Source organism: Impatiens glandulifera, chromosome 4 (genome assembly GCF_907164915.1).
Source record: "Impatiens glandulifera chromosome 4, dImpGla2.1, whole genome shotgun sequence".
NCBI classification, from domain to species: domain Eukaryota; kingdom Viridiplantae; phylum Streptophyta; class Magnoliopsida; order Ericales; family Balsaminaceae; genus Impatiens; species Impatiens glandulifera.
Genome location: NC_061865.1, coordinates 61,775,899 through 61,847,987, shown reverse-complemented (window position 1 = coordinate 61,847,987; position 72,089 = coordinate 61,775,899). Strand labels below are relative to the sequence as shown.

Sequence of the window (72,089 nt, the reverse complement as noted above, 5' to 3'; positions counted from 1 at the left end):
TGAAAGTACAATACTAGACAATCAATAAGATAAACACAATCAATAAGATAAACACATGGATTTACCTTTGGAATTCAAATCATTTCTATGAGCTTCGAGACGGTTGAGATTGTGAGTCTTCTGTCGAACCTGAAGCTGAAGATCGAGTATGTGTTGCTGGTAGTACTGTCTCAGTCCCTCCCTGTTTCGAAGTTCCCGTCTTCGCCGACCAAGTATCGCCGGAGGATGTCAGATCGGAAACGCGGTGAACGATTGCTGCAGTAGCCATTGTTGAAATTCTGAAAATGGAGAAGATGATGAAACCCTAGAGCTTAGGAAAACATCGTGTGCTCGGTGTTTTAGTTTGTCCTCGACAAGTTATGCCTCATGAATAAAGTTCCCTCTTGCCTTCAACTTATTATCACTTGAGCGTTTTTACCCAAACTAGCATGTAGGATAGAAGTGCTCCATAAACTAGCATGACTAACCCACTCAACACTGCAGCTACCAAATCCATTATCAAAACTGGTAGCTCTAGCTTGTCCAGGTAAACAAGACGATAGAGTGGGACTACAAAGTTTTTGTTATTGTTGTTGTTTTTAGCCTCTTCTTCTGGGGATTCTTCTTCAACTGTTGTTGTTGCTGACGACCAATGCTTGCTTATTCTATAGCATGCACCTCCTAGATTTGAGTTGCATAGAGAATTCAATGTGATCTCTTTTGAGTCATATTCAAATATCAAACTAAACCTTTGAAAAAAAATTATAAGGTAGAATTCCAAACCTTTCGTCATTAGATTCATCAATTTCATCATTAGAATCTGCTAATGTAATAGTAACATCAGGTTTAAGTTGAGCAGATAGGAACAGGGGTGGCATTACAACACTCATATAAGGTAGAAAGTCCTGACCCAGGCATTTGCAGAGCTTGGCCCATGCCTGGAACAAAATACAAGCAAAACATATGATGACGGTGAGAACATAAAAAAAATCACTATAAACAGAAAACATATTGCATGATAGATCATCTGTCCACTTGCTCAAAGACCGTCTGGTCTGTGTTTAAATTAATTTGAAAATGTAGAAGACAAAGAATTCTTTTGATTATGCATGGGTCTGAAGCAACTTGACCAGTAATAGCTTATAATCAACTCTATAATTCAGTATAAGTGTACATAGATTTCACATTTTGTTGGAATGTTAGTTTTGTGATAGTTTGGGGGGTTATTTGTAAGAGTGCTTTTATGCCTCTATATAATTCTAGTCTTTCATTTAATAAGGAGAGCTTTTTCCTTTTTATATAAAACTACTTGGTATCAGAGCTAGGTTTCAGATCTAGGGTTTTGTATCCAAAAACTGTGCAACAGCCGCCGGCCTCACCAGACCTCCGCCGCCCCTATCAGGACCTCCGCCCATCAGGGGCGCCGCCGCCTTGCTAGGGGCAGAACTGACCCGCCGGTGAGGGTTTGGATCTGGTCTCCTTGATGTTTTGAGATCAAGAACGGGTTAAAAGGAAGAGGAAGAAGTTCGAGATAATGAGTTTTAGATCTTACGGGTTAAAGATCGTGTGATCGTGGTTTTGGGGAAGAAGGAAGATTTGACTCAATCTCGTGTAGATTAGAGTCGGATCGATGACAGGTGAGGGTTCGAACATGGGCCTTGCGATGAAAGAGGCCTTGGAAAAACTGAGTGGTGATGAGATCGCAATGTTGATGCGAGCATTCAGCTTTGCCTCTAGTGACACAGCACCGAAACCAACCCCAGCACCTACACCAGCACCCGCACCAGCACCTAGGGTGGAGCTTCCCCCGATTGATGTGAAACTCGATGGTCCAGCTTCGTATCTGCGCTGGTCACGTCGAGTGCGATACACACTAGTAGGGAGGAAATTAGAGGGGTACTTGACTAGAGCGGTTACTAAGCCGGTTGAAGGTACTCCAGCATGGGATGATTGGAGGTCCATTCACATGCTGGTGTATGTCTGGCTCTTAAACTCGATGACTACACCGATTGCGGCCAATGTTGATGGTATGGAGGATGTGCGGTGTGTCTGGGAGAAGCTGAAGAAGACTTATGATGGAGTGGGGAACAATCTGAGGGTTTACCAGGTCCAAGGGGAGATCGCTGCTTGTGTACAAGGGGAAAGGACTGTTCAGGAGTATGCCATAGAGCTGGAGCGCTTGTGGCTGGATCATGACTACTGCACGAGGACATTGTGTTGCACTGATCCTGCGTGCAGGAAGACTGAGGCTTGCATGCAGGATAAGACCATGGGGTTTCTCAGAGGTATGGCCCCAACCTTTGAGCAGAGGACTGCAATGTTATTGGCTCAGCCGAAGATTCCCTCGCTTGAGGAGGCAGTCTCGGCCATGATACAGGAGGAGACCCGTATTGAGCTCCAGGTCGGGGCAGGGGGACTTCCAGGGGTGAAGTCAGCCCTAGCTGTCTCCAACTCAGGTGGTTCCAGGTTTAGAGGTGAGACTCGGGAGTGCTACAATTGTGGAGAGGTAGACCACTTGATATCAGCTTGCACCAAGTCACCAAAGACGAGGAACTCCAGTGGACGTGGTCAGTCTAGTGAGCGCGGTCGTGGTCGTGGTCGTGGCCGTAGAGGAGGTGGAAGAGGGGGCTACCGGGCAAACCTGATGGTAGCAGGTGAAGATAATGGAGATGGTGTGCAGGAGGAGGAGCTCTCTGCGGAGGATCAGGAGCTCTTGAGATCCTACTCCCAACTTTTTAGGAGAAAGGGAAGAGGTGCGGCAGAGAATGCATCTACCTCGGGTAACATTGCCACTTATGCTCATTCAGTTGCAGGTACTAGTGACACCCATGCTCTTGCCTCTATATCTACCGTTGGTTCACCATGGATTATTGATTCTGGTGCTTCCAGACATGTTACGGGTACTGTTGGAGAATTTTCTTCTTATACTCACCTAGAAATCCCTGAGAGTATTCGAACAGCCGATGGTACGGCCCAACCCGCAGTGGGTAAAGGTACTAGTGGGTAAGGGTACTGTGCGATGTACTGACTCCTTGACTTTGTCCAATGTTTTGCATGCTCCATCTTTTCCAGTAAATCTCTTATCCATTAGTGCTATTATCCTCCAACTGAAATGTGTTGTCACTTTTGATATTCCCAAGGTGATCTTCCAGGAGAAGGGAATGGGCAGGAGGCTTGGGACTGGCACATGGCGTAATGGCTTGTGGTTTCTTGAGAGAAAAGAGATGGACTCAGCCCTCGCATCTGTGGTGGAGAGATATAAAGGAGTGAGGAGTAGTGTGGAAGACTTGTTGTTGCTCTACCATAGGCGAATGTGTCATTCTTCTTTTAATCTATTAAGTCGTTTGTATCCAGCTATGTTGAAAAAAGCTAATAAAGAGAGACTGGTTTGTGATGCTTGTGAGTTTGGCAAGCACACTAGGAGTTCGTATGTCAGTACATGTAGTAGGAGCACCTGTAGTTTTGATTTGATACATTCTGATGTGTGGGGCCTTGTTCCACAACTTCTGTTAATGGTTTTCGATATTTTGTGTCTTTCATTGATTGCTTTTCTCGTACTACTTGGCTGTATTTTATGAAAAACAAGAATGATGTGTCTGCTTGTTTTAAAAATTTTCACAAAGGGGTTCAGACTCAATACGGGGCAGTAGTGAAGGTATTGAGGTCTGACAATGGGACAGAGTACACAAACAATGAGTTCAGAGAGTACTTATCCTCTCAGGGAATCCTGTATCAGACCACGTGTCCGTACACACCAGAACAGAATGGGGTGGCAGAAAGAAAGAACAGGCATCTCCTTGAGGTAGCAAGAAGTATGATGATCTCAATGAATGTACCAAAGTACTTGTGGGGACAGGCAGTCCTGACAGCAGCGAGACTGATCAATAGGATGCCCTCACGTGTGTTGGAGTGGAAGTCCCCGCTTGAGTTATTGAAAGGTGAGATTAGTGATAGTCTCCCCTTGAAGGTATTTGGTTGTATGTGCTTTGTGCAGAACAACAGACCAAATGTGAGAAAACTTGATCCGCGAGCGGTTAAATGTATCTTTGTGGGATACTCGGCTACTCAAAAAGGCTACACATGTTGGAGCCCAGTGGAGAGGAGGCTTTTTGTTAGTATGGATGTCACGTTTCGAGAGCATGAGCCATACTATTCTTCCCAGGATACATCACCCTTTGGAGACTCGCTTGATAATGGAGGTATGAGGCGAAAGGGGGAGAATAGCAGTGGTAGTGAGAGGAGGATGGTGGGCGTGAGCGATGTCTCTTGTGCACCGATAGGTGAGGAGGTGCCAGAACGAGGCGGGGATGACCCCGATAACGGTGGTACTCAAGCTCAAGGGGAGCTGCGAGTATACATGAGGCGAAGGAGGCAGATTGAGGATACCATGCCTACAGTGCCGCTTGTGTCAAGTCCCTTGTCCCTGCCTACCCCGACTTCTGAGACACCACTCGCTGAAGAGGAGTACACAGGTGATATGATTCCTCTCTCTTCCATTCCCACTCACATGTTCGTAAGGAGGACTCCTCGCCTCAATGCGGGAGTTCCCCCTGATCGATACGGTTTCCCACATGATATTGCCCAATTTGTTTCTTACTCTCACATCTCACCTGCACATGGAGCATTCATTGCATCTCTAGACATTGTCTCTATCCCTAAGTGTTGGCAGGTTGCTAAGGAGGATCCAAAGTGGAAAGCCGCCATGCTTGAGGAACTTGAGGCTCTCGCAAAGAACAAAACCTGGAAGCTTGTGCCATTACCACCAGGGAAGAAGGCGGTTGGATGCAAGTGGGTTTTCACTGTGAAGCAAAGTCCAGAGGGTCGGGTTGAGCGTTACAAGGCCCGGTTGGTGGTAAAAGGGTACAGTCAGACGTACGGTATTGACTATGATGAGACTTTTGCACCCGTGGCGAAGATGAGTACAGTGCGGACACTTGTTTCCTTAGCAGCGAATGAGAGTTGGAGGTTACATCAACTTGATGTGAAGAATGCTTTTCTTCATGGTGAGTTGTTGGAGGAGGTATACATGGAGGTCCCACAGGGTTTTGGCACGAAACAAACGGAGGGTAAGGTGTGCAGACTTAATAAATCTCTTTATGGGCTGAAGCAGTCCCCTCGAGCCTGGTTTGACAGGTTTAGGAGGGCTATGGTAGGCATGGGGTACCGGCAGACCAATGCAGATCATACAGTGTTCTTCAGGCGACATGAAGTTCACATTACGATGCTGGCAGTGTATGTGGACGACATGATTATCACTGGTAATGATGAGGGTGAGATTGCATTATTGAAGAAGAGGTTGAGTAAGGAGTTTGAAGTGAAAGACTTGGGGCAACTCAAATATTTCCTTGGGATTGAGATAGCTCATGGTGCAGAGGGGATTGTCTTATCTCAAAGGAAGTATGTGCTGGATTTACTTACAGAGACAGGTATGCTTGGGTGCAAACCTACGGTGGCCCCGATCGATCAAAAGTCTAAGCTAAGTGTTGAGGCAGGAGAGCCAGTTCATAAGGAGAGGTACCAGAGGTTAGTTGGTCGCTTGATTTATTTGAGCCACACTCGTCCTGACATCTCCTTTGCGGTGAGTGTGGTGAGTCGCTACATGCATGACCCTAGGGAGGGTCACATGGATGCGGTGTACCAGATCCTGAGATACTTGAAGAGTGCACCAGACAAGGGGTTGATCTTTCGCAAGAATGGGCATTTGAGTATTGAGGGATATTGTGATTCAGACTGGGCTAGTTGTGCCGATGACAGGAAGTCCACGTCTGGATATTGCATGTTTGTATGAGGCAATCTGGTCTCCTGGAAGAGCAAAAACAGTCGATAGTTGCGAGATCCACAGCCGAGGTAGAGTACAGGGCTATAGCTTTAGGTGTTGTAGAGATGATATGGTTGAGAGCTCTGTTGGTGGAGCTCAAAATGGACCAAGAGGCACACATGAATGTGTGGTGCGACAATAAGTCAGCTATTAGCATTGCTAATAACCCTGTGCAGCATGACAGGACCAAGCATGTGGAGATTGACAGATTTTTCATCAAGGAAAAACTGAATAACGGACTACTTAAACTAGGATATGTAACTACTAGAGAGCAAGTGGCTGACTGTCTCACTAAAGGGCTTAGTTCGTTAGAATTGTCGAGACTATGTGACAAGATGGGCCTTGTGAATATCTTTCGTTCGTAGGCTCATCTTGAGGGGGAGTGTTGGAATGTTAGTTTTGGGATAGTTTGGGGGGTTATTTGTAAGAGTGCTTTTATGCCTCTATATAACTCTAGTCTTTCATTTAATAAGGAGAGCTTTTTCCTTTTTATATAAAACTACTCATTTTTTAAAACCCATAGGTAGTTCACACAAATCAAGAACAAATTATATGTTTACAAAACCAAAAGATCAATGTAAGACCAAATCAATTATAAGGGAAAAATGAATATTCATTAATCAAATTTGCTTCATTCTAGACAGGAAAAATGATCATACTAATTTCTTCTACCACCACCAGAGCTTACCATCTTTAAGGACGAATTTTTGTACTTCTTAGATATTTAAGTGTTACCCGACATTATATATAAAGCTGTTCAGATCAAATTATTTTTCTTAGAGTTTTTATTATCATTGAAAATGCACTTCAAATATTATTGTAGTTCAGAACAGTCAGCTTGCATTATCTTTTACAAATAAAAGGTATTTACATTTCAGACAAAAATAACACGATATTCAGTCTATAAATAAACAAGCAGTTACTATCTCAAAAAAGTTAAATGAAAATGGCATCTTATTTATATCCTTTTCATTGTGGACCTAGAATCAAATAAAATAAAATAAAATAATGTTTCATTCATTTAGGTAAGGGACAGTAATTCCATAGCCAATGGTAACAAAATATGTGAAGAATATATAGCTTCCATTTTACTTTTTTTTATTACACATATTTTCTACTTTAGCCTACTTGATAGTGGCATATAAAATGTATTTTGTATCATCATTCAGTTTTGGTTGAATAACACATACCATGGCAGCATGTTCATCCTGTGTACGCAACAGATATAGGCGCGATTTGTTACAAGGGATTGTTAGGGTTAGGTTTCCTAACCCTAAAATAAGCTGACGGGTAGACGTAACCCATGTCAGCAGTTTTATTTTTAATTATGCAAAATAAATAATTATAAATAAGGCAATTAGCCAAATATGGAATACTTAATAAATAATTATTTCTAAGGAAATAAATAAGTATTAATAAGGTATTAGCAAAATATATGGAATTAGCGGGAAGTTAATTATGGCAGAGGATGGGTATATAAAGAGGAGATCATAATCTGCAAGGGGTACCCCGACATTCTTACAGAAACTTCTAAGGTTAACTCTTCTCTCTATATTTTCTATCTCCTATCTTCTTCTTCCTTATCGTTAAATTCTTACTCACCTAATATTTGTGAATCTCATTCTCACCTCCATTATATTCTATTCTTCACTTAAATCAAGTTATCTCTCACTTATAGCTAGGTTATCAGTTAAATCTACTTAAGCTATATCATTGGTATCAGAGCAAGTTCTTGGCAATATGGTGGAAACGCGTATCGACGGGGAGTTGAATGAAATCCGCAGCCGCAATCAAGCGCAAGACGAACGACTGTTGGCTCAAGAGGCCCGATTCGAAAGGATGGAAGCTATGATGGCTTCAATGAGCGATGCAATCAACCGGCTAAGTACAACTGGGAATAATCAAGTACCACCAGATGAAGGTCAAAATCTCCGAGGTGATAATCATCGTGATCGCAGACGAGGCGAAGATGTCAGACATCGGGAAGTTCATAACGAGGAAAGGTATCAACCTCCAACTAGGCTGTCAAAGATTGATTTTCCAAGGTTTAACGGCGAAGAGGTGGATGACTGGATTTACGGAGTCGAGATGTTTTTTCAAATAGACCGAACATTAGAAGAATCAAAGATGGATTATGCATGTGCTCATCTGACCGGTCGAGCGCGTTGCTGGTTCAGCTCATATTTACAACACCGACTTCCAGGGCGAGCTATGACATGGAACGAACTGAAGCAGTTAGTTTTGAAGGAATTTGGTCCAAGCGAATTGGATGATCCATTAGACGAATGGAAGGACTTGAAGCAGACGACAACAGTTAAGGATTTCGGTAAGAAATATCTCGATATTACATATAAACTGCCACATCTTACTGAAGAGTACTCCATTAAGGGATACTTAAATGGACTCAAAGAAGAAATAGCCAATCCAATCAGGATACAGAAACCTCAGTCCTTAACTGAAGCGATGGGAATGGCTAAACTTCAAGAACGAACTAATCAGAAATTACAAGATGCTGTTTTTGATTCGTTAGTGCGGCGAGGCTATTTAGCAAACAAGGGAGGTCCATTACTGCCAACTCCGAAGACTGCGTCTTTCCTGAATCGAGGAAATAATAATGGACCGTATAATAGAACATCGACAAACCTTGCGAGCAGTTCTAATAGTACAGGCCAGTACAATAGACCAACAAATACTATTCCAAGAAAAGTCAATTTAGATCAGAAAGCGTATGACGAGAAAAAGAAAAACAACCAGTGCTTCTATTGTGAAGAGAAATGGGAGTATGGTCATAGGTGCAGGGCAGGTGCTATTGCGATGATAAATGAACTATTCGAGGAAGAGAATCAGGAAGAAAAATTGGTTGAAACCGTGGACGAATTAGAAGATGGCGTTGCAATGACAATTGAAGGATCAAATACATTTGATACCATGAAGGTGCAAGGAACGGTAGGACGAAACAACGTATATATTCTGATAGACTCGGGAAGTACGCATAATTTTATTAACCCACGAGTGATCAGGAATACAAAATTTGTAACGTCTCCGGCGGTTAAACTAATGGTCACAGTAGCAAGCGGTCATCAATTGGTAAGTACTACCAAATGTCTTGGATTACAATGGTCAGCTCAGGGAATAGATTTCAATGTCGATGCACGAGTATTGTCCATTCCCAAGTATGACATTATACTCGGAATAGAATGGTTGGTGACACTTGGTGGAATTCAGTGGGACTTCAAGAATCTGATAATGGAATTTTCATTTAATGGTGAACTGCGGAAGCTACACGGGGATACATCCAATTTGGTTTCCATGATAGAAGGCAGAACATTAGGGAAGGTTATCCGAAAGGGCGCTAATGTGGCTATGCTGAGTATTGGGGAATCAGAAGGGTGTGAATCAGAATTGTATTCCGTAATAATATCTTCACCAGAGGCTGACAAGGAACAAAAATTGGAGAAACTGTTAATAGAGTTTGAAGAATTATTCAGAGAACCTACAACACTTCCACCTACACGCAATTATGATCATCGAATTAATCTCAAAGAAGGAGCAGGAACCGTTAGCTTAAGGCCATACCGATATCCTGCTCTTCAAAAGGATGAAATGGAAGGCATGATAGAAGAGATGCTTAAATCAGGAGTGATACGCAAAAGTTATAGTCCATTTTCTTCACCCGTTGTGCTGGTAAAAAAGAAGGACAAAAGCTGGAGATTATGCATCGACTACCGACGTTTAAATGAGGTAACTATTAAAGACAAATTTCCAATTCCATTAATAGAAGAACTAATGGATGAGTTATATGGTAGTTGTATTTATTCTAAACTAGATTTAAGATCTGGTTATCATCAAGTCAGAATGAAGGAGGAAGACATTTATAAAACTGCATTCAAGACACATGAGGGTCATTACGAATTTGTAGTGATGCCTTTTGGTTTGACAAATGCACCTTCCACGTTTCAACGAATGATGAATGAGGTTTTTAAGCCTTATTTGAGGAAATTCGTACTAGTTTTTTTTGACGATATTTTGATATATAGTCGAACATGGGAAGATCACTTAAAACAGTTGCGATTGGTATTCGAGTTACTGAAACAACATCATTTAGTTTTGAAACATTCCAAGTGTGTCTTTGCATGTTTGGAAGTAGATTACCTTGGACATGTTATTTCACAGCAGGGAGTTGCTGTAGATATGTCGAAGATATCAGCTATTAAAATATGGCCGACTCCAGATTCCTTAAAACAACTTAGAGGATTTTTGGGCTTGACAGGATACTACAGGAGGTTTGTTAAGAATTATGGGTCTATAGCTCGGCCACTAACATCCTTATTGAAAAAGGGAAAATTAGTTTGGAATGAAGAAGCCGCTGTGGCATTTGAGGAACTGAAAAAGGCCATGATGAATCCACCAGTACTAAAATTACCTAATTTCGAGGAAAGCTTTGTGGTTGAAACTGATGCAAGTAACAATGGTATGGGGGCGATCTTGATGCAGCAAGGACACCCTGTGGCATATATCAGTAAAGGGCTCGGTCCGAAACTACAGGCCTTATCTGCTTATGAACGAGAAATGTTAGCTGTATTACATGCTATCAAGAAATGGAGAAGTTACTTACAATTCAAACCATTCATCATAAAAACGGATCATGAAGCATTGAAACACCTGTTGGAGCAAAAGATTAAACACCCTAGTCAAGAGAAATGGCTATACAAGCTGTTGGGGTTTGAGTTTTCGGTGCAATACAAGAAAGGCAAGGAGAATGTAGCTGCTGATGCACTATCTAGAATCAATTCAGAGGGAACTTGTCTAGCGTTATCTGAATTCTCATCGGTATTATTAAAGAAAATAGCTAAGACATGGGATGAAGACATGAATCTGAAGCAAATTGTTAATAAGTTACAATCCGATCCTCAAGGTATTAAGAGTTTTTCGTTTATCAATGGGCAGTTGAGAAAAGATGGACGTATAGTGGTGGGCGCTGATAAGGAACTCAGATCATACATAATATCTACAATGCATAACTCATCAGTGGGAGGTCATTCAGGTGTGATGGTGACATATCAGAAACTAAGACAAGCATATTATTGGCGTGGTATGGAGCGCGATGTAAGGGAGTTTCTTAGGAATTGTCTAGAATGTCAGCAACAAAAATGGGAAAATCAAGGAACGAAGGGTTTACTGCAACCATTGGCGATTCCTAATTCTATTTGGAGTGACATATCTATGGATTTTATAGAAGGATTACCAAAATCACAAGGGCACACAGTTATTTTAGTTGTAGTTGATCGACTTTCAAAGATGGCACATTTCATTAGTATGGGACACCCCTATTCAGCAAGTAGTGTTGCTCAGGTCTTTCTGGATCATATATTCAAGTTACATGGTATGCCACTCACTATCGTCAGCGACAGAGATAAGATATTCGTCAGTACGTTTTGGAAGGAATTATGCAAATTACAGGGAATTACCCAAGCGATGTCAACAGCGTATCATCCTCAGACCGATGGTCAGACAGAAGTGGTAAATAGAAGTGTGGAGACATATCTGCGATGTATGGCTGGTCAAAAACCGCAAACATGGGCTAAATGGCTGCCTTTAGCCGAATGGTGGTACAATACAAATTTTCATTCGGCTGCACTATCATCACCATATGAGATTGTCTATGGTCAGCCACCTCCGGTTCACTATCCTTACTTGGCCGGTGATTCCAGAGTAGAAGCAGTGGATAGAAGTTTATCAGCCAGAGAGGAAGCTCTTAAATTGTTGCGATTTCATCTTCATAGAGCCCAACATCGAATGAAGCAGCAAGCGGACAAGAAACGAGTGGACTGTGTTTTGGCAGTGGATGATTGGGTGTTCGTTAAACTACAGCCTTATCGACATACGTCAATCAGAGGGAAGACTCATAAACTTAGCCCAAAGTTCTATGGACCTTTCCGAATTATAGAGCGAGTGGGACAAGTGGCTTACAAATTGGATATTCCTGCTACAGCTAAGATGCACAATGTGATTCATGTGTCGCAACTTAAAAAGAAAGTAGGAAATGCAGTGGCTATGCCACATGTTCCATCCCTACAAACTCAGTCATCAGCTGTTCCTATTGCTATTTTGGATGAAAAAGTTGTTTGGAAAGATGGACACAGCATTGGTCAATATTTAGTTCGTTGGTCTAATTCAACGGACGATGATGCTACATGGGAGGATGACTCTTGGTTGGAATCAGAATTCCCAGAACTCGGATTGGTTGGCAACAAATCAGCTTCTCATTTTAATTGTGTTGTTCGTGGTCGAACAAACGTTGAAGGGGAGGCTAATGTTACAAGGGATTGTTAGGGTTAGGTTTCCTAACCCTAAAATAAGCTGACGGGTAGACGTAACCCATGTCAGCAGTTTTATTTTTAATTATGCAAAATAAATAATTATAAATAAGGCAATTAGCCAAATATGGAATACTTAATAAATAATTATTTCTAAGGAAATAAATAAGTATTAATAAGGTATTAGCAAAATATATGGAATTAGCGGGAAGTTAATTATGGCAGAGGATGGGTATATAAAGAGGAGATCATAATCTGCAAGGGGTACCCCGACATTCTTACAGAAACTTCTAAGGTTAACTCTTCTCTCTATATTTTCTATCTCCTATCTTCTTCTTCCTTATCGTTAAATTCTTACTCACCTAATATTTGTGAATCTCATTCTCACCTCCATTATATTCTATTCTTCACTTAAATCAAGTTATCTCTCACTTATAGCTAGGTTATCAGTTAAATCTACTTAAGCTATATCACGATTCTTCCTTGATTTCTTCTAACTTCTGTTCACACTTTCTTTCTACTTCCTGAATGGCTTTTTTGGCCTGAAATTCAATCATGTGGAATATACAGCTCAGCTAAAAGCATATGATAATTATGACATGGATTTAATATAGGCAGCTGAATTATATTACAAACCTTTACTTTCTAATGTTAACTTTCTGCAACTCTGCAGCCTCAAACTTCACCCTAATATCATTTATGGCCTGATGCAAACTTTTACAGTGTTGGTCAAAGAAGAAAATTTACTAGCTTTTAAGTATTATATGAATTAACTCACCTGATCATTTTTTTGAGATAATTCTTTCAAATGCCTTGATACCTCAAACCGTTTGTTCTTAAACACCAGGTCATATTGTTTCTTCGCTTCAGAAAGTTTACTTTAAGTGTCAACTAATGAAGCCAATCTGCAATAATGTATGGTGTCATACAACTAAGGACAATAAACTGAGAATGTGACAAAGCAAATTATTTTGAGAACCTCTTCTTTTATATCTTCTAGCTCTTTTAGATTATTGATAATATTTACCTGCACCGCATTAAGAGGGACATCACCAGAAGAAACTGCTGCAACACCATTAATTACAAGTGCAGCAGCATTGAAACTGGATGAATATCTGAATCTTTGCAAAAAACAGAACGTCCCCATCTAAGAACCTGTACAACAAGGAAGGAGATGGCATTCGATGAACAAATTCCAAATTATACTTTCCTCACAATTTTAGCAAACAATGCAACAAATTCTCTCTTTTGAAACAAGGTAAACAAGATTGCGCAAGAAAATCCTAAAAGCAAAAAACCAATTGAGAGATCAAGTCATATTAATAAGCAAAGATAGTCTATATTCCAACCAAATAAGACAACAGCATGTACTACTGACTAATCTTCACAACAGAAGCAAAGTTATCATCCAATATTACTATATCTGGACTATCTTTTGCGTCTTTAGTTCCTTGGATGCCCTTTCAGAGATCAATATCAACCTAAAACAAGGACAACATATCACCTTTAAATTCCAAAGTTAAAAAGAAAGGTAGCAAACAATTTCAACTGAATAGAGAAAAATAAAAATATCCAACAACTGTAAAAGATGCAAAATAATAATAGCTGATTGATTAAAGATTCAGTCAGGTCAACTGAATATAGAGGAAAAAAGTCTACTGTGTAAAAAAAATCACATTTGAAATGTATTCTGTATAGAGAAAAACATAACTGCATACAAAGGAAATTCATATTTTCATTGGTTTCACATAAGGAAGAAAAAAAGCAATTGAAGATGACAATTTTAAGAGCACAATGCCTAAGGAAAACAGAGAATACTAAGCCATGAGCGGTGAAGCAGAGACAAAAAAAAAAAACGTAGAGATGAAGGATTCTTCAAGAAATCAAATCTAGAGTAACTGATAACAAATTAAAATTGACCTAGAATGATCTGAATTAACTTATGCCTTCATCTTCTCCAATAGTCTATATTGTAAACCATTAACAAATTAATACCTCATCCGAACGAGAATTCGGAACAAGATCAAATTGGGGAAAATTAATGAAATGACCTAATCGTTGACAGCAATTCCTGGAACCGGTCTCGGTCGCTCGAATTCGTCAAGCACTGGATGAAATTAACCAGAGACATGAGGGCTGCAAGCTTCACATCCGAATGCGGGGACGAGAGAGTTTGGATCATTCTGCTAGCAGAGGTTGAGATTTAACCTCGGCCTCGGATCGTTGCTCGTTGAACATTGACATGAGATGAGTGACTCGAAGGGCGCCGGATCCAGTACGAGGACGGCTGCAAGTTGCGCCTGCTGGATTTGAGTCGCTTGAGAATCATAGGAGGAGAATTAGGGTTTAAAGTAGAGGATGAGATAACAAGGAGAATTAGGAGAATTCGGTCTGTTCCCTCTCTCTAGTTGAAATTGGAGGCGAAGCATGGTTTGTGAATTGTGAATGGAATAGGGACGAAGGTTACGTCTTGGATTTTGGAAAAGTAATAATTGGGATTCTAATTACTTTAATATGTTTTTTTTTAAATAACTCTACTACCCTAAGTATACATATTATAATTATTAAGTATATATTATTGTTATATATACACACGTATAATAAAAAATAAACAAATTTGATTATAGAAGAAGATTGTTATATTCATGTTTAAGGAAACAACGTTGTCTTTTTAATTCTTTGTTAATTTTACTAAAAAAAAAGTTGTCTTTAATATTAATTAACATATACATCAGGTCTTAATCGTAATTCTCAACTGGTGGAGTTTTCAATATTCAATTTTGTATTAAAGAAAACTGTATCTATGACAAGTTGTCTACGTATCCTTTGGATCCGAACGTAGTTCTCAACTTGTGGAGTTTTCAGTATTTGATTTTATGTTCAAATTTTGGATTAAAGATTTATTTAGGACCGCACTCATAACAAGTTGCTTACATTCTCATAAAATGAGAAATCGGGTCCGAACGTAGTTCTCAACTTGTGGAGTTTTCTGTATTTTGTGTTGAATTTTTAGATTAAAGATTTATTCAGGACCGCATTCATGGCAGACTGCCTACGTATTCTCATAAAAGGAGAAATCAAGTCTGAACGTAGTTCTCAATTTGTGAGGTTTTCAGTATTTAATTTTGTGTTGAATTTTTGGATTGAAGATTTATTTATAACCGCACCCATGACAGGCTGTCTCCGTATATACCAATTGATATCACATTTAGGGCTAAATAAATGAAAACCTTATTTTTCAAATTTATTAAACTCATTTTTTGGGTTCACATCCTCAATATATTCAACTTATTTTCTGTTTTCTCATTCTTAATATTTTTAAAAATTGTTTTACATGTTTTAATTTATTTCACTTAATTAACATTTTTTATAAGTTTGACTCGATTAAGATGTACTTGACCCGTTTAATATATTTTCGACTCGTTTAATATGTGTTAATCCATTTAACATGGTTTGACCCGATTCATATATATTTGATCCGTTTAATACATTTTTGACTGATTTAACACGCTTTAACATGTTTAATATGTTATTAACTCGTTTAATATATTTTGACATATTTAATATGTTTTGAATCCATTCACACATTTATTCAACTTGATTAATTCGTTTTTTATTACATATGAAAAGTATATCTAAATAAAACATTAAAATAAATTAAAAGTATAAAAATTTTAAAAATATATTTTTATTTTTATTTTTTAAAATTATAATCATATTAGTATTAGTATAAATAATTAGTTTATTTTATTTTAACAATGTTTACAATTTTATTATAATTTAAGATGATTCATATAATTTTTTAAACTATAAAATATCATTTAAAATAGATTATAAAATAATACATTTATACAATGAATCAAAATAAAATTTTAAAATGTTTTTAAGCATAAAGTATAAAATTTTTTGAAGTTGGGATAAATTAAAATAAGTTAACCCATATATAGTCACAATTAACTTTGTCATAATTGATTCTCATTCATTCGTTGAGGAAACTTAGGTTAAGAAGGCATCACATGGAAACAAACAAATATTTATATCACATATTCACATTTAAGAGCATCATTGAATGAGAATGATTGAGATAATAATTCAAAATTTCAATTAACAACAATAGAATCATGTTTATTGTTTATAATCTTTCTATACGAGCATCTACACATTATTATTAGAATGATTTGTTTATATCAAATGAATACGTTATACGACGATAAAACCGATCCAAAATTGAGATTTTAGGCTCTATCATATAATAATAACTTTTGATACATGAATGATGTTTTTTCGGCCACCATTTATACTTTTTTGTTTGTTTTTTTATATATAAATATATACTTTAATTATTTTAGAATAAAATTGATCTGAAATAAAGAAATGTATCTGGTTAATTTTTGGGAAGAAATGTGAGATTTTTTAGAATAAAATTATTTATACAATAATAATGATTGAGAATTTGATATTTACCACCTTGGTAGGTTGAATAATATGTCATATGTTCACATAAATTAATTTTCTCAAAATAGTTGGTCTTATAAAATAAGTTGATTTAAATTATTAATGAGCTTGTTTGATATAATTATTCAGATTTAATTGAACAAATAACTCATAATCTCATAAAATAATAAAATCATTTCTTAACAACGAACTCCTAATCTCATAAAATAATAAAATCATTTCTTAACAACGAACTCCTAATCTCATAAAATTCCTAATTTCATAAAATAATAAAATCATTTCTTAACAACGACAACATTATTTTGGCTTAGGTAACATGCCCATGTTATTCAACCTACCAATTATAAACTAAATTATAATCCATTGTATTCATAACATTTCCTTTATAATCTAGCAACGTGGGAATTCTTCCTTTCAATTATTTTTCTCCATCTTCTTTCGTAACAAATTTTAATTCTTTTGTTTTGTTTTGTTTTACAGGGAATATCAAATCTGATTGTTCATCTCGGAAGACCGAGAAGATGATGAAGAGATCTACGAGAATATTGAAGTACCAAAGTTTGTTGTGTTCACCAAGCCCGAACAGCACCTTAACTGAATCGACGATCGCTATTGGTTCTGCCTTCGAGTAGGTATGTTTCATCATCGAATCACTTGGATCTAAAATCCCTAAGCCTTCATTTCATCTGATTTTGTTTCATAGTGATACATAAACCCTAAACTCTTTGCCTCATGAGCCAAACAATCACTCGAGAAATAGAAAGAAATATACTATAAGAATGAAGTTTTTTGAGATTGTTTCATGATTCAACTCTTCTTCATGTTTTTGGTCACATCCTGGGATTCAACAATCAAACGAAAAACGGAGTTAATTGTTGAGTTCTTCATTCAAACTTAATGAAGATAGATTTGATCCATAGTAACATGTCAATGTATAAGAACTGCATATATAAGATAGATTAGTTCGACCTGCAGTTAACCTCGTAGATCACTTGACTGTTCTGTTTCTAACAGTGTCTTCTGAAATTCTTACTTCTTTCTGCTTCTTTTCTAATTCTAATACATTGGAGGTTACTGGTTTAAGACTTTCGTTTATGTTCTGTTACTGATCCATTGCAAATTTGATCTGAATAGGTATAAATTTTTTGGTTATAGTTACTGCAGGTTTCTGTTTTTCTTGAACTGAAATCCCCAAAAAAAATTCTGGTTAGACGTTGTTGAAGTTTCATAGTAGTTGTTGTGTAACTGATTGTTTCACCCTACCCTGGCTGTAGAATTTCTCAATTCTTTCAACTTCTTAGGGGTTTACTTGTTTGAGAGTAAGCTCTTCCAATGCTCGCGTCCGTCCATTAAAAATCGGACAAGAGGAATCTCTAAAGGCCAACCCGCAGATCTGGAGAATCAATATGTTCCACAAAACAATAGCAATATTGGGAAGGATACGGTCTCTCATAGATCCCTTATGAATACTGGAAAAAATGGACATGAAGGCTTGGATGCAGATTCACTTGATACTTGTAAAAAAGATTGTTGAAATCTAAGCTAAAAACTTCTTAAGAATGATATATGCATGTACTAGAAATCTAGGAAAAGATAGTCGGGTGAGTCCGAAAGTGTAGTAGGACATTGCCTGAAAGAGTTGAGGAATGTCAAAATCTTATTTTTCAAAATTTATGCATCTTCTATTATTATTATTATTATATATTTAATTATAATCCATTATATACATAACATTTTCTTTCTTCTCTAGCAATATGGGAATACACTTATTACATAAAAAAAATAGGCTGAATACAGAGGAAAGGGTTTAAGATTTGGCTGTAATAGAACCTAAAGACAGATTTACAAAGAAAAGGGCCTCTGAAATAAGGATTTCCTCATTTCATAGAGATCCAATAATATAACAAAATATGAAGGGTTGATCTCCTGCAAAGAAGATACTTTAGTTCTCCTGCAGAAGGTTGATCTCTGTAGTGATTTCTGCACAAACTGAACGAAGAAGTAGAACATGAACAACAATAAGAACATCAGATCAATAAAAAGTCTAGAACATCTGATTACTATCTCATATCAAAGTCATAGACTCAAAAGAGAATAATAATAAGTAGAAACGCGAACCTTAGAAGCCTCGCGACTAAATGTAAAGCGACATTTTCAATACGTATATGGACAAATGACATATTACATCAAAATCCGACGTTTGATGCCGCCATCAGTCATCACCAAAGTCAAATTCTCTTATAAGAGTTGAACTGGCTTATAAATCACAAGATATATATATATATATATAACCTGATTGAAAAACACCAATGAAGCAGAGATCTAAAAAAAAGACCACGCAAGGAGATCTCTATCAATGAGGTTGTTGGCAATTGATGCTACTGTTTTACTGTGTATATCAATGAGGTTGTAAAGTGATGAAGCCCTCGCACGGATTTCATTATTCCACTTGCACCGCATCAAGGTAGAGAAAGCACGCATGCAAGCTTTTGATTGGCTGAAGAGTTCGGAGATATGATCCGCAACCATAGATTTAGTTAAACTTCAAACTTAATAACAATAACCAAACTCAAATTTTACTCTTCATTTAGAAAATACTTTATTTAATTGTTTTAAAACTATATAATTAAAGTCTATAATACAATATTTATATGTATATGTACTACATGCTTACATATATATATATATACATATCCATACATTTACATATACACTGCTGTTTGAATATTTGTGGAGAAGATTATATGAAATTAAAATATATTATTTCTAGTCATTTTGGTTTTTTTTTATGTGCTTGTATAATTTGATTTAATTTTGTTTTGTTTTCAAGTGAACATTTGTGTGGTTAGTTATTTTGAAGGGCAAATGTGGGTTTTTGAAAAAGTTAAAACTTAAAACTTGTCATTATTAAATAATAATGTGATGACAGTTTAATGCTTTAAATAGGATGAATGGAATGATTCCTTAATTTATTTTGATACTAGTTTCTTAACTTGTTCTCATAAGTTTGTTATATTATGAAAAGGCATCTCCCATACAAACTGTACTAACATTAATTGTGGGCCTCCATATGAAGATATCTTATCACTCACCGGACTTGCACGTTGTTACTCTAAATTCAGTGGGGAATTACGTATGCCAGAAGCCTATCAGATAACACAGGAAAGGAGTTGGGGCAATTTGAGATGACGCACCAGTATTTGATCTACATAATCAAGTCGATCAGGATGCACATGCAAAGTGAATGTTAGAAGAGATGAGTATAAATCCACAACTCCAGCATCGGGCATGTCAACCTGTGCTTCAATCACCTATATTAAAACAACATTTTCAGTTAACAGAAAGAGTTGGATGAATGTCATAATCGCCCAAAAGAACTGACTGAATCAGAACCTCTAGTTTCAAAGAGAGGTAAACAGGTTATTATGTTTACTACGAGGAAACTGAAGTTGAGCAATGGTAATTCAAAAAATTCATGAGGGACTCTGGTTATTCCAATCAGTCTATAATATGGATATTTTATAGAAAGGGATTAGGGATAACCTGCATCTACTACCACTAACAAATGAAATTTGCAAAGCTTTCTACTAGCCATCGTAGTCAGAAGAAATAAAGGAAGAAACAGATAATACAAGCCAAGAAAATGACAAGATCTAAAACCAGATATTACAAACAACATATCATTCTCAACATAATTTGCATCTGAGCTGAAAGCATTCCAGTTTCCACCCTAAAACTTTGGATTTACAGAAGAAAAGAAACTGAAAAACATATTTATGCAACCCACAAGAATGTAATTTTGAGGACTGAACTCTTATACAAACTAATTTAATTATTGATTTTTGACTTAAAAAGTAAAAATCCATCTTCAAAATAGAACAAACTAATTTAAACCTTTTTACTAAAATTTAGTCTAATTTATTATGAACAAGTCATTTTATTTTTCTTTATATTCTCCCGACAGTCCCCACTTAGATTCCCGTCCCGTTAGCATTTCCGATTCGAGATAAGGGATTACTTCGTCTTTTTGGAACTGTCCGGTTACCTTATGATAATTTTTTAAAACTTAAATTAGATGTGTGATTTGATATTACTTCAATAAAAAAAACTAACTATAGAATATTTTAAAAATGGATAATAGATATACTTTTTCACTATATATAATTTTATTTGAAATTACTCTTTTTTTTATGTTTGTTTTAAATTGTTCGTTATATATTTATTATTGTTTGAAATAGTTAACTTTTTCAAATGATACAAAATAAATAATTCCAACTAAATTAGAGCTTATTTTTATTAATAGACTCATTTTGTCTTCAAATTAAATTACATTCATTCAAATAGAAGATAACTATTATTTTGGTGTAAAATTTTGTATAATCGATCTATTCAAGTATATTAAGATATCATATTTTATATTTTGTAATCTCTATCATATTATTTACATTTTAACTATATGACTATCAGACATCTTTCTCTAATTCAATATCAATATTCTTTATGGTTTAAAAGTGATTTGGGGTGCACAACAAAAATACACAATATCTAAATATTAAGAAGACGAATGAGTTATAAATGTGTTGTCACCTTAGTCTGCAATATCTTTGTTTGGAAATATAATATAATGGATTTGTCGTCGTTTGAGAATGGGGTTAAAGAAGTCATCTCAAGACAAATGTGAAAGTTATATATATATATATATATATATATATATATATATATATATATATATATATATATATATATATATATATATATATATATATATATATATATATATATATATATATATAAAGAATTTGTGCATATTTCTAACACAAATTAACGAATTTATAATATTTTAAATGATTTTGTTGATCTTTCGAAGATCACTTGTTAAGCATTGCAAGAGCTTATTTATCAAATTTATGTGATAAATAATCACTTAGAGTATGCTTTTTAGAATAATCAATCTATTTTAATTCTAATACATTGTTTATGAAATTAAATAATATGATCATTGTTTATTAGATCAATTATAATAATTGTTTCGTGTAGTCATTTAGATTTCTTATGTCATATTATTAATAAATCAAAAAAAAAATTGTTTGTTGAACCTTCAACATTGAATTATTTTGCTTTATTAATTTTTAGGTGTTATTTGTTAAAAATAACACCTAAAAATCCATTATATTATATTTCCAAACTAAGTCGTCAAAGTCTTATATGTGTTGTCGTCTTAGTCTGCAATATCTTTGTTTGGAAATATAATATAATGGATTTGTCGTCGTTTGAGAATGGGGTTGAAGAAGTCATCTCAAGACAAATGTGAAAGTTGTATTCGTAGTAGGACTTAGAAAAAATATATATATGCTACATATAAAAAGAATTTGTGCATATTTCTAACACAAATTAACGAATTTATAATATTTTAAATGATTTTAGATATTTATGGTATAAATTCAAATAAAAATAAATATATAAGAACCAAATTTAAATAAAAATAAACAATTTCAAACAAAAATAAACAATATACTTATTGATTTTGTCTCTCAGTACATCCTTCAGAGACCACTTGTTAAGATTGCAAGAGCTTATTTATCAAATTTATGTGATTAAATTTGATAAATAATCACTTAGAATATGCTTTCTTAGAATAATCAATCTATTTTAATTTCAATATATTGTTTATGAAATTAAATGATATGATCATTGTTTATTAGATCAATTCTAATAATCGTTTCGTGTAGTCATTTATATTCACTAATAATATCAACTTCAGTTAAAGTTGCAAATAAAGTTTTGGACAGATTTCTTATGACATATTTTTAACAAATCATTTTTTTTGGTTGAACCTTCAACTTTGAATTATTTTGCTTTATTAAATTTTGTGAAGATCACTCAATAGTTTTCATTAGTTTTTTTTTCAACACAATTAAATATATTTTTAACAAGTAACACCTAAAAAATAACAGTAGTAGACAGAAAAAGAAAACACACTTTCATTAATATCACTTATGAGTGGAAGCCAGACATATACTTTTTCTGCAATACCTTCCAACATGAAAGTTCAAAATGTGATTTGGTTAAGAAAGAAGATCAGAAAATTCATAAAGGTCATAAAATAAAGATGCAAATAAATGAAACAGATGTGTCTATAATAATAGAGCAAAATGTGGTTAAAAAATGAAACAAAAGATAATGAAAATTATGTACAAGAAAATAAAAAGCAGAAGAAGGAGGTGGAACCTCAACCTAATAATGTTAAAGAGATAGTTGAAAATTATAAATCAAATCAAGTTGAAATGGTTGCTGATTAAACAGAGAAAAAGATCCTCTCACGTTTAGAATTTTAATAAAATTGTTTTAACTTTTCAAAAAAACTTGATCAAAATCAAGATAATATTATTGAATGTAAGATGATATTGTAATATATAACTAATTTTATTCATTAAGAGTGAGACCTACCTATATTTATAAATGAGTAACGATAACAAGAGTTAAAATTTTATAATGAAAGTCTACCTATATTTATAAATGAGTAACGATAACAAGAGTTAAAATTTTATAATGAAAGTGTGAAAGGTGATTAAATGACTAAGCCTAATTCAAAATATTTATTTATCTCTCATCTTTTCATTAATAATTTCTTTATTCTCTTCATTTATATTTTTATTCTCTTTTTATCTATTAAATTATAATTAAATATTTATATATTTAAATTAATTAATTAATTTATATATTTTTACAATAATAACTGGAAAAATTAATAAATAAATATATATAAAAGAATTTAAAGTTAAATATAAATTTGATTAATTTTTTTAATTTAATTAATTATTTTTTTCATCTATTAATTTTTTACCGTTAATAGTTAATTAATTTTTTTTTATGTATTTTTAATATGAATAATAATAAGGAGAATGAATAAAATATATAAATGTAGGTATATTTTTAAAATATATATTAAATTATAAATATATAAATATATATAAAATAAAATTTAAATATAAATATATATATATATTTATAAATTATTAAATTATTATTTCCATTCTTTAAATTTATTATTCTTATTTCTCGTTAAAAGTATCTTTCTTTTTCTTTTTTCATTTTCTTGAAAGATATATATTAAAAATTCACCTATAATTTTCTCTTTTATATAATGTTATTCTTTGTATATATATTGAAAATAAGTAATTTGAATTCTATTTATTATAATTATTAAAAATTTGTATTTTGAGTTAAAAATTAAGAATTTATTTTTTAAAATTTTAAATTAAGTGAATATTTATAATAATTTTATAATAAGTTAAAGACGAGAAAAAATATTAAATAATTTATTAAAATAATAAAAAAACATTAAGAGAGAGAAATTATTAAATGTTGTTTGGTGACATGTAAAATTTAAAATTGATCATTAGCTACATTTTTTTTCCCTATTGTTACTCTTTATAAATATAAAATATTATTTGGAATAACAAACCTACTAACTCATTAAAAACACAATCTTGTGTAACATGTCAATCATGGACCACAAAGATTGCAATTGCACATGCCTACAATCAAGAGACATATTTCCCAGGCCAAAAATTTCAAAGAGACATGTCAATAAACAAGAGACACAAATATTGCAATTGCATAATTCTTGTTTGTTTGCTCAGATAGAAGAAAAAAAAGGTAGAGGTTAAAACAGACAAAGGACCCCAAAGACATTTACAATGAATTAGTTTCTTCATTGAATATTAAAGATGGCACTGGCTTAAAAGAAAAGAGACATATATTTCTCATGAGAGTAAGGCATATGGGAGAGTGATATCCACGACAAACAAACAATGTAACCTCTCTTTATAAGCAGACAACGTTTAACAGGTAAGAAAAAGATAGTTTCTTCTTTGCTTTGCTCGTTTTCTAGAGTGCTTGCGCCTTGCCCCTTATTTTCCATTTGTCAACTACAGCAGGCCTATTATGTCTTTCTATCTCTTGCACTTTGCGCTTCCTGCAAAAGTTTATTATAGCCTTGTTTTTTATTAATTTTTTTAAAGGGTAAGGGGTTTAGAAAATAGCATTGTTGAACAAAAAGTGAACAAAATCCCTAGACCGCTTCTTCTCAGTAGCCTTGGGATATCTATTAATTTTGATTATTACCTGTAATCGCCAAGAGAAGGATCAGAAAGCAGTTCATCAGCAATAGTTGTTTTCCTTTCCTTTTTCGTAAGCCTGCCTGTAAAGAATTCTGAGGATGATTCTATTACTGTGCCCACCTATACATAATAATGATGACGACGCTCAGATAAATTATTGATACATAACTAGAACTGTGATGGATAATCCATATATTTCAGCTGGAAAATGACCTGGAAATACTTGGGAAGTGTCTTTGATCTTGAATCACCCTTCTTATAGTGCCTCTTTGGATCCATAACAACCCTTAACTGCAACAATAAGGAATTAAAGACAATCCTCCTAAAAACAAGAGAACAACCAAGAAAACAAATGTCTTTCAACGACTCACAGAATGAATGAAGTATATAAACAAATGATAAAGATTAGTATTGCACCTTACCATAGGCAGCTACTCTTGTTTTTGGGTAATCTTAGTAATTTGATGGAAGGTCACTGCCCACCATCTTTCTATTGCTAGGGAAGGCCATCACTAATAGGTGTTGACAGCTCAGATGACTGGAATCTAAGTATGTTTGGATGAAATACAATAATCTGTACAATCCTAATCTCATTCGCATTCTCTAGTTATGTAATACTCTTGGAGCATTAAAGGTATTTTTTTTCTTTTTGTTATTCTTGTTCAAAATAAAATATAATCCAAAATCAATGTGAAAAATATCATGTCACACAAGAGTTATTCATTTTTTTAAGTCATTAAAAATTTGAATTTTTATTTTTTAATTCCAATTCTAAATCAATTTTATAACAATCTAAACTCAAAAATAATAACAAAATAAAAATTCTAGAAAAAAAATGTGGATATCTTTAATCTCCTTGAAAGTCCGTCAACGCACTGATTATTATTAGAGATTTGACTAAGAGTGGATGACAATTGAAAAATAAAAATTAGAGACTTGAAATAGAGATGATTAAACTTAATTTAATATCTAATCAAATATATAATTAAAATAAATAATTAATAATCAAATAAATAATAAATAATTAATATTTGAATTCTGTTTTTATTATGAATTCGAAATTTTGTTGGATAGAATAAGCAAAAGTTGAGAATATGAGATAATATATATATATATATATATATATATATATATATTATTTTTTATTTTATAATTAGTTTAGATATAATTATATTTTTATTTGTTAATTTTGAAATAATCTCGTAAAAAATATTTAAATGAATTATGATAAAAAGAAAAGAAATTTGTTGCACTTATAATATAAAAAAAAATAATACGATTTTATATATAGCAATAAATATGAGATAATAAAATATATATATATTGTTTTCTATTAGTATAAATATTATTAGACTAAACTTGGTCTTTTTCCTTTTTTTTTTAATTTATTAATTTTTTAAACATTATTGTAAATCACCAAATATATATATATATATATATATATATATATATATATATATATATATATATATATATATATATATATATATATATATATATATATATATATATATATATATATATATATATATATATATATATATATATATATATATATATATATATATGATTAGTATTTTTGTTAAAAAATCCTAGCTTACACTTATTAGAATTCTGATTTTCTGAAAATATAATCTTTTTTAAGTATACATATTTTATAAGTAAGTTTTATTATATTTATATATTTATGTATATATATATTTTTGTTAAAATTACATTTATATTTAAGTAAGATCAAGATTCAAATGACCGAGTTTGACAGCATATAACTTTTTTCCGGTAATTATTATAATATAAATAATAATTTAAATAACATTTTATTTAAGTGTGTTACTATATAGGCATGCTACTATATGTTTAAAATTCAATGTCATTCTATCTTTCATCTTCGACGTCTCCCTGTGAAAAATATATTTTCTAGTTTTCCCCATTAAAACTAATTTTCAAATAAATCCAGTTTCTTTTAAAAACTCATTAAAGTTCTCTATTTGTGTTGATAGTTTGATAATTCATTGAAGGATATGTATATTGTATTATTAGGGGATATGAAGGATTACTGATTATAAGGTAAGTACTTATATACTTGTACACTTATAATCAACAAATTTATATGAATTTCGTAATTATTTTTATATACTTATGCTGTCGATTAATTGAACGAAGTACATTAATCTGAAAAAAATGTATGTGAATTGTCTCGACTCTTTGCCTGTTAGTAAATATCGATGTATAAAAAACCTAGTGATTCTATTGCGGTAAGATGGATTTATTTTGTTAGGTTATTGAAAACATTCATTGTGGATGAATTGTTATTTCTTATTCTCTATAGGCATACTTTGACGGCGATGGAGACTCATTTTACGTACAGTACTCCAGAGGGGAAGAAGATCGATGTTTTTAAGTATCCAATTGACTTAAATCCGAATGGACATTACGAAGAAATTGAGCCCCCAAATGCGCCGCTCAAAAGAAGGAATGTAATGATGTTGGGGAATGGACTCTTGAATGTGTGCACCAAATTGTTTGCTTCAAAAGAGGACGACGATGTAAGGATGGCGGAGCGACTGCCTCTGATTAACACGCCGCCTCCTCCTATTGCAGTTTTACAGAATCCGATTGAAATAATGATTGAGAATTTTGAAGATCTCGAGTCTCCGAATGCACTGAAGGTGAATAAGAAAATCATATATGATATTTCAGACTTTGATAATAACGACGATGATAAGACTTTGAAGAAACTACCGGACTGCAAAGAATCGGAAACAAAAGTAGGGTAGAGTTTTAGTTTTATCTCTTTTCATTCTTTAACTATCTTTCTTTATGTTAAAAATTTCGTTATTGGGGTCTAGTTAGAATTTATGTGTTTTTGCTGAAAGACTTTTCTTCAACCAAGTTGAAGAATATATCCCTTTCTCCTTTTAACACTTTTTGCTTTAAAATTCTTGAATGTTTTTGTCTTCTATATATGCATTTTTACTTTCACTTTTATTTTTTAAATTAATGTTTGAGATCTTTTGATAAATCATGTAAGTTGATAATATTCTAAGTTGGGTTATGATCAAAATAATAACTTGAATTGATTCTGAATTAAGTAAATCAAAATGAAAATATTAAATTCCGATGATTTTCTCTATAGCATTTTCATTCATGACTATCAAAAGCAATTATTTTACAAATTAGAATGATTTTGAATATTAACAATTGTTTATTTAAAAAATATAATATTTAAACATCACATAACCCATTTATTTACTTATATTTATTCCAAGAATGGAATCTCCTCTTCTGTTCTCCAGCCCATATTCCCTAAAACAATTCAAGAGGTATTGAACTCTCTCATATTTTATATACCAAAAACATCTTATTGTTCTCCAATGTAGGATAACAGTCGTATTAACATAAAAAAAATATGAAGTTAGATAAAACTCTGCATCACAAAATCAATATCAATCCTCCATTTCACTTCATCTGGTCTTCATCGCCTATCAGAAAGTAATATTAACATGAAATCAAAATATGAATATCAATCCTCCATTTCACTTCATCTAGTCTTCATCATCTATGAGCAATCAATAAAACATTTACATCATTCATCAGTATATAAAATAAAACTATAAAAATGGAAAACAATTAAAAAGAATATAAAATAAAGAGTCCAAGTCTAAGTTTGAAGCTTAAAATATACACGAGCAATTAATGAAACATAACATGTAACAACATAAACAACAAGTAACAGCATTACAGCATTACTAAACAACATCAGAAAGAAAGAAAAAATGTATACAGATTTTGCAGATAGCAGCAGCAGTTACACATATATGGTTCACAATACTAGACAGTAAAATTTACAATTACTTGGGGTATTACTTGGGGTATTGGGAGTGTTTTGTCAACCATACAAATGCATATACAAACTAAATATTTATTCATTTGAATTAAGAACACCAAAAGAAAAATCAGAATCAAAGAAAGGAAGAATCAAAGAAAGGAAGAACCTGGAATACAGTTTTCATTGTAGCGGCTCTCTACCCAAGAATAATATAGCTGCAATCTGTGAATATACAATAGAATGTCTCTTTCATAGTTGAGATAAGATAGTAGTATGTATTCATACAAAAGATTTAATGTTAAAGTTACACTCACAAACAAGGGAATTGTGCCAGATTGGTTGTGGGATACACAAAGTTGTTATTCTCTTTTTTCTTGAATGTGCAAAATCCTGTTGCTTACCCTAGACTGATGATTGAAGCCCAATGATACCTGTAACAAATGAGCCTATTACTTATTTTTAGCAAATGAAAGATTAAAATCATGCATCAGCTAATAACTTGTTTGAAAACCCAGAATACACAAACTGGATTGGAGTGCTATAGCTAGTTAATGTACACTTGTTCATAGCAAGAAAACCAAAAAGTAGCAGAAGGAAAAAGATGATAGGTTATTACCACATCCAACTCTAGCACCGGCATTTCCGGTTGTCTTGCTAAGTTGATGTCCACCTGTTGCACCATTTTCAATTTGTATGATTACAAAAACAACATGATTGGAAGTTACTAAGAATCAAAGATGCAATTACACATCATCAATGAATCGAAAATGAAGTGTATAAAAGAGAAAACTTTAAGTAGTCAACAGGATACCATCTGGACCAGCAACAATATTACCGAGATCACCAGCATGCCTAACCAAATCCGTAAGGGATCCAAAGAATGAAAGAGAACATAAAAAATGGGGAGGAGAACGAGACCAGTGGAATTGCAGCCGTTGGTGGTGTCGCAGAGGGCGTGAATATGAAAATTGTGAGGTCCTGTAGTCAGTCCTTCAATCCTCCCTTTTACCTGAGTAATTCCTCCTGTGTATTACTAACCGCGTGTGAGTACTTCATATCAAAATCAACAACTGTAAGAACAACACTTCGATGATCATTCTCTGTCTGTGTACAACGACAAAAGAATTATGCATAAACAGGTGTCAATTACTGGAGAATTACAGAGATAGAGATGGACCTTTGAGGTCGGTTTATGGTTTGGTTTAAGAATTTAGATGGTAGCCGAATGATTTTAGGGGTGACTGAATGGTTTAGAGTTTATTATCCATCTGTTGTAGGCGTCGCAGGCGAAAATGCATATGTCGTCTGCGAAAATACATTTGTCGTAGACAAAAATGCATCTGTCGCAGACGAATATGCATCTGTCGTCTACGAAAATTGTGTATCTATCACCTGGCGATAGATGCACAATTTTCGTAGGCGACAGATGCATATTCGCAGGCGACAAATGCATATTCGCCTGCCACATATGCATTTTCGTCTGCGACAGATGCATTTTTCGCCTACGACGCCTACGACAGATGAATATTAAATCTTAAACCATTCAACCACCCCTAAAATCATTCAACCACCATCTAAAATCTTAAACCAAACCCTAAATCTTAAACCATTCTTTCGTTTCAGCATGCATGCAAGGAAAACGACGGAAAAACGGACATAACTCACCTGAAATGATGAAGACATTTCGGCGTTATCTCGGGGAGTTAATCGATCGGCTTCCTTCGTTTCGTTGCTTCACTTTGATCGTCGGGAGAGAAACTGAAAGGAGAGAAATGGTCGGGGGAGAAACTGGAATGAGGAGAGAGAGGGAAAAAGGTTGAGAGAAATAAGTGAACTCATTTTTTTAATTAAAGGCAAAAGTGTCTTTTGCCCATGGTAAAAGGTTACTTTGCAAAATTTATCATGACTATGCTAAATTTGGAAATGAGAAATGATACAAGAAACGAATTGGGAGAACGAAACAAGAAGCGAATCCACCTGGCATGCCACAGAGGAAAGAAAAAAAAATTACATCTTCTCTCTTTAGCAAACCCTCATCTCATTTCCCGCTCATCAAACAAAACCCTCCTTATTCTTCTTCTTCCATTTTCTTCACCCTCGACACGCTGTTTATCATATTCTCCTTCCATTTTTTAGATTCGTCTTCATTTGCGCTGTCTAGCTTCTTCTCCTTACGTTTTTTAGATTCGTCTTCATCCTCGTCGTTTAACTTCTTACTGTTTTGCGTCTTAATCCTCGTTGTCCTTCCGTTCTTTAGATTCATCTTCATCCTCGTCGTTTTCTCCTTGCGTTTTGTTTAGATTCGTCTTCGTCACTGTCCGACTGTCTGATTAGCTTCTTCTTCTAATGGTATATATCTTCTCTGTCATCATAACTTACTTTTTTCTTTGTTTTATTGTCTTCTGTTTGTTTCAAGAGATTCACGTTTTATTGTTGTTTTGTGATTGTTATGTGTAAGAACCAATATGTAGCTTGAACCTATATAAAACTGTTAATATTTTTGTTGTTTTCAAGAACATGTATAAAACTGTTAATATTTTTGTTGGCTTGTGTTGTCCTCTGTTTTGTTCTATGTTGTCCCGTGTCTTAAACTATGATGTCTTGTGTCTTAAACTATGTTGTCCCGTGTAAATATTGAAGCTGCTCGAAATGTTAATATGCTGATGTCATTTATGTTATTGTAATATGTTGTTCCGTATTTTAAACTATTTTTTGTTTTGCGTTTTAATGCGTTTTATTCAATATGTCTTCCTGCATTTTATTCAACATGTTGTCATGTATTACTGTAATATGTTGTTCATGTGTTGTCAAGTAATCTTTGTGCTGATTTCTCTTTTTTGTCTTATGTAGCCCTATGGATGAACCATCATCTCCATGTACCGAAGACAAAATTCCCAATGTTGGGATGTCGTTTATTTCTGAAAATAACCTACCAACAATTAGGGACATAAATAGGTATATCTTTTTGTTATTTATGTAGTTAGACTGTTAATATTCTGTTGTTTTTAAAAAAACCTTTGTAAAACTGTTAATATTTTTGTTGTTTGTGTTGTCCTCTGTTTTGTTTTATGTTGTCCCGTGTCCTAAACTATGTTGTCCTATATTTTTATACGTTGTTGTCATGTGTTGTAAATATTTAAGTTACTCGAAATGTTAATATTCTATTGTCATTTGTATTATTGTAATATGTTGTCATTAGTCTTATGATATATTGCCCATAATAAGGTCATGTATATTGTATAGATACTGTGGGATACTCTTTAACAATCGTACAAGATACAATTCAATTGTATATTTCTGTTTCTGTTCGATTCATCAAAATTATGTGCATTTTTTGTAGTTACAAAATGGAACTCTTTTTATGCAGGAATTGATGAAATTGAATGAAACATGATGATGCAAAGACTATATTCATTCTTTCTTTCTTTCTTACTTTATTTTTTGTTTTTTTCAGCAAAATATGTCCAGAATCATCATGTATGTATTCATTCACCATGTTATTAGATTCACATTTCCCTAACAAAAGAATCATATTTCACTTCTCCATTTACAACCATTTTATTGATTTATAGCATGCATTTGAATATATATAAAAAGAAATTGAACAACATTTAACTACTACTTTTAATCATAATAATAATAAAATTGAACTCCGGTAGAACTCTTGCTGCCTCTGTCCGTGCCTGGCTCAAGAGCACAATAACGACAACAACTAGGATCATCAACTTTGCAACAATTGACCTGTTGAAAATAATAATAATCTATATATATATAATGATGCTTAATTTTTAAAGTGTCCGGATTGCCGGGTCGAGAGCTGTGGTTAATTTGGATACTTGGGTCGGATTGTGGGTTTACCCGTTTTTAAATTTAAAATGGTTAAAAATAAAATTAAAAATGCTAGAGGTATGTTTCGAACTTGCAACCTAACAAAACAAGTACAACTCTTTAACCAACTAGACTATAAAGACTTTATATTTTAAATTCAACACCAAATTTGATAAACGCGGGACGTTTTAACATTAATATAAGTTCAACTTTTTAACTAACTAATCTATATATATATAATGATGCTTAATTTTTAAAGTGTCCGGATTGCCGGGTCGAGAGCTGTGGTTAATTTGGATACTTGGGTCGGATTGTGTGTTTACCCTTTTTTAAATTTAAAACGGTTAAAAATAAAATTAAAAATGCTAAAAGTATGTTTCGAACTTGCAACCTAACAAAACAAGTACAACTCTTTAACCAACTAAGCTACAAAGACTTTATATTTTAAATTCAATACCAAATTTGATAAACGCGGGACGTTTTAACATTAATATAAGTTCAACTTTTTAACTAACTAATCTATATATATATAATGATGCTTAATTTTTAAAGTGTCCGGATTGCCGGGTCGAGAGCTGTGGTTAATTTGGATACTTGGGTCGGATTGTGGGTTTACCCGTTTTTAAATTTAAAACGGTTAAAAATAAAATTAAAAATGCTAGAGGTATGTTTCGAACTTGCAACCTAACAAAACAAGTACAACTCTTTAACCAACTAGGCTATAAAGACTTTATATTTTAAATTCAACACCAAATTTGATAAACGCGGGACGTTTTAACATTAATATAAGTTCAACTTTTTAACTAACTAATCTATATATATATAATGATGCTTAATTTTTAAAGTGTCCGGATTGTCGGGTCGAGAGCTGTGGTTAATTTGGATACTTGGGTCGGATTGTGTGTTTACCCGTTTTTAAATTTAAAACGGTTAAAAATAAAATTAAAAATGCTAGAAGTATGTTTCGAACTTGCAACCTAACAAAACAAGTACAACTCTTTAACCAACTAGGCTACAAAGACTTTATATTTTAAATTCAACACCAAATTTGATAAACGCGGGACGTTTTAACATTAAAATAAGTTCAACTTTTTAACCAACTAATCTATATATATATAATGATGCTTAATTTTTAAAGTGTCCGGATTGCGGGTCGAGAGCTGTGGTTAATTTGGATACTTGGGTCGGATTGTGGGTTTACCCGTTTTTAAATTTAAAACGGTTAAAAATAAAATTAAAAATGCTAGAGGTATGTTTCGAACTTGGAACCTAACAAAACAAGTACAACTCTTTAACCAACTAGGCTACAAAGACTTTATATATTAAATTCAAACACCAAATTTGATAAACGCGGGACGTTTTAACATTAATATAAGTTCAACTTTTTAACTAACTAATCTATATATATATAATGATGCTTAATTTTTAAAGTGTCCGGATTGTCGGGTCGAGAGCTGTGGTTAATTTGGATACTTGGGTCGGATTGTGTGTTTACCCGTTTTTAAATTTAAAACGGTTAAAAATAAAATTAAAAATGCTAGAAGTATGTTTCGAACTTGCAACCTAACAAAACAAGTACAACTCTTTAACCAACTAGGCTACAAAGACTTTATATTTTAAATTCAACACCAAATTTGATAAACGCGGGACGTTTTAACATTAAAATAAGTTCAACTTTTTAACCAACTAATCTATATATATAATGATGCTTAATTTTTAAAGTGTCCGGATTGCGGGTCGAGAGCTGTGGTTAATTTGGATACTTGGGTCGGATTGTGGGTTTACCCGTTTTTAAATTTAAAACGGTTAAAAATAAAATTAAAAATGCTAGAGGTATGTTTCGAACTTGGAACCTAACAAAACAAGTACAACTCTTTAACCAACTAGGCTACAAAGACTTTATTTATTAAATTCAAACACCAAATTTGATAAACGCGAGAAGTTTTAACATTAATATAAGTTCAACTTTTTAACTAACTAACTAATCTATATATATATATATAATGATTATATATAATGATGCTTAATTTTTAAAGTGTCCTAATTGCCGGGTCGAGAGCTGTGGTTAATTTGGATACTTGGGTCGGATTGTGGGTTTACCCGTTTTTAAATTTAAAACGGTTAAAAATAAAATTAAAAATGCTAGAGGTATGTTTCGAACTTGCAACCTTTTAAAGTGTCCGGATTGCCGGGTCGAGAGCTGTGATTAATTTGGATACTTGGGTCGGATTGTGTGTTTACCCGTTTTTAAATTTAAAACGGTTAAAAATAAAATTAAAAATGCTAGAAGTATGTTTCAAACTTGCAACCTAACAAAACATGTACAACTCTTTAACCAATTAGGCTACAAAGACTTTATATTTTAAATTCAACACCAAATTTGATAAACGCGGGACGTTTTAACATTAAAATAAGTTCAACTTTTTAACTAACTAATCTATATATATATAATGATGCTTAATTTTTAAAGTGTCCGGATTGCGGGTCGAGAGCTGTGGTTAATTTGGATACTTGGTTCGGATTGTGGGTTTACCCGTTTTTAAATTTAAAACGGTTAAAAATAAAATTAAAAATGCTAGAGGTATGTTTCGAACTTGCAACCTAACAAAACAAGTACAACTCTTTAACCAACTAGGCTACAAAGATTTTATATATTAAATTCAAACACCAAATTTGATAAACGCGGGACGTTTTAACATTAATATAAGTTCAACTTTTTAACTAACTAACTAATCTATATATATATATATAATGATTATATATAATGATGCTTAATTTTTAAAGTGTCCGAATTGCCGGGTCGAGAGCTGTGGTTAATTTGGATACTTGGGTCGGATTGTGGGTTTACCCGTTTTTAAATTTAAAACGGTTAAAAATAAAATTAAAAATGCTAGAGGTATGTTTCGAACTTGCAACCTAACAAAACAAGTACAACTCTTTAACCAACTAGGGTACAAAGACTTTATATATTAAATTCAAACACCAAATTTGATAAATGCGGGACGTTTTAATATTAATATAAGTTCAACTTTTTAACTAACTAATATATAATGATGTTGAGTAAATGGATACTTGGGTCGGATTATGTGTTGACCCACCCATAAATTTAAAACGGTTAAAAATAAAATTAAAAATGTTATCCGTAATTTTTTTCACGGTTTTTTATATTATTACTCGTGCAAATGCACGGACTAAATGCTAGTAATAATAATAATCTCTCTTTCTAAACCATGTTTTACCCAAATTGACAAACCATTCTTAAGAGATCAGCTAAAAATACTATTCACTTATAAATATAAACCATTACATTGAATTGAATTAAGCACACATATAGATAATATAATAATAGTTTTGGATTGAAGAGAAAGATGCTGATCAGCTAACAATACTATTCAAAAAGTAAATGTTTTAATTATACTAAAATAAAATCATTACATTACTGTTTTGGCTAAATTGGTTTTGTACAACTTTCTGGTCTTGTATTGTAAGTTTATCCGATAAATGTTAGAATCGGATTGTAGAATCCTCGATAGGTATTGGATTCGTAGACAATGAATATTCTTGCTCGCATTTGCTCAGGTTATGTCACAAGTCCACTTCGGATCTTCCTTGTATGTCTCCATGTGCAGCATACAGAATACTCCACAATCCTTATAATTCCTTACGTCTTGCCAGGTCATTTTCAATAGCCTTGCAACGCATTTCAAGAGTGTGTCAAAATGCTCAACTTTATATCCGCAACAAAGTTCAAAAACTTGCATCCAATAGTCTTTAATACTGCGTACTTTAAACCCATATCTATACCCTTCGGGAGTGGCCTATTGTCAATGATATCCATTGTGTTCGACTTCGTATTGTAAACGACCAAATAAAAATGAGAATCATAACCTATGGGTAGAAAAATCTGCATCCAAATATCACAGCACAATAAAGTTAACGTAGTATAGTGACAACACACCGTAACAACATAGGACAACATAGTTTAGTGTAAGACAAGGACAACAAAATGTAAGACACTAGACAACACAGTACAAAACACAATACAATAGTGTATTAAACACAAGACAATAGACTTACAAGTTCAGCCCCTTCAACTGTCTTTCTTCCTGTCTTATTTCATAACAGTTGATTGATTGTTTAAACTGAAGAATACAAAGTGAGGTTGATAATATATTGGCTGTGAGTTTTTCTTTACTTTTTCATACCTCTGTTATCTTCTCTATTTCCTAATACCACTCACCTAAATTTCAAAGAGTTAATCATATACATCTGCTTCATAAACAAAGAGTTAATCATTTCCTAATACCTCTGCTTCATAAAATGGTATAGATATATCGACAGTTAATCATATACCAGAAAATAAAGAACTGATTCAATGAAGAATAAACAAGATGAGACAATTAACGTTGCAATAGATCCACAATGAACAAGGGACACAGTAAATGAAAATAGTGCAACAACGATAACTTACATTTCATCTCTATCTGAAGTTAACACTGCATCTCTATCTGGCTTTTTCCTTTTACCTAAAGTTTTTTTGTTCTTCTCTATCATTGTTTGAGCGGATTCCGTTTGAGCGGATATTTAGGGTTAGAGTTTGAGCTGATACTTAGGTTAGGGTTTAAACAGATTTGAGAGTGAGTTTGAGCGGAAATGGTAGTGAGTTTTAGCGGAGATAGATTGAAGATTGAAGAGAGTATTGTTGATCAGAAATGAGAGTGAGTTTTAGCGGAGATAAATTGAAGATTGAAGAGATGGTTGTTGATCAGAAATGGGAGTGAGTTTTAGCAGAGATGGATTGAAGATTGAAGAGAGGGTTGTTTAGAGAATTTTGAGCGTTTCCAGATTGAAGAGAGAGAATGGTTGAGAGGAAATGAGAGGAGTTTGAATTGAGGGGGATTATTCTACGTGGAAAAAGAAAACAAAATTAATTATTATTTGACCTACCTGGCATGCCAGGTGGAGTCGCTTCTTGTTTCGTTTCCCAGAGTCGCTTCTTGTATCATCTCTCTTTGAAAATATCTCTATTATCAGGGTTATTTCGTCAAATTTCCCCTATTGGCGACTCCTATAGGATTTCTGCTAAATCCAGCCGCTGGCCGTACCTTCGTGAAATCCATTCGCTCGCCAGACCTAAAAGTAGCCCTTGCCCGGTCGCCTGCCCTTGCTCGGTTGCCTACCTTTGCTTTGTCGCCGGACCGGACGCTTGGCTTCGCTCGGAGTGTCTCTCGTGTTCTCGAAGCATCAATCAGAACACTATACATCTTCGTCGTTCTTACTTCATACCGACACCACCGGAGTTTCCTTTCTCACTCATCGTTCTCGCTTTTGTCGACGCTCAAGGTATGACTAAGGGCTTAAACTTCACAATTGTCTGAAACAACTTGAGATCTTAAGCATATAAAACTTGTGACTAATTAAAAATGTTGGTGGTGGTGTAAATAATTAAGAATGAATGAATTATGTCTACAGGTTGCTATCTCTTAATGGAGAGGGAAGAGCTATAGAGAAATAGAGAAATATGACAAGACACTGGTTATAGCATATAGATCAGGAGTGCAAGCAGGGTTGGGATCTAATTTGTTTATGGTTGTATTGCTACGCAGGAGGAGATGTAATCAATGTGATGGTCTCATGTTTGAAAGAAATGATAGTGAAGATATTGAGTTGTTTGGGTTCTGTGATAGCGATTGGGTTGGAAGCATGGATGACATGAAAAGTACATCCGGATATTTTTATTCACTCGGTTCAGGTATTTTTTATGGGCGTCGAAGAAGTAAGAGAGAGTTGCACAATCCTCCGCTGAAGCCAAATACGTATCGGCAAACGAAGCATCCAAAGAAGTGGTTTGGTTAAGTAAGATTTTAGAAGACATGGGAGAGAAACAAGATATGGCTACGGTTCTCTTTTGTCTTTTGCGATAGCAAATCGGCAATTGCTATGTCGAAAAATGCGGTATTACATAGTCAAACAAAACACATCAACCTCAAACATCACTACATTCGTGAAGTAGTGGATGATGAAGAAGTGATGATCAAGCACGTAAAGACCGAATATCAACTTGCAGATATCTTTACTAAAGCACTTCCTTTGAACAAATTCATCTACTTACGAGATATATTGGGCATGACCAACAAAAACATTAAGGGGAGTGTTGAAATTAATGTTTTTAATTAATTATGGTATTGATTAGAATAATATGAAAAGTTATAAATTACGTTATTTAAGTTTAAGATAGGAAAAAAAATTATCTTGATTATATATTTATTAGTAATGTAAGATAGTGTTTGGTATATAGTATTAGTTATATAGGCATAAGTTGTGAAGGGTATAAATTGTAAATAAGGTATTAGAAGGTATAAATTATATAAGTTAATAGTGTTTGGTTGAGAGTAAAAATAAATATAAATTTTATTATTTTTTGTTTGGTTGGTGGTATAAAAAAGTAGTAAAAGTGTAAAAGACTATTTTACCCTTATATTTATATAAATTATTTTTAATTATTATTTTAATATTTATTTTACAGGTAGTTTGTATTATTAATTATATAAAAATTAATATATTTATTTTATATGTATTTTTATTATTAATTATATTGAAATTAATAAAAAATAATATATAATTATTATATAAATATATTTTTTAAATAAATATTATTATTATATGATTATATTATTTATATATAAAAATTTAACCCTTATAATTATATAAATATTTAATAAATAATTAATACTATAAACCGATATTATATTATTTTTTTTTCTGTGAAAAAGGAAAAAAAAAAACAAATGAGTAGACAGTTACATATTTATACCTAATTTAAGGTATAAATTATACCTGTTATATTAATGTAGATATAAAATTCTTCAATCAAACAAATAATACTAATACATTTTACTGTAAATATAACTATATTATATATAAAAAAAATAATAATTCTTACCAAATGGTATGATTAAATAATAAAAAAATAATAATACTTCATTTTTTATTTTATTTTAAACTTATCTTCCTTATATTTTTTTATCCCAACAAATTTGTTCGAGAGGTTTAGGGAAAATCTGAAAATGACCCCACTGATAGGGTGAATAACCAATTGTACGTCGGATAATTTAAATAGTGTTGGTGATCCCTTTTTTTTTAATGACAATTGTACATTTGCGTAACGCAACAAGAATTTTTTTTTTCGTCTCGCGATTGCGTGACGCAACTGGAGCATTTTCGTCCAAAAAAATTTCATAATTAAATTTTTTTTGAAAAATAAAAAAACTAAAAATTGTGTTCAGGTTGCGTGTCCCAACTGGGACATTTTCGTCCAAAAACAGTAAAAATGGTCACCAGTGTTTTTTTTCCTTCTGTACTTTCCGTATTTCACCCGCTCCGATTGAAAGAAAAACTAAGATAAGTTTTCAGTCTATTATGATTCAGTAAATTTGTAATAAAATAAATTCAAAAGTATAGCGTCTCAACCTTGTCTCAACCTTTGTCTATTTTTTTTCTATCTTTTTACTTCTAATAAAATATGTAAATGAGCTAGGAAATCTAGAACATTCCTAAAAATAGGAATGAAAAATATGATATTTTTTTAAATGTGTTAATATATAATAATAATAATAATAATAATAATAAAATAAAATTTTAAATAGAAGGTGTTTAAATATTTTAGTTAATAAAAAAAATAAAAAAGTGTGGAATCATGTTTAATTAATTTGAGTTATTTAAATAATATAAACTTAAATTCTTAAAATATATTTTTCAGCTTATATTTACCTTCTTTTTTTTATAATACATTATAATTAAATAAAATGTACTTTTTAAAAATAATATTATATTTTTTAAATAATGTATGCAATAATATTACAATTATACTACTATAATTTTTTTTATTAATAATTACAAAAATTGATATTATATAAAATATTATAAATAAATCGATGTTGCTTAAGAAACAAGAATACAAACTTTTGTCACCGCTTGAGCTGAGTTATTGAAAGCTGTATGTGGATGAAAGCCACGTGGTACACCACGCGTCGAGCTGATGGACACGTGTTCGCTCACCGGAGTGCTTGTATTCGCTATAAGATGAACCCTTCTTGCCATCTTTCCTTCACTCACTCACAATTCTAATATTCTAAAAAAAAAAAAAAAACTTGTATTATAATCTACTACTACTGCTATAGTTCCATTTTCAGATAACAATGGCATCAAACCAGCAAAGCTACAAGGCCGGCGAAACCAAAGGCAAAGTTGAGGAGAAAACAGGACAGATGGCCGATACGATGAAGGACAAGGCCCAACAGGCCAAGGGCTTTGTCTCCGACAAGACTCAGGCGACTAAGGATAAGACGTCTCAGACCGGTGACAAGACTCAGGGAGCAGCTCAGGCTACCAAGGACAAGGCGTCCGATGCAGCTCAGGCGACCAAGGACAAGGCGTCCGATGCAGCTCAGGCGACCAAGGAGAAAGCCCAAGGGGCAGCTCAGGCGACCAAGGAGAAGGCCTCTGAGATGTCGGAGTCGGCTCAAGAAGCTGCACAAGCTGGGAAGGATAAGACCGCCGGTGTTCTGCAGAAGACCGGTGAGCAAGTGAGGAGTATGGCGCAGGGGGCGGCGGACGCTGTGAAACATACTTTTGGGATGGCGGAAGATGATGAAACCAATGCCGGCGCCGCCGCCGGGACCAACACTAAGAAGGTGGTCTACTGATACTTTTGGTGATGGAGGAGGAGGGGTTATTATGAATAAATAAATTGTAACAGTACCAACTTGTTGCTAGCTGCTAAAAACAAGTGAAGTCTTTCCTTTCTTTTTTTTTTTCTTTCTTTTTTCTATCTTGAAGATAAGAACATGTTCTAGATTACCTATATACATGTTCATCATGGATGTAATGTGCTTTGTTTGGTCGACCACAAAACGTTTTGTGATCGTAATTTTAAGTTTTTTTTCTTTCATTTATAACTCTATAATCTACCGTCCTATATATATATGTTTTTTCATGAAACCGGAACTGTCATGTATAGCATGGGTATTTATTTATTTAAAGATCTAGATTTATCTTATTTTCAAATTTATTAAACAAACCTATCTTGATTTCATTATTTTATATAAATCTTGGTTTTTACCAGAGCATGTACTACGACGATATTTCTGTTAAAGAATAATTTTATATTTTAACCCATGATAAATAAAAAAGTCTAGAAAAGTGACAAATGACAATAATACTATTAGGGATCTGTCGGTTAAGACTGACGACTACCTGTTGGAAAAACCGGACACCTGAACCGTTCGACTATTCTCAGTTAAACCAATTGGAGGATCCGGGCATGTGGTTGGCTTTACTCCGATTCGGTTTATGAATGAGCCCCAAATGGGTGGATTGGGTGCTTTTGGTAATTTCAATATTCGGTTTACGTTCTACTTTCAAACCATGAACTGTTTAGATTAGAGGGCTGTTTAAGCTTTGATAAATAGTTGTAGATCGTTTGTTAGAAGATGATATGGGTATTATATGGAGGTTTCAATTAGTGCAGTAGTAGTAGTACAATTTTTTTTATGAAGATTCTTGGTCATGTTAAAAGACATTTAACTGATGATGACTTTTTATGGAAATAGCAGCATAGCAGTTTATACAAACGAACAAGAATCAAACCAAATTGCTGTAGTCAAAGATAAATTGAGCCCACTCTTATGAAGAAGGTAAGGCGTGCTCACAGAAGAAGGATCCCATTCATTAAGTAAGAAGAGGCAGGCCAAAAGAGGAAAAGCCCGTTCAGAAGATTTCTTCTAATCAAACAGATCATCATCATCATCTGGTAAAGGCTGTGCGGAAGCATTAATCAACTCAGCTTCATGCCTGCAGAAAGTTATTTCGGGCATAAAGTTACATTCAAGAAGCTATATACCAAATAATATTACACATCAGTTCACGTGTGAGGGAAAAAAACTCACTGTTGTTGTGCAGCCATGTCAATAGCAACTTCTGGAGGCGCCAGAGCAATTTCCCCAACAAAGTGAAGATTCGGATCACTGTGGCATGTCACAGAGAAGTTATGATATCAAACAACAAACGAACATACTTGGGGTTATTTTACTCTTTTTGGCATGAATTTGAGAAGAAAAGAAAAGAGTAACCCATTCATACCCTGAAAGCTTCCTAGCAAGATATAAGTAAGGCTTCTCAAAGTTGTAGTTACTCTTTGCAGAAATCTCATAGTATTGAAGATTTTTCTTTCTGTGGAAGGTAACCTGCTTTGCCTTGACCTGTCTATTCTTGACATCAACTTTGTTTCCACAAAGAACAATCGGGATATTCTCACAAACCCTAATGATTATAAGATATAACAATATTTCTTATTAAATAAAGATAAAACTTATGTGCTTCATACATATAATTGTTATAAAAACAAACCTGCAAAGATCCCGATGCCATGTAGGAACATTTTTGTAAGTCAGTCGTGCAGTAACATCAAACATTATGATTGCACATTGTCCATGAATACTGCAATATTGAAAAGAATATGAACTGGGTAGGGTAGTATTGACTTGTTTATTTATTAAATATTTCACAATTAAGACTTTGACGACCGACCCACCCACCCACCCTATAAGTTACTATAAGTGAAGTGGCTTTGTAATAGTATTGATATCTATCTATCTATCTAGTTGAGTAATCGTTATCTAAAGATTGCATGTCTTTAACAGAAATATAACATCTTATGACAGATAAGTTGGATTGAGTAGAAAATAAAAAAGAATTGACAAGGAAGAAGTAAAAACAGTGGGTAACGTACTAGTAACCATCTCTTAGACCTCCGAATTTCTCTTGGCCGGCAGTGTCCCAGCAGTAGAACCTTATCTTGCCACAATTCGTGGTGAAATCCAATGGATGAACTTCCACACCAATAGTCGCTGCAAACCAAGCGAGAAGATGTTAATATGTGTTTGCATAATTAAGATAAAAAGAAGAATAAGGAAAAACAAAAACAAGAAGAGATAGCGCTGCTTGCTTACGTTCGTATTTCTTCTCGAATTCTCCAGTGAGATGGCGTTTAACAAAAGTTGTTTTACCTGTTGTATTCAGAACAAACAATCATATCATATAAAGATAAAATCTAATAATAAGAGGCAAATGAAAATACTGGAGAATCCAAGATAGGTTCTATAACAATATTATTAGTTGGGAAGAAATGAAAGATGAAGAAAATAGAGAGCAATCAGATACCTGTGCCGCCATCGCCGACGATGACAAGCTTGAAGCTCGGATAGTCGACAGTTTGTTGATTAGGAAGTGCCTGCGATGAAAAACTAAATGTTAAAGATGGACATGAAGAAATAGTACAAATTCAGAGAGAGTGAGAGAAACTACCATGGGTAATTTTTGTGATTGATTGAAGGATGAGGAGAAGGATTCAAAATTTGAACGAGTAGAAGAATGAGGCAGAAATAGATGCGCTGATTGCCTCTTTAAGTATAAATAGTACGTGTTACTTACTGCTTTTATTCAACGCGAAGATGTGCGCCGTCCGATGAGATCCCGCTTCATTTCTCCGCTTGAATAGAAACCATACACGTGTCAAAGGTATCGCGGACCCCTTACGCATATTTATTTATTTATGGGCCTACTCTTGGATTAAAAAAAAATGCGCAGCAGCAGTTGTTGGGCCATGGGGTTGCTTTACTTTTCTTGTTAGTAAATTAAATGTATATAAACATTAGTGTTAAATGAGATTCAGCTTCACAATTATTTTTAGGAATAATATTATTGAAAGATTGTTATTTCAGTTTCCATAGTCAAATCTATGTTTGGCGAGGAATTTGGAAGAGATGATCCTTGTTGTTGTTGTGTATCTCTAGCTGTGATCTTTGATGAGTAATAATGAGAGACAGGATCATCATCAAAAATATGATAACGTGAGTACAATACATTGCAATAAATTGTGTCGTCGTCTCCAAAACTTGTTTTCGAAAATAAAGAATTCAAATTTCTGCAATTTCATTTGAAGAATCTATGTAAAACTGCTCGTAAGATCGTCTTGCTCCAGATGCTACGTAATGCGGGGTTTCAAATAATAAGTTATGTGCCTCTTTAGAGATAATATTAATGAGAAAAAAAATTAAGGTGCTTGTCAGATAATGTGAAAGAGATGTTTCTGTCCAAAAGGTGTTAAAAATGCTAGAAGTATGTTTCGAACTTGCAACCTAACAAAACAAGTACAACTCTTTAACCAACTAGGCTACAAAGACTTTATATTTTAAATTCAACACCAAATTTGATAAACGCGGGACGTTTTAACATTAAAATAAGTTCAATTTTTTAACCAACTAATCTATATATATATAATGATGCTTAATTTTTAAAGTGTCCGGATTGCGGGTCGAGAGCTGTGGTTAATTTGGATACTTGGGTCGGATTGTGGGTTTACCCGTTTTTAAATTTAAAACGGTTAAAAATAAAATTAAAAATGCTAGAGGTATGTTTCGAACTTGGAACCTAACAAAACAAGTACAACTCTTTAACCAACTAGGCTACAAAGACTTTATATATTAAATTCAAACACCAAATTTGATAAACGCGAGAAGTTTTAACATTAATATAAGTTCAACTTTTTAACTAACTAACTAATCTATATATATATATATAATGATTATATATAATGATGCTTAATTTTTAAAGTGTCCTAATTGCCGGGTCGAGAGCTGTGGTTAATTTGGATACTTGGGTCGGATTGTGGGTTTACCCGTTTTTAAATTTAAAACGGTTAAAAATAAAATTAAAAATGCTAGAGGTATGTTTCGAACTTGCAACCTTTTAAAGTGTCCGGATTGCCGGGTCGAGAGCTGTGATTAATTTGGATACTTGGGTCGGATTGTGTGTTTACCCGTTTTTAAATTTAAAACGGTTAAAAATAAAATTAAAAATGCTAGAAGTATGTTTCAAACTTGCAACCTAACAAAACATGTACAACTCTTTAACCAATTAGGCTACAAAGACTTTATATTTTAAATTCAACACCAAATTTGATAAACGCGGGACGTTTTAACATTAAAATAAGTTCAACTTTTTAACTAACTAATCTATATATATATAATGATGCTTAATTTTTAAAGTGTCCGGATTGCGGGTCGAGAGCTGTGGTTAATTTGGATACTTGGTTCGGATTGTGGGTTTACCCGTTTTTAAATTTAAAACGGTTAAAAATAAAATTAAAAATGCTAGAGGTATGTTTCGAACTTGCAACCTAACAAAACAAGTACAACTCTTTAACCAACTAGGCTACAAAGATTTTATATATTAAATTCAAACACCAAATTTGATAAACGCGGGACGTTTTAACATTAATATAAGTTCAACTTTTTAACTAACTAACTAATCTATATATATATATATAATGATTATATATAATGATGCTTAATTTTTAAAGTGTCCGAATTGCCGGGTCGAGAGCTGTGGTTAATTTGGATACTTGGGTCGGATTGTGGGTTTACCCGTTTTTAAATTTAAAACGGTTAAAAATAAAATTAAAAATGCTAGAGGTATGTTTCGAACTTGCAACCTAACAAAACAAGTACAACTCTTTAACCAACTAGGGTACAAAGACTTTATATATTAAATTCAAACACCAAATTTGATAAATGCGGGACGTTTTAATATTAATATAAGTTCAACTTTTTAACTAACTAATATATAATGATGTTGAGTAAATGGATACTTGGGTCGGATTATGTGTTGACCCACCCATAAATTTAAAACGGTTAAAAATAAAATTAAAAATGTTATCCGTAATTTTTTTCACGGTTTTTTATATTATTACTCGTGCAAATGCACGGACTAAATGCTAGTAATAATAATAATCTCTCTTTCTAAACCATGTTTTACCCAAATTGACAAACCATTCTTAAGAGATCAGCTAAAAATACTATTCACTTATAAATATAAACCATTACATTGAATTGAATTAAGCACACATATAGATAATATAATAATAGTTTTGGATTGAAGAGAAAGATGCTGATCAGCTAACAATACTATTCAAAAAGTAAATGTTTTAATTATACTAAAATAAAATCATTACATTACTGTTTTGGCTAAATTGGTTTTGTACAACTTTCTGGTCTTGTATTGTAAGTTTATCCGATAAATGTTAGAATCGGATTGTAGAATCCTCGATAGGTATTGGATTCGTAGACAATGAATATTCTTGCTCGCATTTGCTCAGGTTATGTCACAAGTCCACTTCGGATCTTCCTTGTATGTCTCCATGTGCAGCATACAGAATACTCCACAATCCTTATAATTCCTTACGTCTTGCCAGGTCATTTTCAATAGCCTTGCAACGCATTTCAAGAGTGTGTCAAAATGCTCAACTTTATATCCGCAACAAAGTTCAAAAACTTGCATCCAATAGTCTTTAATACTGCGTACTTTAAACCCATATCTATACCCTTCGGGAGTGGCCTATTGTCAATGATATCCATTGTGTTCGACTTCGTATTGTAAACGACCAAATAAAAATGAGAATCATAACCTATGGGTAGAAAAATCTGCATCCAAATATCACAGCACAATAAAGTTAACGTAGTATAGTGACAACACACCGTAACAACATAGGACAACATAGTTTAGTGTAAGACAAGGACAACAAAATGTAAGACACTAGACAACACAGTACAAAACACAATACAATAGTGTATTAAACACAAGACAATAGACTTACAAGTTCAGCCCCTTCAACTGTCTTTCTTCCTGTCTTATTTCATAACAGTTGATTGATTGTTTAAACTGAAGAATACAAAGTGAGGTTGATAATATATTGGCTGTGAGTTTTTCTTTACTTTTTCATACCTCTGTTATCTTCTCTATTTCCTAATACCACTCACCTAAATTTCAAAGAGTTAATCATATACATCTGCTTCATAAACAAAGAGTTAATCATTTCCTAATACCTCTGCTTCATAAAATGGTATAGATATATCGACAGTTAATCATATACCAGAAAATAAAGAACTGATTCAATGAAGAATAAACAAGATGAGACAATTAACGTTGCAATAGATCCACAATGAACAAGGGACACAGTAAATGAAAATAGTGCAACAACGATAACTTACATTTCATCTCTATCTGAAGTTAACACTGCATCTCTATCTGGCTTTTTCCTTTTACCTAAAGTTTTTTTGTTCTTCTCTATCATTGTTTGAGCGGATTCCGTTTGAGCGGATATTTAGGGTTAGAGTTTGAGCTGATACTTAGGTTAGGGTTTAAACAGATTTGAGAGTGAGTTTGAGCGGAAATGGTAGTGAGTTTTAGCGGAGATAGATTGAAGATTGAAGAGAGTATTGTTGATCAGAAATGAGAGTGAGTTTTAGCGGAGATAAATTGAAGATTGAAGAGATGGTTGTTGATCAGAAATGGGAGTGAGTTTTAGCAGAGATGGATTGAAGATTGAAGAGAGGGTTGTTTAGAGAATTTTGAGCGTTTCCAGATTGAAGAGAGAGAATGGTTGAGAGGAAATGAGAGGAGTTTGAATTGAGGGGGATTATTCTACGTGGAAAAAGAAAACAAAATTAATTATTATTTGACCTACCTGGCATGCCAGGTGGAGTCGCTTCTTGTTTCGTTTCCCAGAGTCGCTTCTTGTATCATCTCTCTTTGAAAATATCTCTATTATCAGGGTTATTTCGTCAAATTTCCCCTATTGGCGACTCCTATAGGATTTCTGCTAAATCCAGCCGCTGGCCGTACCTTCGTGAAATCCATTCGCTCGCCAGACCTAAAAGTAGCCCTTGCCCGGTCGCCTGCCCTTGCTCGGTTGCCTACCTTTGCTTTGTCGCCGGACCGGACGCTTGGCTTCGCTCGGAGTGTCTCTCGTGTTCTCGAAGCATCAATCAGAACACTATACATCTTCGTCGTTCTTACTTCATACCGACACCACCGGAGTTTCCTTTCTCACTCATCGTTCTCGCTTTTGTCGACGCTCAAGGTATGACTAAGGGCTTAAACTTCACAATTGTCTGAAACAACTTGAGATCTTAAGCATATAAAACTTGTGACTAATTAAAAATGTTGGTGGTGGTGTAAATAATTAAGAATGAATGAATTATGTCTACAGGTTGCTATCTCTTAATGGAGAGGGAAGAGCTATAGAGAAATAGAGAAATATGACAAGACACTGGTTATAGCATATAGATCAGGAGTGCAAGCAGGGTTGGGATCTAATTTGTTTATGGTTGTATTGCTACGCAGGAGGAGATGTAATCAATGTGATGGTCTCATGTTTGAAAGAAATGATAGTGAAGATATTGAGTTGTTTGGGTTCTGTGATAGCGATTGGGTTGGAAGCATGGATGACATGAAAAGTACATCCGGATATTTTTATTCACTCGGTTCAGGTATTTTTTATGGGCGTCGAAGAAGTAAGAGAGAGTTGCACAATCCTCCGCTGAAGCCAAATACGTATCGGCAAACGAAGCATCCAAAGAAGTGGTTTGGTTAAGTAAGATTTTAGAAGACATGGGAGAGAAACAAGATATGGCTACGGTTCTCTTTTGTCTTTTGCGATAGCAAATCGGCAATTGCTATGTCGAAAAATGCGGTATTACATAGTCAAACAAAACACATCAACCTCAAACATCACTACATTCGTGAAGTAGTGGATGATGAAGAAGTGATGATCAAGCACGTAAAGACCGAATATCAACTTGCAGATATCTTTACTAAAGCACTTCCTTTGAACAAATTCATCTACTTACGAGATATATTGGGCATGACCAACAAAAACATTAAGGGGAGTGTTGAAATTAATGTTTTTAATTAATTATGGTATTGATTAGAATAATATGAAAAGTTATAAATTACGTTATTTAAGTTTAAGATAGGAAAAAAAATTATCTTGATTATATATTTATTAGTAATGTAAGATAGTGTTTGGTATATAGTATTAGTTATATAGGCATAAGTTGTGAAGGGTATAAATTGTAAATAAGGTATTAGAAGGTATAAATTATATAAGTTAATAGTGTTTGGTTGAGAGTAAAAATAAATATAAATTTTATTATTTTTTGTTTGGTTGGTGGTATAAAAAAGTAGTAAAAGTGTAAAAGACTATTTTACCCTTATATTTATATAAATTATTTTTAATTATTATTTTAATATTTATTTTACAGGTAGTTTGTATTATTAATTATATAAAAATTAATATATTTATTTTATATGTATTTTTATTATTAATTATATTGAAATTAATAAAAAATAATATATAATTATTATATAAATATATTTTTTAAATAAATATTATTATTATATGATTATATTATTTATATATAAAAATTTAACCCTTATAATTATATAAATATTTAATAAATAATTAATACTATAAACCGATATTATATTTTTTTTTTTTCTGTGAAAAAGGAAAAAAAAAACAAATGAGTAGACAGTTACATATTTATACCTAATTTAAGGTATAAATTATACCTGTTATATTAATGTAGATATAAAATTCTTCAATCAAACAAATAATACTAATACATTTTACTGTAAATATAACTATATTATATATAAAAAAAATAATAATTCTTACCAAATGGTATGATTAAATAATAAAAAAATAATAATACTTCATTTTTTATTTTATTTTAAACTTATCTTCCTTATATTTTTTTATCCCAACAAATTTGTTCGAGAGGTTTAGGGAAAATCTGAAAATGACCCCACTGATAGGGTGAATAACCAATTGTACGTCGGATAATTTAAATAGTGTTGGTGATCCCTTTTTTTTTAATGACAATTGTACATTTGCGTAACGCAACAAGAATTTTTTTTTTCGTCTCGCGATTGCGTGACGCAACTGGAGCATTTTCGTCCAAAAAAATTTCATAATTAAATTTTTTTTGAAAAATAAAAAAACTAAAAATTGTGTTCAGGTTGCGTGTCCCAACTGGGACATTTTCGTCCAAAAACAGTAAAAATGGTCACCAGTGTTTTTTTTCCTTCTGTACTTTCCGTATTTCACCCGCTCCGATTGAAAGAAAAACTAAGATAAGTTTTCAGTCTATTATGATTCAGTAAATTTGTAATAAAATAAATTCAAAAGTATAGCGTCTCAACCTTGTCTCAACCTTTGTCTATTTTTTTTCTATCTTTTTACTTCTAATAAAATATGTAAATGAGCTAGGAAATCTAGAACATTCCTAAAAATAGGAATGAAAAATATGATATTTTTTTAAATGTGTTAATATATAATAATAATAATAATAATAATAATAAAATAAAATTTTAAATAGAAGGTGTTTAAATATTTTAGTTAATAAAAAAAATAAAAAAGTGTGGAATCATGTTTAATTAATTTGAGTTATTTAAATAATATAAACTTAAATTCTTAAAATATATTTTTCAGCTTATATTTACCTTCTTTTTTTTATAATACATTATAATTAAATAAAATGTACTTTTTAAAAATAATATTATATTTTTTAAATAATGTATGCAATAATATTACAATTATACTACTATAATTTTTTTTTATTAATAATTACAAAAATTGATATTATATAAAATATTATAAATAAATCGATGTTGCTTAAGAAACAAGAATACAAACTTTTGTCACCGCTTGAGCTGAGTTATTGAAAGCTGTATGTGGATGAAAGCCACGTGGTACACCACGCGTCGAGCTGATGGACACGTGTTCGCTCACCGGAGTGCTTGTATTCGCTATAAGATGAACCCTTCTTGCCATCTTTCCTTCACTCACTCACAATTCTAATATTCTAAAAAAAAAAAAAAACTTGTATTATAATCTACTACTACTGCTATAGTTCCATTTTCAGATAACAATGGCATCAAACCAGCAAAGCTACAAGGCCGGCGAAACCAAAGGCAAAGTTGAGGAGAAAACAGGACAGATGGCCGATACGATGAAGGACAAGGCCCAACAGGCCAAGGGCTTTGTCTCCGACAAGACTCAGGCGACTAAGGATAAGACGTCTCAGACCGGTGACAAGACTCAGGGAGCAGCTCAGGCTACCAAGGACAAGGCGTCCGATGCAGCTCAGGCGACCAAGGACAAGGCGTCCGATGCAGCTCAGGCGACCAAGGAGAAAGCCCAAGGGGCAGCTCAGGCGACCAAGGAGAAGGCCTCTGAGATGTCGGAGTCGGCTCAAGAAGCTGCACAAGCTGGGAAGGATAAGACCGCCGGTGTTCTGCAGAAGACCGGTGAGCAAGTGAGGAGTATGGCGCAGGGGGCGGCGGACGCTGTGAAACATACTTTTGGGATGGCGGAAGATGATGAAACCAATGCCGGCGCCGCCGCCGGGACCAACACTAAGAAGGTGGTCTACTGATACTTTTGGTGATGGAGGAGGAGGGGTTATTATGAATAAATAAATTGTAACAGTACCAACTTGTTGCTAGCTGCTAAAAACAAGTGAAGTCTTTCCTTTCTTTTTTTTTTTCTTTCTTTTTTCTATCTTGAAGATAAGAACATGTTCTAGATTACCTATATACATGTTCATCATGGATGTAATGTGCTTTGTTTGGTCGACCACAAAACGTTTTGTGATCGTAATTTTAAGTTTTTTTTCTTTCATTTATAACTCTATAATCTACCGTCCTATATATATATGTTTTTTCATGAAACCGGAACTGTCATGTATAGCATGGGTATTTATTTATTTAAAGATCTAGATTTATCTTATTTTCAAATTTATTAAACAAACCTATCTTGATTTCATTATTTTATATAAATCTTGGTTTTTACCAGAGCATGTACTACGACGATATTTCTGTTAAAGAATAATTTTATATTTTAACCCATGATAAATAAAAAAGTCTAGAAAAGTGACAAATGACAATAATACTATTAGGGATCTGTCGGTTAAGACTGACGACTACCTGTTGGAAAAACCGGACACCTGAACCGTTCGACTATTCTCAGTTAAACCAATTGGAGGATCCGGGCATGTGGTTGGCTTTACTCCGATTCGGTTTATGAATGAGCCCCAAATGGGTGGATTGGGTGCTTTTGGTAATTTCAATATTCGGTTTACGTTCTACTTTCAAACCATGAACTGTTTAGATTAGAGGGCTGTTTAAGCTTTGATAAATAGTTGTAGATCGTTTGTTAGAAGATGATATGGGTATTATATGGAGGTTTCAATTAGTGCAGTAGTAGTAGTACAATTTTTTTTATGAAGATTCTTGGTCATGTTAAAAGACATTTAACTGATGATGACTTTTTATGGAAATAGCAGCATAGCAGTTTATACAAACGAACAAGAATCAAACCAAATTGCTGTAGTCAAAGATAAATTGAGCCCACTCTTATGAAGAAGGTAAGGCGTGCTCACAGAAGAAGGATCCCATTCATTAAGTAAGAAGAGGCAGGCCAAAAGAGGAAAAGCCCGTTCAGAAGATTTCTTCTAATCAAACAGATCATCATCATCATCTGGTAAAGGCTGTGCGGAAGCATTAATCAACTCAGCTTCATGCCTGCAGAAAGTTATTTCGGGCATAAAGTTACATTCAAGAAGCTATATACCAAATAATATTACACATCAGTTCACGTGTGAGGGAAAAAAACTCACTGTTGTTGTGCAGCCATGTCAATAGCAACTTCTGGAGGCGCCAGAGCAATTTCCCCAACAAAGTGAAGATTCGGATCACTGTGGCATGTCACAGAGAAGTTATGATATCAAACAACAAACGAACATACTTGGGGTTATTTTACTCTTTTTGGCATGAATTTGAGAAGAAAAGAAAAGAGTAACCCATTCATACCCTGAAAGCTTCCTAGCAAGATATAAGTAAGGCTTCTCAAAGTTGTAGTTACTCTTTGCAGAAATCTCATAGTATTGAAGATTTTTCTTTCTGTGGAAGGTAACCTGCTTTGCCTTGACCTGTCTATTCTTGACATCAACTTTGTTTCCACAAAGAACAATCGGGATATTCTCACAAACCCTAATGATTATAAGATATAACAATATTTCTTATTAAATAAAGATAAAACTTATGTGCTTCATACATATAATTGTTATAAAAACAAACCTGCAAAGATCCCGATGCCATGTAGGAACATTTTTGTAAGTCAGTCGTGCAGTAACATCAAACATTATGATTGCACATTGTCCATGAATACTGCAATATTGAAAAGAATATGAACTGGGTAGGGTAGTATTGACTTGTTTATTTATTAAATATTTCACAATTAAGACTTTGACGACCGACCCACCCACCCACCCTATAAGTTACTATAAGTGAAGTGGCTTTGTAATAGTATTGATATCTATCTATCTATCTAGTTGAGTAATCGTTATCTAAAGATTGCATGTCTTTAACAGAAATATAACATCTTATGACAGATAAGTTGGATTGAGTAGAAAATAAAAAAGAATTGACAAGGAAGAAGTAAAAACAGTGGGTAACGTACTAGTAACCATCTCTTAGACCTCCGAATTTCTCTTGGCCGGCAGTGTCCCAGCAGTAGAACCTTATCTTGCCACAATTCGTGGTGAAATCCAATGGATGAACTTCCACACCAATAGTCGCTGCAAACCAAGCGAGAAGATGTTAATATGTGTTTGCATAATTAAGATAAAAAGAAGAATAAGGAAAAACAAAAACAAGAAGAGATAGCGCTGCTTGCTTACGTTCGTATTTCTTCTCGAATTCTCCAGTGAGATGGCGTTTAACAAAAGTTGTTTTACCTGTTGTATTCAGAACAAACAATCATATCATATAAAGATAAAATCTAATAATAAGAGGCAAATGAAAATACTGGAGAATCCAAGATAGGTTCTATAACAATATTATTAGTTGGGAAGAAATGAAAGATGAAGAAAATAGAGAGCAATCAGATACCTGTGCCGCCATCGCCGACGATGACAAGCTTGAAGCTCGGATAGTCGACAGTTTGTTGATTAGGAAGTGCCTGCGATGAAAAACTAAATGTTAAAGATGGACATGAAGAAATAGTACAAATTCAGAGAGAGTGAGAGAAACTACCATGGGTAATTTTTGTGATTGATTGAAGGATGAGGAGAAGGATTCAAAATTTGAACGAGTAGAAGAATGAGGCAGAAATAGATGCGCTGATTGCCTCTTTAAGTATAAATAGTACGTGTTACTTACTGCTTTTATTCAACGCGAAGATGTGCGCCGTCCGATGAGATCCCGCTTCATTTCTCCGCTTGAATAGAAACCATACACGTGTCAAAGGTATCGCGGACCCCTTACGCATATTTATTTATTTATGGGCCTACTCTTGGATTAAAAAAAAATGCGCAGCAGCAGTTGTTGGGCCATGGGGTTGCTTTACTTTTCTTGTTAGTAAATTAAATGTATATAAACATTAGTGTTAAATGAGATTCAGCTTCACAATTATTTTTAGGAATAATATTATTGAAAGATTGTTATTTCAGTTTCCATAGTCAAATCTATGTTTGGCGAGGAATTTGGAAGAGATGATCCTTGTTGTTGTTGTGTATCTCTAGCTGTGATCTTTGATGAGTAATAATGAGAGACAGGATCATCATCAAAAATATGATAACGTGAGTACAATACATTGCAATAAATTGTGTCGTCGTCTCCAAAACTTGTTTTCGAAAATAAAGAATTCAAATTTCTGCAATTTCATTTGAAGAATCTATGTAAAACTGCTCGTAAGATCGTCTTGCTCCAGATGCTACGTAATGCGGGGTTTCAAATAATAAGTTATGTGCCTCTTTAGAGATAATATTAATGAGAAAAAAAATTAAGGTGCTTGTCAGATAATGTGAAAGAGATGTTTCTGTCCAAAAGGTGTTATTTTTATAAATTTTATCAGTTTTGAATTATTTTCTACCAACAACAAAAAAAAATTATAATTATTAGAGTTATTTCGTCTATATATATATATATATATATATATAATAAAAAAGAATTAAGCAATAAAAAAAAAAAAAAAAAAAAAAAGTTAATAATCATCAATTGGATATGGTTTTTGAAGGGAAAGAAATCAAACCAAACCAAGATCCTTGTTTGCAGCGCGCGGGGGGTTAAGAGGAGAGAGATTCACATCCTCCACCGTCGATCTCCTGTTGTGACCTGCAAGAGAGAGAAATAGAAATGGCGGCTGCTGCTTCGCCAATTCTGGCTTCATTTCCAACCACCGTTAGAGTCAGGGCATCGTCGTGGGACACCCAACCCCGTCTCAGTTACACCCCCCATCGCACGTACCCAAAGAAAGATAAAGACTCCTCCACAGCCATCGCTTCAGCATCTTCTACCCCTTCAAGGTCGACGACCATCATCAACGTTTCTCCTTTGGATCCAACAACCCTTCTTCTTGCACACCTCAATCGGACTACTTCCAAGGGTAGATAATAAAGCTTACTTACATCCCCCCCCCCCCCCCCCCCCTTTTTACTTTTATGCAGACTTTGTGTCTGTCTATATATGCGTGTTCTTGTCTATTATTATTCCTTACTCACTTCTACTAACAGCAGTGGAATCGGAGGAGAACTATCTAGGCTATGAGGTATGGTTGCCGAGCCCTCCCAAAGTGGATAAACCTAGGTCCACGTACAATGCGGCCTCATTGGCATACATCGGTGACTGCATCTACGAGGTTTCTTTCATGAGAATCGCTTCTTCTTCTTTTCTGCATTAGACATGACTGAAGAAGATAGGCTTTAATTAATTGATTGATTGATTGATTGATTCTGAAGGTCACTTGTTTCAGTTATTTCTTCTTCTACATCCTGCAGCTATATGCTCGCAGACATTTCTTCTTTCCACCTTTGAAGATTGAAGAATACAATGATCATGTGAAGGCCGTTGTCTGTGCGGAGGCACAGGTAATAATAACTATTGATCAACACTGCTTCTTGTAGTCTTTTTTTATGTAAAACAAAACACTCTTGTGCTTGGATATTGGATATTGGTAATACAATGATTGATTACTAATGATTCAACATCTGACCTCTGCTTGCCATGTTTGTGTTCGGATAGAGGTAGAAATTACAGCATGAAGTTGTGCTCCATTCTGTGTATTTTCCAAATGATTTGTGTCTTCTCCTTTTATATTGATGATGCTGGAGAACTGTGACAAGTTAGCAAGATCTGCACCTATCTGGTTTTCATTTACTTATTGATACTTGCTTGTACTGATCGATCTCAAATCTTCTTCTTATTGCCGCCTAGTAGTTTGTGTAGAGAAATTCTGACTATTTGAAGGTTCCATGATGCAGGATGCCATTCTGAAAAAACTTCTCAAGGAAGAATTTTTATCCAATGAAGAAAGGTATATAAATACACCCTTCCTCTCATTTTCTATACCAATACTTTCACAAAATTAAGGGTCCCAATTAATGGGAGTTACATTCATTATTTTAATGCCACTCACTCAGGAAAACTTACTTTTTTCCTAAAAACATTAGTACAAGCTTTCAAAAATATCAATGCACATATATTTTCCTTTACCAAAAATAATAAAGGATCTACACACTATTAAATTTTGTATTAATAATTGAATGTTGCAAAATGACTATTTTCAATACCTCTACATCCGGCCAGGAAAACAACCATTTTTTTTCATCTCGAGCTTCTTCCTCAATAGCTAGAACATCTTATTAAGGCCATTGCAAACTAAAAGAAACAATCACTGCAACATATTCTAGTGTATTTTAAGCAAGGCATTTTCCAATTTGGATTTTTGTGCCATTTTTTAATATAGTTCAGCGCATAAAACATCTACATATCCCCTTCATTGCAAGACGTAATATGAGATATCTTTCCATAACATGTTGCATACAATCAAACAAGAAAAGAAATATATTACTAGAAAGTGACGAAAGGAGTATATGTTGTGAAATGAATTCAGCTTCTGAATATTGCATCATAGATCAAGCTCCAAAGCATCGAACTGATGGAAACTGGTCATTTCCAATACAGGGATGTCTTGCGATGGGGTAAAAATATTATTTCAGGCAAGACACGAACCAAAAAACGTGCTGGTTCTGCAGTTTACAACAGAGCATCTTCTTTAGAAACACTGGTAAGAAGATACCTTTTGTTCTTTGGTTTTCCTTATCTTGTAACATGAATGAAAATGAGATTCGTATTCTTTCATTAATTGAGAAGCTATAAAATTAAGGTTCCTGTATACACTATATAAATGATCAAATGCATCCATATAGCAAGTCTTGGTTAACTAAAAAGAGTTTTGTTTTATTTTGTTCTGCTTCAAGACATTGACATTTTATTTATGACTGATTTTGAGAATGATGTAATATGTTATTACTATGCAGATTGGGTATCTATACTTGACAAATATGTCTCGTTTGGAGGAGGTCATGGTACAGATGGGATTCTCATGCCAGGCTTCTGCATCGATCCTTCCGCAGCTATTGGTAAGTTTATAACTAAGATCAGTTTCTGCATCGATCTCTTGCTGCTGTTGTCTGTAGCCCAGATCAGAGTAATGCTTGTATTTCCCTAAAATGTTCAATATAATAAACTTGTTGCAGGCTGCTGAATCATTGAGATGATGTATCTTTGAATTACTTTATTTCTGAATCTAGTTTCTTCTTTCATTTTTCAACAGGCGAGCAGCATTGACAATGGGAAATGAGCATCATTAGTTATTTATATCAACCACCACATGCATGATGTAGCTTTGTTTGTGCCCATTTTGAAGAGGGCACCACTCTTAGAGATAGCCAACAACATCATCTAAATGATTTCAAAAATACAGACACAATGTAAAAGAGATGTAAAATGATCTCTAACACCCATATGGAGATAATCTGTTCATGTTTTAGCATGGGTTCTGTTTCTATTAAATACTGGAAGCTTGTAGAGATTATTTCATAGTGCATGCAGATTATTTGGGTATAGATTTAGAGAAATGACTGGGAGAGTGAATTTGGGGGTTAGTTCGATGCTACTCATTCAGGCATTGCTTGTATTCACTAAGGCAGCGTCACCTGTACAAAGAGAATAAAATCAACAAATGAGAGGGTGATGTTTTATTTCTGTGTATATGTGTCATTTTATGAGTGAGACGCTGACTGTATGGGTAGTATCTAACACATCGAAATAACTGAATTTGGGAATTGTGATTCGCTGAAAAAATAATCTATCTTCTCTCCTTATATTTTATTATTCTCTCATTTATTCTCTCAAATTCTTTTTCACTCCTCATAATTTTAAATGATGCATCTTCAATATTATTGTTTTTATCAATAACAATTAAAATATGATAATATTATTGTAGTATATATATATATATATATTTATTTAAAATGGTGATTTAATAAAATACTTAAACCATTATTAAAGAAGTTTTAAATTTTGAAAAAAATAATATATATTATACTGTTTGAAAAAATGTTAAAAATAATATAATCAGATAATTATTTATCTAAAGATGATTTATCATTGAAGTTGACCTATTTCCCAATTTATATAAACTTATACGATTCATTTGATAAGCATTCATGCTGGAGTTATTGATGGAAGACTTGATAGTTGAATAATTTATGTCTGTATGGGTGAACATCTACTTTTGCAAACCTTATATTATGAGAAGATACATTTATGAATATTATGATTCTAGTGTTTGTACCTTCATCGTAGTAGAATATTCTCTCTCCTCTTATTAAATAATTTCTCTCTTTATCTCTATAAATTAATTTATCATTTATCCCTATTCTCACGATTATTATTTTATTCATTTCTTTGATATTTTTATTATCTCTGGTTAAAATAACTCAATAATTTACAACAAACTCTCACATTAAATATTTTAATAATAGGTTTAAATAAACTCTAAACCTTAAACTCGAAATCCTAAACCCTAAACCTTACTCTAAATCTTAAATTCTAAATTTTAAACCCTAAATCTTAATTAATATCATGTTTAATTATAAATTTATCTCTTTTATTTTTATTTTATTTTTATGAATTTTCAATTTCTTCATTTATCAAATATTTTTTATTTATTCTTTATGGCTTCTTTTTCTTTTTTTTATTATTTTTTTCTATTGACTTATTAATATTTTTTTACGATTAATTTTTTTTTTAATTTCACTTTATCCGCCAGTATACGATCAGCCACGTATGTATACGATCACTAGGCCAGCTGAAATTATATGATATAAATTATTTAATAAGAAGAGAGAGAAAATAATTAATAATAGAAGAAAGAATATTCTACATGTCAACCCACGTAGGCATCGCTGGATCATTCGCTGGATCAAGTCGCGCTCTCTATCATTTTTCTTTTATTTATTTATTTATTAATTCCACATGTCCGGCCACGTAGACCATCGCTCCCAGTCGCTGTCTCCTAGTAGAGATATGTATCATTCCTCTACTTTTAGTATTATTATTTTTGTCAAATTTTACGATGAAAGTAAAGATTAAAAATAGATTAACTAAAAATAGTGAATACAAACCATTCTATTATAGGTGGTTTGAACCAATATCTCAAAGTGCAAGTAAATCTTAAATGAGAATGTTTTCTTTTTTTTTTAATAAAGTTGAGAGTGTTTTCAAAATTGCAAAAGTTTATAATCCCAAAAAGTGCAAGCAAGATAAACCAAAAGTAATAATATATATCACAATTGTTGAAAACTTATGGTTTATTGTTGCTGAAATGTCTATCATTCTTTATTATTATTACTTTTGTTGGCAGTATCTATTGATGTAAAATTAATCAATATGAAATACAAAAGGGTCAATATATATGATTAGTATAGATAAGTTTATTATTAATCTGAAACTCAATTAAAATTAAATAGGTTATTACAAAAGAAGACACTATATAAACTCTATACACTATTTTCATGGAGATGTTTTTAACTATAATCTCTAGTCAACATCTACTGAACTTATTTTATTTCTATTTAAACTTTTTGACCATTACCTATACTCTTCTAGTCAGAAACGTATTCTTTAATTTTACATTATGCTGGTCAAAATAATATATTTTAATTTGTTAATCAAAGATTATGTTAACTTATCGGATCACTGAATAAAAAAATAAAATTCTTTATTAACAATTTGTCTTATTTTCATATCAAATTTTCTTATATCTATAAGATTTAATTATTTATATCAAATAGTTTTTCTATCAGTTTGTCAAAATAAATGATGACTTTTCAGTCCAATGTGTATTATTTTAATTGGACTAATATCAATCATAGTATCTCAAAACTTAAATTAAATGTTAGGTGGTCCTACACTATAATAAATCCGGTAAATTATCCAATCTTATACAATAAATAATAAAGTGAAAGAAAAAATTAATAAAAGTCTGGAGATCTTTGCTTAAATGGTAAATTAATGACAAGATTATTGTAATAACATGTTGATAATTGTAGTTGTAGATGCTCATTTCAATCACTTCTTTTTCATCTGCAGCTTTTGCTCCTATACATGCATGCATCACAACAGATATCATAATCTAACCACAAAAGATAGCTACAAAAGAATATGTAGGGTGCACTCCACAATACTTTTCAATATAAACTTTCAACTCCGAACGAGCCTAGAAGACGATCACAACTTTTGTCAAGCATTTGAAATTATCTGAAGAATCGTTTGAAACAACACATTCTCAATCAGTCTAGTGTCTTAGATTTCCAGTATGGAATGACATTAATTTATAGACACAAGCCAAAGCCAATAAATGAAGACCATCAAGAAAACAAAAGCATAAATAAGAGAGAACAGTCTTGTTGTAAGCAATAAGTCAGCAAAAGCATAGCATTACATGTCTTAATCTTCTTAAAAAAAAAAAAAAGAGTTAACCCAAATTCTGAAAAGAAAGCAACCCAGCAAGCAAGTATCTAGGAAATAAATAAAAAACGGAAGCAAGTATTGTTTGTAGCTTTAGGACGGACTGACTCACAACTCTTAATATATAAAAAGTTTACCCAGAAAGAAAGAATCACACAAATGACCAGTTCACGAACATGAAACAGAGGCAATGAGGATTATCGTCTTCATTAAGTACTTTCCAGGCTACCGCTCTTTCGTACGAAATTGGCCTGCCCATGCTCGACAGACATATTCCACCTTGAAGACAACCATAACCCTGTGTTGTCATCATTCAAAACAAACAAACAAACAAACCAAACCAAATTAAAACATCATATCTGCCTGCAACCTCCTCTCTCTTAATGATTGATAATGAACCTGTTGCATAATTTGAGGGAACTCAGAACATAAACTTTTTCTTCCTTGATCATCAAAGATTTTCTCCAGAGTTATGTCCTGAAGTGCAACCAATGTTGTCTCAAGCATGTCAAGACCAGCTTGATTAGCAAAAGTAAATACAGGCAATTCCTGCAAACAAGTTTCAACAACAAATTAAAGTCAGATCCCCCCAAGAAGAAACTTGGATGGACTTCTAACATTATGAAACCCTAGGAAAAGCAAACATATGTTTAACAACGACATAGTTCACACATGAACTAGTTATCTTATGACAGCCTTTTTTGAACTCGAGAATTATCTCATCCGTTTTGAATATTTTTCGTTTTTTAAGCACACTATCTAACCTTTGCTGAGCAACATAGAATAGCATCACAGTGATTCCAGAGCATTTTCAGAGAAGATTCTCCTGCTCCTTCACCGCCAAAATTGAGCAATTCCACACCCAAATAGCACCTGACATGAGAAAGAACAAATTGTCACTCGCTAGCAGATCGCATGCAAATTGGTATGATCTTCGAAAAATGTCAATCCAACTCAACAGACAGTATTATCCACTGTTATTCCATTAACAATCAACCTTCTCCAGTTTCACTACATTATTTACAATGAAGTGGTCCAACTAGGTATCCCTATGACTGTTCAAAAGCCCATATTAAGAAGATAGGACTAGACAAAACCACTGAATTCAGTTGCCAAAATTCCAAGATAATAAATGGACTCAAATTATAAAATGAGGAAAAGCAAAACGATTACACAACTTTAATGAGACTATTTTAACATACAGAAGTCTCCTTTATGAGAGGTCAATTGAAAAATTAGGCCAAACATCTTCAAATAAATATCTGAATAGTGAATAATATAAGAAAACCCATTTAAGCATTACACAAAATTTATGTATCATTTCTATCTTATTGACATTTAATTTATTTTTCTGTTTCTTGCTTTGTTTTCCCCATCCCCTACCCCTTTGTAATGTGTAAACTCATCTTTCGTTCTTTTTAATGAAAAGTTGAAATTTTGAACTTGTCAAATAGAATATGTTTCCAGGATATTATCAGCATTTTGACGTGGGCAAAGTATGTGGTGTACCTATAACTCTGGCAGATCCACTGTGCAAGAGTATTTGCTTCAGGGCTACCCAATGGAGATCTTAAACCACCATGAGAGCTATGGGATGGTGAAAGTGCTAATGCAACCCTTTGAACCGATGAAATAATGCTACGAACATATTGACGAGCCACAGAAGCAACGTGTTCTTGCATGTGACTTTCAAATGCAAATTGAAATGCTATAGTCATCACTGATCTTGTACATCCGCTGCCAGTTGAGTAGCTGTTGGAGGTTTTATTTCCAGACCCAATCTCCAGAGAAGAAGTGAGATCAAGAGTCCGATTTGGACTTGAGGCTTCCTGCATCATATTACTTCATTAAACAAGAAAAAAACAAGGGATAGCCTGATGGTGGAAGAGAATACTACGGAAACAAAGAAATTAACACAAATGAATATTTGACCTTGGCAGGATCCAGAGGAATAATGCGAAAGCCAGATGGAAGAAGAGGTGCATCATCAGCAAAAGAAGCATCAATAGGAGCAAAGAGGAGTTCAGAGCTAGTGCCAACAGCATTCTCATCCATTCCACTGCAAAGCTACACAAGGGCAAAGATTGAGGTTTTAGTGAACCAAAGACTATGGGTGTGTTTAATAAAACTGAAAACTAAGTGTTGAATGCTGAATACTGAATTTTAAGTACTTGATATGAGAGTTGATTGGATAAAATTGTGCCAGAAAATTCTCAGCAAGTATAGGGCCCAGATTATATCATATGAAGCTTAATACAAAACATGAAACTGACAGGGAAAGCTTACTTGCAAGAGAAATAGATCTCTAGGCATTATGGTGTCTTCAGTACAATGGCCGATGCCATCCAATTTGATAACCTCCAACAGCTGAAAATCACAAGCATAGATGTCAATTGGAATGTTGCCAATGTTAAAAGAAAAAAAAATACAGATATCCATTGAATTTCAGTTATGATAACATGTCTTGCCTCTTCATGCTCAATAGTATGAGCCAATGGAAGTATAACTTGACTCCCATAACTTCCTACTCGTGCCCCAGGCATGCTAGAAGGACCAAGTTTAACTGCCGCAAATGCATAAGCATCAAAATTGTTGTCTGCCCATTCTGATCTGTGCTCCCTCAAGAACCTGAGTAGTATTGCAGGGGGCACATTCTGAAATAGACATAACACAATAGATTAGTCAGGCAGCAAACAAAGGTAGATATCCTGTTCAATCTAAAACAATTAAAGACTATCATACTTCGTAGATAGTAACTAATCGTGTCATGTTAAAAGTGAGCACAACTAGTTCTTTTAGTAATGAGTTCGAGTTAACCAACTCCCATTGGGAAAAAGAAGTGGAGTAAACATATCGATAAACTGACCTGCAACAGCATTGAAGCTCTTGCACACAGGACAGTATTGCTGACAGGTGGAAATCCATTTGCAAACGTCAAGTTTAAGCTCATCAATTTATCGGGAGTAGAATTCACAAGAATGGTGACATCATCTGTGCCATCATTTCCCATCACAGACCAACCTTGATCAGTGAACCCATTAAGAGCCTCATTGAAACCCCTAAAAGTAAAAGACTTATTAGGCTTTGATGGACAGTCATACAGTCACACACACACACACAATAGAAAATGAAGACTACCTGCTTAACCTCTGGCTAAGTGCTCGCAGAGCCGCAGGTCTTCTGCTCCAGTTAGCGACATTTGATTGAGAAAGCTCCTCAGCTATCTGCCTCAACTGCCTCAAAGCCTACATTGATTGTGTAGCTTTAACCACAAATTCCTCTTTAAGTAAGAAGATTCAAATAAACAAAGCAGAATAAGAAATTTACAGCCATTGTTGTCTTTTGAGAGAGCATTGCTGATGACTCATACAGTGGACGTAAAACTTCAGGCACACTCCATGCCTAACGCCATTTAAGATGTTTATTAATACACAAAGTAGGTCAAATAACATTACACTAGAACTTGAGAAGAGAACGCACAATATACAAGGTAACTTTACCTCCAGGTTCATATGATCAACAATGTGGATCATTGACCCCCCTCCATCACAAGGCCTAATAAGGTAGCCACTAGATAGCATTTCCGCTCTTACAAAACTCTGAACAGGTGGCATGTTGGGACCATTGTGGGTATTGTTTAGAGATCTTTCACAGACCTGAGAATACAATAGATGTGAACAAAACAATCAAGACACAATAATATGTTAAGAAAACAGCTAGCCAACTTAAAGCTTGTTTTATGAATATTTTGATTTAACCAAATAACCCCTTATCCCATCGTAAATCAAATCAACTAAATATTAAAATACTCATATTTTACTTTTAATAACATTTTAAAATATTAAATACAACGTATATTTTAGTCATTTAACTCAAATAATCCATATTTTCACAGAACAATATTTTTTTTCCAAATAACCCTACATCATCAAACAAGCTCTTAAATTACACAACAAGACGTACCACAAGACTTCCATCTTCCATAACGGATGTATAACGCAGCAACCAGAAGTCACGAGCAGGAGCCAAGGTTGTTGGCGCATAGAGCTGTGACAGATAGAGGAACTCAAGACACCATTTTTTTTCTATTTCACTAGTAAGCAAATGAGGACAAACAGTTGAAGCATACCTGCATGTAAAGCAACTCAACGGTTCCACCATTGGCAGTGGGAAGCACGTTTAGAATATCCACCGCTCGACAATCACGATTCCATGATGGACGATCTTTGAGGATTTCCGCAACCTAGAAATAACATTGATAATTATCTTGTAAATCAATACCCCATTATACAAGGAAAACTAAAAGGTACTAAACAGAGAGCAAACCCTTGTAGGCTCTAGGCCCACCAGGCCGCAGGCTCTCGCTGCCACACCAGTGCAACCGTGAGAAATAGCAACGATTCCAATGGAATCCGGACCAGGCTATGCATATCAAAATGAGAATATATTAAACATGAAACAAAACAAATATATCATTTTTTGAGTTTATGGGTTTTCTGCGCCTCACCTTCATTCCAGGCATTTGAACCCACTCAACAGCAGTTCCAGTGGCCTTGGATAGAAACTCCGTTAAAGTCTCTTCTGCAATGGACAAAAGTCTGGAAACAAAAAGAAAAGCACATAGAAAAGAAAGTGGCAAAATAGAAACACTAGAAAAGACATAGGATCAAATTAAGAACCCTCTTACCCTGCAGGACTGGCATCCCTTGGCGGATGCTGAGGCGGCGGCAAGTGGTGTTGGCCACTTGTCACCACTGAATCAGAACTGACATCCTTGGAAGCAAGTGTTGGCTGCACATACAGATTAATGAAAATGCTGTAGATTATTAACAAACAATAACAAGATAAGTGTATCTCACATTTTGGGTATTTTGGCGAAAGTAGCCATTTTCGTACACAAGCTGGGAAACTTGCTTCTGCAACCTATCATTCTCTTCCATTAGAAGTTTATTCATTGCTGTCAGCTTCCTGTTAACGACTTGAAGCCTGGAAGCCTCTTTCCTCTGTTTCTCTCTACATCTGAAAGAAACAAAAAGAAATAACAATAATTGGATTAATAAACGCGTTGTCAATAATTGTTTCTCAATCAAAAGAGACAGAAGACCTTCGATTCTGGAACCAAACTTTGATTTGCTTGGGCTCGATATTGGATAGAATGGGACACTCGCGAATGAGCTGCTGTCGGCGAATGGAGCTGGGCTTGGGGCACTCATGGTAGAACCTCTCAAGGGCTTCAACCTGCTCAGGCGTGTAGCGAACGTATTTACCGTTATCCATGGCGTTTTTAGCATCCTTACAGGAAATTGCCATAATCGAATTGATTTTCCCGAAAGAAGAAGCACAGAGAGAAGAGAAGAAGGGGGTAGCTTCTTCTTTTTTCTTTTTCTCTCTCACTCTCTCTCTCTCTCTCTCTCTCTCTTTCTTCTCTTCAAGCACTTAACTTAGCACAACCAACTGTCACCATCAAAAGCAGACAAATGAGCTGTAAACAAATATTAGAGGAGAATGTCTCTCTGAATTAGGCTGCTGCAGAATTTGATGTAAATAAAATATTCAATGGTCACGGAACGCAAGAAGATTTGAAGAAAACGACAACAGGCAGCTTGATTCCCCACCCAAGTCACTGAAACGTTATTCCCCTCCTCTCCCTTCCTCTCCTCCTAAGCGGTCGGTTGAAGTAGCGATCTAAGCTAAGAAGAAGATGGGTTCCTTGGAAAAAGATTACCCAGATCGAAAATAACAAGATTTCTTCTGGTGTCTGTCTGTCTGTCTGTCTGTCTGGATCCCTTATGAAGCTTGGAATGAATGACTAGACGAGTTGAAGATTCACAAGTCTTGGTGCAGGTATGATAATAATAAAGCAAAGAGGGTGAATAAAGCAGAAACAGATCTTCTTCTTCATATCCCCCAAAGATTCGTCTGCAACTAGTAATTCATGGTGTTCAGCTAAAGAGATTTAACGAACAGAACAAAGCTCCCAGTAGCCGAGCATAAGTACATAAATAGCCAACCATACACGCGTATAGAGAAAGAGAAACTGGATGCAGCAGCTTATTGAAAGAAAGAGAGAAAGTAAAATGCTACAGAAGAACCCTAGATTCGAAGAAAGGTATAGAGGGAGAGAGAGAGAGAGAGAGAAGGCAAGGAGGTAAAGAGACTTTATTTTTATTTTTTCTCTCTAGTGCTTTTTCATCTGTTGTTGTTGTTCGTTGCTGTGTCTTCGCCTTCGCCTTTCACTTTCGGTCTTTCTTTCCATCTCCTCCACTGTGCTCTCTGCTCTGCACGAACTTTGGAGCCTACAATGCTCTCGATCAGACGAAAATACCCTTCTTTGTCTTTCTCAATAATAATTATTATTATTATTATTATATATGAAAGCCTGAGGAAGAAAAGTGCTGTTTAAATCACTTAAAACTATACCGTATTAATTAATTATTATAATGCTTGATTTATTTTATTATACATGATGATTAAAAAGAAGAAGAGGGGGTGGGGGGCAAAAATGGAAGAAAAAGAGTGGTATCTATAATCTCAGCGTGCCGTCACCACCCGCAGTAGAAGACATCATGACGAGGGCTTTGCATGCGGGTCTCCTTCCCATTCCCCCCATTCTATTACATACTATACACTATATGTATTTATTTACTTTATTGCAAACCATTTCTTTTTTTCTTTTTTTTTATTTACTTAATTTAATAAACAACTCAATTTAATTAATTAATTAATCTTAAAACATTCAAATCTATACTTTTTCAAATAATAATCCTAATAAATGATACAAAGATACGTGGTCTCGTATAAGTAATTAACCATTACCAGAGATAACGTGACACGTATACCAAGATACGTGGCAAGAGTGGGACCATTTTGGATGATGTGTTTGATGGTTGGTGCCATGTCATATGTTTTTGCCCAACAACAAAGTCCAATCACTTTGGATCAAAATGTTACCATGATTTCAGACATTCTCATAATAATTTTTATTTTTATTTTTGTTGCTTGCTTGCTTACTAGTCAATCTTGTTTTCCCAATGAGTAAATTTTACTTTCGTTAAATTTCACTTTACATGATCTTACTACTGCTACTTACAATAATTTTTTATTTTCTAATAAAAGCTTATGTAAGGTCTCAGATTCCTTCTTTAGACAATCTATTCATTTCATTTTTTATTTATTTATAACAATTAATAATGAAAATCATGAGTTGTATCATTAAGTTATGTGTCTCCATTTTATTTAATACCATCGTATATTCATATTGTCACCCAACTCAAAGAATTAAGACTATGCAGTGGTGGATTCTTTAAGAGAAGACTATCAACTTCTATAAATAATATATGGTATGATTGATTTAAAGAATTGTGTTTCTCTCATTTTTTTAAATAAGATATCATATTTCGTTTCTCCCTCTCAAATTTAACTACTACAAACAAATTTAGCAAAAATACTCTGGCCCATATAAAAGAGGACTTTAGTTCTTGATAATGTCAAATGTCTGAATAGAACTTTATATGGGCTTTTTTCTGTTTTTACTTTAGAATTAAATTATCATAATGTATGAATAAATTAAATATTATTATTGTAAATGCATTAAAAAACACACAAAAATAACCATTTTATTTAACCAAGTTATATAAAGAGAGATTACGGCGGTTAAAATGGTCTATATAATCGTTTAAGCACAATAAAACTAAGAATTACAATATAAAAAATAAAATTCATGGAAAACATGAAATTAGTTATCATGAAAGCTCTAAAAAATTATTCAAAAGTTGAAAATACATTGAAAAGAAATAATAAATTAAAATTTATTATAGCACAATTTGAATTCACCAACGACTCCTTTAATTTAAGCATGACTGTTCTTTAAACGCAATTACTTCATAAGCATAATGCACTATTGCACAAACAAACATGTGTGCGCATGTTATTGTCACAATAATAATGGGTTACACCCAACACTAATATTGTTTTTTTTAATCAATTTTTTTTATAGCAAGTCCATCTGAAAAATGCTTATTTCCACACTTTTAACTTGAACACTTAACAAGTGAACTAAAAATATATGTACAAGTTTTTAAATTAAATTAAGTATGTGCATTATTTCTTCTATTTTTTTAAAATAATTTATATATTGAAAACATAGTTGAAATTGGAATTGAAGTCCAATTCCAATTTTTAAATTTTAGTATGCCATTTAATATTAAAAATTAAAATTAGAATTAAAATGTATTTTTTGTTTTCAATTCTACTCTTTTAGCTCGAAATTATAATTTCAAATATATTTTTTCAAACAAAATAATTTATTATTTTATTATTTAAAACACAAATAAAAATTTTAAATCATAATTTTTTATTTATTTAGAATATCGAATAAATATATATATATATATTTTTAATTTAGTAAGTTAACATTTTAAATATATATATATATATATATATATATATATATATATATATTAAAAAGAAATTAGCATATTCAACCAATATATTTTTTTAATTTAAGAAATTCAAATATCAATATTTTGCTTTTTTTTTTATCTATATTACTACATTTTGAACATTTACTCTCTTTTTTTAACACTTATAATTGGGTGTTTACCAATATTTTAATAAAATATATATTAAAATTATTTTTATTATATTTTCTTTAAGAATAGTGATTTAATTATAATTATATTATGAATTATATTTTAATTTAATGTCAATTCTTAATTTCTTATTGAAATTGATTATAATTTTAATTACAATTATAATTTTACTCATCCAAACATGTCCTTATAGTTTTATATATACAAAAAAAAATTTAATTAAATTTAGAAGAATATATGAATATTTTAATATCTTTTTTCTTTTAAAATAAACTGGACATTTTTAACTTTTTAACTTTTCATATTTTTATTAAATTTATTTTTTTATTATAACATACATAAATTTATATCAAATAACTTAATATATTAAATTTAGTAATAAATCGTCTTATCAAATAATACCTCAAATAGAAAATATTAAAAATGGTTTCAAATCATATATATATATATATTAATATTAATTATAGTTTTTGACGGGAAAAACTTAACTAGAAATTAACAATTTATAACGTATAAATATCAAATTGTGTATATAAGTGATTTTAGGCCTTCAAAATTGTTCCGTATGTAAAAAATACTTAACCATGCTCTTCTATTTAACTAAATTTGCGTTTTTAGTATAATTTAAATCAAACTAAAAATTAAGTATCATAATATTAATACTGTTCCTTTCTACAAAATTGAATAATATAAAATATTGATGATTCTTGAAACTAAGAAAAACTGTATTTTTTTTAATTCATTTTGATATTTTTGCTGGTTTAAATGACATCTTAAATAAAATAAATATTTGTTTAAAAAATCATTGTTACACTCATTTTAATAAAATAATTTTTATTTTCTTGGAGAAAAAAGCATTACCTGTAATTGATATATAATGGGTTAATTAAATTGTTTAAAAGAAATCTTGTTTGGTGAAATATTTTTTATACTGATCTAATTATATATTTATTATACTAATTGGTGAAAATGATTAATATTATTACCTATGTTATTTAATAATTTTCTTTTAAAAATAAGAATGAAATATTTGTAATTACTTATTTGATGAGTTGTTATGAATTATTTGAATAACAAATTAGTCATTTTAATTTATTTAATATTAAAAATTTAATAAAATAGTAGGGATGAAAATAATTTTAAATACTTAATTACTTAAATATAAGAGATAAAAATTTAAATTAACAAAAAAAAAATATGAAATTTAAGTATTCAATATTTCAATTAATTTAATAATATCTAAAATTAATATCTTAATTGAAGTATATATAATTTAATATATTAACTAAAAAATAATTAAAATAAATATTATATTTTGTTAACTCGTATATTAAATTATAATTTGTTAAAATAATATATATATATATATATAAATAAATAAATAAATATAATAAAAAATTATAAATTTATTTAAGAAGAAAATGAAGTTTGTTTAGAAAAAAATGAAAAATTAATACGAATACATATGAGAGATAATATATATACTATTCTTATTTTTTATTTTATAATTAGTTTAGATATAATCATATTTTGATAATGTTAAAATAATTCTAACAAAAATTAAATAAATGAATTATGAAAAAAAATTTGTTGTACTTATAATATAAAAATAAATAAAATTAATTAGATGAATTATCATAAATAAATAAATAAAAATAAAATAAAAAAGAAAAAAATGAGAAAAAGAATACAGACTTTAAAAGGATAGTATATAGTAGTAATTTTATTAATTTAAAAGGATGCACTGGTCTATTTTTTTTTATTTTTTTTTTAGAGTAGCCGTTAAACATGTTTTCACTTAAATATATTAAGTGACAAGTGAAATTATCAAACGTTAGAAATTTATTTATAATTTATAAAGTTGAAGGAATGTTATGATATTGAGTTTAATTTATAAAGTTGAAGGAATGTTATGATATTGAGTTTTTCAATGGAAATTGTTAATCAAAATTTAATACATAGAGAAAACTAATATACTTTTATTTTTATTTTTATTTTTATTTTTATCTAAGTCAATTTTATTTAAAAAATTATTAATCTTCTATTATTATAATTCCACTAACATTATTTTCGTGCGATATAAACGGATAAATATATAAAAAAAATCAAAATTTTTATATAAAAAATTAAATCACACTATATAATATATTAACGGTGGTTATATTCAATAATTTAAAACTATTTAATTACATACAATAAACATAAATTTTCACTTTAATTAAATTTTGTTATATAAAAATTGACACATTTAAGTTCTATTTTTTTTATTTACATCTTTACATGTGAATTACAAAAAATTAATAATTATTTAAATTTTATTACATAAATTTTACCATTAAATTATATTTGACATTAATTTTATAGTAGACA

At 32.8% G+C, this 72,089-nt stretch overlaps 7 protein-coding genes across 8 annotated transcripts; 3 read left to right on the top strand and 4 right to left on the bottom strand.

Annotated features, from left to right (window-relative positions):
• Positions 1–28,727: 28,727 nt before the first annotated feature.
• On the bottom strand, positions 28,728–30,016 carry LOC124935661 (superoxide dismutase [Cu-Zn] 2-like). The gene is made up of 4 exons (XM_047476078.1): positions 29,914–30,016; positions 29,440–29,544; positions 29,138–29,245; positions 28,728–28,952 (listed from the first exon to the last, which is right to left on the bottom strand). Exons 1-4 carry the CDS (start codon positions 30,014–30,016, stop codon positions 28,924–28,926), a joined length of 345 nt encoding a protein of 114 aa, XP_047332034.1. The 3' UTR covers positions 28,728–28,923.
• Positions 30,017–40,518: 10,502 nt separating this feature from the next.
• Positions 40,519–41,303, top strand: LOC124933617 (late embryogenesis abundant protein 2-like). The gene has a single exon (XM_047474050.1). It carries the CDS (start codon positions 40,548–40,550, stop codon positions 41,052–41,054), a length of 507 nt encoding a protein of 168 aa, XP_047330006.1. The 5' UTR covers positions 40,519–40,547; the 3' UTR covers positions 41,055–41,303.
• Positions 41,304–41,919: 616 nt separating this feature from the next.
• LOC124935660 (GTP-binding nuclear protein Ran1A-like) lies at positions 41,920–43,672 on the bottom strand (the record flags this gene model as incomplete). Its single annotated transcript, XM_047476077.1, has 7 exons — positions 41,920–42,201; positions 42,297–42,374; positions 42,490–42,669; positions 42,757–42,846; positions 43,139–43,256; positions 43,359–43,415; positions 43,570–43,672. Coding segments are annotated over 7 exons (696 nt in total), but the record flags the coding sequence as incomplete, so codon positions are not given.
• Positions 43,673–51,151: 7,479 nt separating this feature from the next.
• LOC124933618 (late embryogenesis abundant protein 2-like) lies at positions 51,152–51,938 on the top strand. Its single transcript, XM_047474051.1, has one exon. The coding sequence runs from the start codon at positions 51,183–51,185 to the stop codon at positions 51,687–51,689; it is 507 nt and encodes a 168-aa protein (XP_047330007.1). The 5' UTR covers positions 51,152–51,182; the 3' UTR covers positions 51,690–51,938.
• Positions 51,939–52,554: 616 nt separating this feature from the next.
• LOC124935659 (GTP-binding nuclear protein Ran1A-like) lies at positions 52,555–54,307 on the bottom strand (the record flags this gene model as incomplete). Its single annotated transcript, XM_047476076.1, has 7 exons — positions 52,555–52,836; positions 52,932–53,009; positions 53,125–53,304; positions 53,392–53,481; positions 53,774–53,891; positions 53,994–54,050; positions 54,205–54,307. Coding segments are annotated over 7 exons (696 nt in total), but the record flags the coding sequence as incomplete, so codon positions are not given.
• A 1,020-nt stretch (positions 54,308–55,327) lies between these two features.
• On the top strand, positions 55,328–58,220 carry LOC124934370 (mini-ribonuclease 3-like). 2 transcript variants are annotated; one of them, XM_047474894.1, is made up of 7 exons: positions 55,328–55,699; positions 55,830–55,951; positions 56,091–56,180; positions 56,574–56,626; positions 57,277–57,379; positions 57,633–57,734; positions 57,929–58,220. In XM_047474894.1, the coding sequence occupies exons 1-7, from the start codon at positions 55,450–55,452 to the stop codon at positions 57,953–57,955; spliced, it is 747 nt and encodes a 248-aa protein (XP_047330850.1). In that variant the 5' UTR covers positions 55,328–55,449; the 3' UTR covers positions 57,956–58,220. The 2 variants fall into 2 exon arrangements, with proteins under 2 accessions (XP_047330850.1, XP_047330849.1); XM_047474893.1 differs by having other exon boundaries at positions 55,330–55,699; positions 55,827–55,951.
• A 2,798-nt stretch (positions 58,221–61,018) lies between these two features.
• On the bottom strand, positions 61,019–67,364 carry LOC124933801 (homeobox-leucine zipper protein ATHB-15-like). Its single transcript, XM_047474243.1, has 18 exons — positions 66,233–67,364; positions 65,988–66,147; positions 65,816–65,919; positions 65,636–65,726; positions 65,455–65,550; positions 65,258–65,371; positions 65,092–65,175; positions 64,629–64,784; positions 64,456–64,530; positions 64,267–64,373; positions 63,995–64,187; positions 63,597–63,782; positions 63,415–63,495; positions 63,061–63,195; positions 62,638–62,957; positions 61,893–62,001; positions 61,528–61,677; positions 61,019–61,426 (listed from the first exon to the last, which is right to left on the bottom strand). Exons 1-18 carry the CDS (start codon positions 66,436–66,438, stop codon positions 61,280–61,282), a joined length of 2,514 nt encoding a protein of 837 aa, XP_047330199.1. The 5' UTR covers positions 66,439–67,364; the 3' UTR covers positions 61,019–61,279.
• Between the last annotated feature and the right edge of the window lie 4,725 nt (positions 67,365–72,089).

Coding starts and splice junctions, on each gene's coding strand:
- LOC124933618 (XM_047474051.1), top strand. CDS start 51,183: ATGGCATCAAACCAGCAAAGCTACAAGGCCGGCGAAACCAAAGGCAAA.
- LOC124933617 (XM_047474050.1), top strand. CDS start 40,548: ATGGCATCAAACCAGCAAAGCTACAAGGCCGGCGAAACCAAAGGCAAA.
- LOC124935661 (XM_047476078.1), bottom strand. CDS start 30,016: ATGCATCTGTCGCAGACGAAAATGCATATGTGGCAGGCGAATATGCAT. Junction 29,545..29,913: donor AATTGTGCATCTATCGCCAG/GTGATAGATACA, acceptor AGTAATACACAG/GAGGAATTACTCAGGTAAAA. Junction 29,246..29,439: donor CAACGGCTGCAATTCCACTG/GTCTCGTTCTCC, acceptor TTTGATTCTTAG/TAACTTCCAATCATGTTGTT.
- LOC124933801 (XM_047474243.1), bottom strand. CDS start 66,438: ATGGCAATTTCCTGTAAGGATGCTAAAAACGCCATGGATAACGGTAAA. Junction 64,785..65,091: donor TGGAAGATGGAAGTCTTGTG/GTACGTCTTGTT, acceptor TTGTATTCTCAG/GTCTGTGAAAGATCTCTAAA. Junction 64,188..64,266: donor CTTAGCCAGAGGTTAAGCAG/GTAGTCTTCATT, acceptor TTTTACTTTTAG/GGGTTTCAATGAGGCTCTTA.
- LOC124934370 (XM_047474893.1), top strand. CDS start 55,450: ATGGCGGCTGCTGCTTCGCCAATTCTGGCTTCATTTCCAACCACCGTT. Junction 55,700..55,826: donor CAATCGGACTACTTCCAAGG/GTAGATAATAAA, acceptor TTCTACTAACAG/CAGTGGAATCGGAGGAGAAC. Junction 56,181..56,573: donor TTGTCTGTGCGGAGGCACAG/GTAATAATAACT, acceptor TCCATGATGCAG/GATGCCATTCTGAAAAAACT.